This window comes from Narcine bancroftii, chromosome 1 (genome assembly GCF_036971445.1).
Source record: "Narcine bancroftii isolate sNarBan1 chromosome 1, sNarBan1.hap1, whole genome shotgun sequence".
NCBI lineage: Eukaryota > Metazoa > Chordata > Chondrichthyes > Torpediniformes > Narcinidae > Narcine > Narcine bancroftii.
In genome coordinates, this window is record NC_091469.1 from 104,276,275 (window position 1) to 104,348,363 (window position 72,089).

At 41.1% G+C, this 72,089-nt stretch overlaps 1 protein-coding gene and 1 long non-coding RNA gene across 3 annotated transcripts; both read right to left on the reverse strand.

Annotated features, from left to right (window-relative positions):
• Positions 1–7,725: 7,725 nt before the first annotated feature.
• Positions 7,726–13,933, reverse strand: LOC138762099 (uncharacterized). Its single transcript, XR_011356754.1, has 2 exons — positions 13,627–13,933; positions 7,726–7,994 (listed from the first exon to the last, which is right to left on the reverse strand). It is a non-coding gene; the product is annotated as an uncharacterized lncRNA (long non-coding RNA).
• Positions 13,934–19,300: 5,367 nt separating this feature from the next.
• LOC138762092 (tubulin beta chain-like) lies at positions 19,301–33,581 on the reverse strand. Of its 2 annotated transcripts, none has more exons than XM_069935390.1 (4): positions 33,435–33,581; positions 22,839–22,947; positions 22,656–22,766; positions 19,301–21,371 (listed from the first exon to the last, which is right to left on the reverse strand). In XM_069935390.1, the coding sequence occupies exons 1-4, from the start codon at positions 33,489–33,491 to the stop codon at positions 20,317–20,319; spliced, it is 1,332 nt and encodes a 443-aa protein (XP_069791491.1). In that variant the 5' UTR covers positions 33,492–33,581; the 3' UTR covers positions 19,301–20,316. The 2 variants fall into 2 exon arrangements, with proteins under 2 accessions (XP_069791491.1, XP_069791501.1); XM_069935400.1 differs by lacking the exon at positions 33,435–33,581 and adding an exon at positions 25,259–25,279.
• Positions 33,582–72,089: the final 38,508 nt, after the last annotated feature.

A 72,089-nucleotide genomic window follows, 5' to 3' on the forward strand; every position in this document is an offset into this window, starting at 1 on the left:
AACCTGATATTTCACCCTATTCCTCCAACCTTAAATGTAATTGATGTAAGGACTTCAAGGGATCAGTCAAGTATATCAAGACATTGTTGGAAATAAATGTATTTTATACTCCTCTTGATTAACTTTAATACACTTAATATCAGGGTATGACTATATTCATTCAGCTAAGGGTTATATCACTAAAATAAATATAGCTGGCAATAAAGGGCAGCCTTGTCAACTTGACCTAGTCAATTAAAAAGGTGCAGAATCATGTCCATTTGTCACAACCTTTGTACTATGGTTTTCATATAATGCCTTAACCCAATTTATAAAGACTTGTCCCAGATTAAATTTAGCCAAAACTTTAAACAAAAAATTCCATTCTTGTCTATCAAATGCCTTTTCTGCATCCAAGGATACTGTGAAGCTTAAATCCACCCCCCCCCACCTTTACTGAGCCAAATAGATCAAGATAATCAATCTTGCGACATTATCTGCTGTAGTTTTTTTTTCAAAACCTGTCTGGTCCATATGGATTAATTTCAGTAAGTATTTAGTTAGCCTATTTGCTCACATTTTTGTGACAAATTTGTAATCCACATTTAATAAATTGATTTGCTGATATGACGATTGTTTTAATGGGTCTCTATCCTTCTTTGGTATTATGGTGAAAATTACAATTGAAAAAGTATCTGGGAAAGAATGTGATTCCACTACTTGATTTAACACCTCTGTAAAAGAAGGAATCAACAAGCCCTTCAATTTCTTTTAAAACTCTAGTGTAAAACCATCTTCCCCCAGTGACTTATTACTTTGTCATGAACCCAACACCTCATTGACTTCCCTTGCAGTAAATGGTGCATCTAAATCTCTTTGCTCCTCATTAGTTAATCTAGGCAAATGTATTTGAGATAGGAACATACCAATCTTATTTTCATATTGACTTGATTCAGATTTATCATTTAAAGTGAAAATATTTAAATTAATCATTAATTTCTTGAGGTTTATAAGTAATTTTTAAAAAACTTTATTTAAGATTTTATAACATGAATAAGATATAAGATTACATTAAAAAAATTTAAAAATGAAATAATGAAATTAGAATACAACATCAGTGATCTAAACAAACTATACCCCCCCAATAATTATTACACAACATTAATAAACCGACTCAAATTAATCCAACCCCCCCTCCTTCTCCCCCCACAATAAAGAGTGAAGGATTAATAAGATTAGTAATATATGCAAGAGAAAAAAACCCACTTACAAAAAAAACCAAAAACATTAATAATCAATTCTTAAAAAAGAATTGTAGCATGAGGAAAAAAAATTAAAAAAAACTTTCTCTATAAAAATAAACCTTCACCAAATATCAACTAACTTCACATCTATCATCATATTAGTCACATAAACCACCATCTTAAAACAAAATCCAAACCTCATTAAGCATTATACAAATCAATTTTAGTACTCTTCCACCATTTTTCCCTTTTGCTCTTGAATACTTATCCAATAAAAGCCCCAATACCACATTTAAATATCCCCAATCATTACTTTAAAATTCACATATCCAAATAATAAAAATACATCTACAACAAAAACTATATCTTCAACAAATGGAGCATAAACAACAAACAAAATTCAAGCCTTATTAAGAATTGTACAATTCAATTTATAACTTTCACCATTATTCCCTTCATTCTGTAACTAAGATAATAAAATAATTTACACCAGAATTACCACTCTTTTCACCTTGAAGTTAAATAAAAAATAAAAAGCCTATCCATCCCATTCAGATTTAAATTTCAAATATTCCTTATCTACTAAATAAACTTTACAAAAAAAAAACCACATCAACTCTTAATTTTTTTAAACAAGCAAATACTTTCTTATACTTAATAAAATTATTAAAACCGTAAGTATTAAAAAAAAATTAAATTTAAACATTACTTAAAAGAACACACAAAAAAAAAGAGAAGGAAAAAAAAGAAAAAAACACTCCCTCCCCTTATCCCCTCCTAAAACTACAAAAAAATATAAAAAGTTTTTAAAAAATAATAAAAAAAAACCTTCACTCCTCAATCCAAAAATTAATAAGAAAAAAAACCAGGCAGGAGGCAACTGCTACCTCCTCCTGGGTCAACCGCTCATTGAGGTAACTCCCACACAATATCGGGTTTTTCACATAAACTATCATCATTATTTAAAATTTTCTCAAAAAGAGAAAAAAAATTCTTTTTAGTATTTTTAAATCAACTTTATCACTTTGACCACCATTATTTCAATTTCTCCTTGGAATTCGATTCCCATCTTGTATCTCCACTCTCTTTGGAGACTGTGGAGGACTACGTCTTTCCTGAAATTGTATAATTGGTAGCGATTGAGCAAAATCCATAGCTTCCTTAGGATCATCAAAAAATGTTGATTGGTAACCATCTTGAAAAATCTTCAGTACTGCAGGATATCTAAATGTTGCTTTATAACCTTTTTTTCCACAACACTTCTTTCACAGAATTCAATTCACGTCATTGAGACATAACTTCTTGACTCAAATCCGGATAAAAAAAACACGATTATTCTGAACCATCAAAGGAGATCTTCTTTGTTGTGCACTTCTTATGGCCACATGCAAAATTGTCTCTCTATCATAATAATTTAAACAACGAACCAAAACAGGTCGTGGCTTTTGTCCAAAAGAAGGCTTTCTTCTCAAAACTCTATGTGCACGTTCCAGTATTAAGCCTTCCGGGAACTTATCTTGTCCTAATATTTGTGGAATCCACTCAGTAAAGAATTTTCTTGGATCTGATCCTTCCATATCTTCTGGTAAACCAACAATTTTTATGTTATTCCATCTAGATTGATTCTCCAAATAATCATCCTTTTTCATTAAATTTTTATTCTGAATTTGTAAAGTTTCAATTATTTTATTGACACCTTGTAATTGATCTTGTACCTCAATTTGGTCACAAAAATCAAGTCTTTCACTCGTTTTAAGTTTAAAAGCTCAAAAATCAGCCATCTGTTGAGTATTAATATCCACCAAGGTATTAAGTTTAGTATCAAGTTGATCTAAAACTTTAACAAATTCTTTCAATATAGCAGTTAACTTAGATTCAAGATTCTTAAGAAACTTATCCACTGAAGTAGATTCAGACACAATAGGGTCCAGTTGTTTCTGAATAGCCAAAAGATCTTGTATTCCCTCCCTTAATTTAACTGCTTTTCTTGCAGGGTGACTTCGTGTAAAAACCCCCGCCATAACCTCCCCAGTAATACTTGGAGGTTGATGGTGAGGGTTATCCCCAAGCCATATTCTGTCAAGCATCTCCGATGCATCGTGGTCTATAGGAATCTTCATTTCAGGTGGTGCACTTCACAGCGCCACCACTACATCAGTCAGTGGACGTCCCTTTAACTGCAAGCCTTCAGCTGGCAGCTTCCCAGCTGTTTCAGTTGTCAAAGGCTCTGTGACAGCGCTCATAGCGGGCATTGACTGAAATACATGCACCTGGCTAGCCCTTTGTTCTAAGGGCTGCCGGGTGCCATTTTTAAAGAGCCCTACTGGCAGAGAACGGAGCTCCACTGCTGATTCCTGTGCTTCTCCTCCTGGATCCATTCCACGCTGAGTCCTGGCTTCTTATAAACAAGTAGGCTCTAATATCTACGGAAAATGTAATTTCTTAACAATCTGTTGCTGTTTTTTCTTGCTTTTTTTCCAACAATTGTACCATTGGAAACTAGTTTAACAGCTCTAACTATATCTAACCTTGAAAAGATTTTAACGGGCATTTAAAGACAAAACAACACCAAAGAGTCGGGAGAGGACTGGAAGGCACGTCTATTCCTTATGCCATCTTGCCACACCCCCATTTATAAGTAATTTTATTCAATTTTTTCTTAGCTACACTAATTATTCTAGAATTTTGTTCAACTTTTATTTGCCATGCAAGGACTTTTAGCACATACTCCCAATTCATAATACCTCTGTTTTATTTTCATTATCAATTTTTTTTTCATTTCTATAAGTCTGAATAGTATTATACTGAAGTTTTTGTTTATTAATTGTTCCCTTTTCTCCACTGAAGCCATTTTCTGAAAATCTTTCTTTAAGCCCTCTGTTTCCTGTTCCAACTGATTAACTTCTCTTGTATACTCTCTTAATTTTCGTTAACCTCTCAAATATGATTTTAAAGCATCCCTCAAAATAAACTTATTATTCACTGAATTAGAATTGATCGCTTAGAAAAATTGAATTTGTTCTGTTATAATATCAGAAAAGTCAACCCTCTTTAACAACAGAATGAATCAGCCACCTATAAATCGAATCTTCTTTCTCAAGAATCAAACAAGTCATTAAAAGTAGAGAATGATCTGATCATAGTCTAGCTTTACAATCAGTTTGATTAATTCTACTGATATCAAAAATAAATCTATTCTCAAATAGGAATCATGTCTATGGGAATAAAATGAATAATCTCTTAAAGCATTTCCAATGAGTAGCACTATATCAGCAGCTACCATCACTGTGCTGCGACCCCTATTTGCCTGTTTTGGATCACCCTTACAGGTAGTAAGTGATAATGGCCCATAGTTTACATCTGAGGAGTTTGCATCATTCCTCAAGGGTAATGGCATCAAGCACACCCTTTGCTGGCCATACAACCCAACAATGGTTTAGCTGAATGGCATGTTCAGACTTTCAAGTGGTTGCTTGAAAAAATCTGACAAGAAGCTCCCCATAAACATAAGGTAGCAAACACATTGCTTCATTACAGAAATACACAGCACACAACCACCAGAAAAAAGCTCCAACAGAGTTATTCCTCAAACGCATTCTGCAATCTCAACTTTCTTTAGTAAAACCCAGTCTCAAACAGAAAATAGAGTAGAAACAAATTGGAACCAAATATGAAAGAAACAGGGTCATCCCAAAATGCAATCATTTGATCTTTATCAATCAGTTAGAGTCAGAAATATGAGGGAAGGATGAAAGATGGCTACCAGGGACTATGGTATTGATAAAGGGGCTACTCTCATATTTGGTTAGAGTACAAGGAAACAATAGAAGAGTTGTTCATGCAGATCATCTGATCCCAGATGACTCTGGGACTCTAGATGCAGATCATCTGATCCCAGATGACTCTGGGACTCTAGATGCAGATCATCTGATCCCAGATGACTCTGGGACTCTAGATGCAGATCATCTGATCCCAGATGACTCTGGGACTCTAGATGCAGATCATCTGATCCCAGATGACTCTGGGACTCTAGATGCAGATCATCTGATCCCAGATGACTCTGGGACTCTAGATGCAGATCATCTGATCCCAGATGACTCTGGGACTTGAGATGCAGATCATCTGATCCCAGATGACTCTGGGACTTGAGATGCAGATCATCTGATCCCAGATGACTCTGGGACTCTAGATGCAGATCACCTGATCCCAGATGACTCTGGGACTCTAGATGCAGATCATCTGATACCAGATGACTCTGGAGCTCTAGATGCAGATCATCCGATACCAGATGACTCTAGGAGTAATGAATCTGTAGATGATCCGTCTGAACCGCACACACATGTTGATTTAGATGATCACACTCAACTCCTAATTCTGATCTTAGTGACTAATCAGTCCCAGCTCAAGTCGACAAAGAAATTCCACTCAGTTACACGGTCAGGCAGAGTCGTTCGACCTCCAAAACGTTATGAACCTTAAGCTTACGGTATTGTATAAGTCTGTGTGATGATTGGCCTATCTATGTCATAATTCCAGATTCAATGCAAGATCTGAAATAACCTGCTACACTCCCTCAAAATAAAAGTGTACTGTAATAAGCCATAATACTCAGTCGTTGAGTAATTGATTTGGAATTGAAACAGCAGAAACTAAATCTTTGATACAGTTAAAAGGATAAGGTACAATATCTATTGTATGCCCTAATACCAAGTTGAAAAATGTGATCATGTTTTCTTGAAGACACATGACTTAAGAGTTATAGAAGTCATGATCTAGAAGGGAGGAATGTAATATCCTATGTCAGCCTCCATTATAAGTATCTCGTGACTATGCAATTATGCCAAGTCAGTAACCTCTGCTTTATGTCAATGACCTGTTGCATAATTAGTACCCAAGGAATGTCCACTATAACCAAATATGATAAAATGTAAGCTCTGTACAGCTACGATTGAACCGTCTTGGGACTTGACTTGACCACGACTTGGTCCATGTAGAATTAGATCTCACTCTATCTCTGTTTTTCTGACTGTGTATGTTAACTACTGAAACTTCAAAATATTCTCATTTTCTCCAGTACATGAAAGTTGAGTTTCTTTTATTATTTACTAGACACAACGCTGCATTCTTCACTTCTCCAAACACCACCCAAACTTCTCTGACCTTCTCATTGGCTCACTGCTACACGTGTGATTCTAACACTCTCGCTCTCCTCCTGGATTTGAGATTCATCACCCAGATACTGTCACTTAATACATTCCCACATGTGCGTTATTACCCCTGCCCGTCACATCATTTACATCATTGGCGGTGGGCTGCACCATTCCTGACAGAGTTAAGTTCGTGAATGCGACAGTATAAACACTACGTACCATGCACAAAGCCATGTTGACTTATCCCTAATCAGTCCCTGAATATCAAACACTGTAAAAGTCAGGGTATCCAGCACCTAGAGGGATTGGTAGATAAGATTATTTTCTGACAATGCCTAACTAATGGCTTCATTAAGAATAAACAATTTAAAAAACAAAAATACTATATTGTACTTACACCTGACAAATTTTACTTGCATGAATGTATAAATCTTAAAGCATTTTTACCTTATTTTCAATCACATTCATTGAAAATATTTAACCATTGCTGCATCTACAAGTTCCTCCCTTTCTACAGAGCTGCCCAGAAGACAAACAGTATCATAATTAACCCCCCCCTCCCCCCCAACCTCACCTCAGGTTTATAGATAAAGCCTCTGATCAGGGCCACACTTAGGGCAGTGAGAAAGAGACATTTTAAGAGTCATCCTAATGGTAAGCAGAATCAACCAGCTCTTCATCTTGGGTGACACCATTGCTGTTTCATGCAACTTTATTCAAACCTTTGCTATGAGCAAAGCATGACCAAAGCACTCTGCTGGTTGAATATTTGCTCCCATCTTCACCAAAGGTTTATGTGTTACTTCAGAGAACATTTACTTTTACAATTTTTAACTTGCATATTTTTACCTATTACTTTATTCTTATTTATTTTAATTTTTATATTTATTTTCTTTGAATTTCTTTTTTGCCAGTTGCTTGAGGCTACTGATTGCTTGAATTCCAGACACCAGGAGTTTTACTGTACTTTTACCTATTATTTTATTTTTATTTATTTTAGTTTTAAAATTTATTTTCTTTGCTTGAATTCCAGATGCCAGAGGTTTTATTATACTTGTATATCTGATCTCTTGGAACTTACCGACTACTGATGTCAATCTCACTGGCCTATAATTTCCTGAGTTATTTTTGCTTAGCTGAAACTGTATTATTAGTGCATACTCTCTATGCCTTTCTCAGTCATTCATACCTGCTCAATCCCTCCAGTATCCTATCATGTCAGTGTATGCTAGCCATCCTTCACTTTTCCTGGGCACAGGCAAACCTCCTTCAGAAATTAATTAGCCTCACCTGCCTGAATTTAAACTGTGTAATGTCTAATATCCATTGTTAAAAGTAATCATAAAATGTCCTTGTATATTAAGATTCTTTTATTGTCATGTAATAGAACAGAACATGTGATATTACTCAAAAACACCTTCTGCCTGCTGAAAGGCAAAGAGTTGACAACAGTATCTCTTGGTGCCGCTCTTACAGCACAAGAAAGAAAAGCAAAAGAGCCCCTTCAGAGACATTGAGTGTCCGTGGATTCACTTCCAGCTGCTGCAGCCACACACACGGCTGTTCGATCCATCAGCCAAAAAATGAAACTGCTCCAGGAACTCAACAGGTCAGATGACATCTGTGGAAGTAACAAGATGATGTTTCAGGTCTGGTCTCTGCAATGGGTCTCAACTTGAAACATCGACCGTTCTTTTCCTTACACAGATGCTGTGGAATCGCCATCAAATTGACAGGTTGTATAAAGCACATACCTGTTTCTCCAGTTAAACCTCCATCCTTGGGGAGGCAGGATGACAGAGCTGTCAGTGGAAAAGGATAACCCACGCTGGTGACATCTTCACCAAGTGTGTCTCATACTGCAATCAGTTCTCTTATACTGCCCTCAACTTAATGATACCAATTCCTTTTCCAGTTACAACTCACTGGCCTGGAATTATCTGACCAGTCAGTGCTGTCTTACAGAAATAAATGACCACATTTGCTGTCTTCCAGTCATTTGCACTTCACCTGTGGCCAGCTGACATTTAAATAGAATCAGAATTTATTGTCATGCACATGACAAGATTCATTATTTTAGGGCAGAAATTGCTATAAATTACATTTAAAAAATATTAAATAAATTAATGCATGGAAGAGAAAGTGAGGTAGTGTCTGTGGTTATTGTCCATTTAGAAATCTGATGGTGGAGGGGGAAGAAGCTGTCTTTGGTGTTGTTGGGTGTTCAACTTCAGGCTCCTATACCTCCTTCCTGATGGCAGAATTGTGAAGAGAGTAATGACCTGGGTAGTGAGAATTCTTGATAGAGACTGCTTACTTGAGACATTGCCTCTTGTACATGTCCTTAATGGAGTGAGGACTATTGCCCATAATGGCACTGGCTGAATTCACCACTCTGTAGCCTTTTCCTGTCTTGTGCATTGGCACCTCCATTGCAGACAGATGTATAGTTTGGACCCCAGCAATCTCCTCCCTTACCTCTCATCAGAGCCCAGGATAAATCTCATCAGATGGTGGTAATTTATTAAACTTTATCACAGCTTAGACATCTAATATTTTTTAAAGACATACAGCACAGTGACAGGCCATTTCAGCCCACAAGTCCATGCTGCAAAATTTTCACCCAATTAACCTATACCCCCCCCGGTACTTTTCAAATGGTGGGAGGTAAGTGGAGCCCCCAGTTCCTACTGCTGGTGCTATAAAGGTACGCACCAACCGCTAAGTCAATTGTGCCGCCCCAAAACCTCTTTTTCAATCTTAATGCGCTAGAGAATTTGACCATTGCAGTTGAAAGCTCCAATTACATGGTTTTACTTCTTTCTGAACATGGGTGAAATTAAAAAAAAAAATTAAAAAAGACATCCAGCATGGTTGCAGGCCTTTTTGGCCCATGCAAGTTTTAAATGATGGGAGGAAACTGGAGCCCCTGGAGAAAACCCACTTAGACATAGGGAGAACTTAAAACTCCTTCCAGACAGTGCAGTATCAGAACCCCAGTCCCAATCACTGGTGCTGTAACAGTGTTGCACTTTCCGTGCTACTGGAAGAGCTCACCCAACCTCGTAGCATACTTGTAAAATGCCTTTTTACATTCTTTTATTTGCCAGTGATATTCTGTGGTCCCTCTTCGCACTCCAAATTTCTCTCTCACCACACACTTTTTCAAGATTTTTATTGGTTTCGTCAAATAAATGTGACATAGGTACATGACAATAAAATATTAACAAATCTTGTGGAGCAATAAAAATGGTATTGAAACCTACTTTGCACTGAAAAGTAAAAAAAAAACTCTATACTAATTATCAATCCCCTCCCTTCAGTGGCTACTGGCTTAACACAAACAGTTCACTACTACTAATAAAAGGCAAACAATGGGGTCAAAACCAGAAACAATTAATCTTACAAATTTTGAAAGTAATTAAGAAACAAACCCCATAATGAAACAAAGTTAAGATTCATTTCAGCAGAAGAACATTTATTTTTTTCCCCAAAGTTAGATGTGCCATCATATGGACAACCACTGAGTATGAGTGGGAGGGCCAACATCGTTCCATCTCATTAATATGGCCCTTCTAGCGATAAGGGAGACGAGGGCGACTACACGGTATTATGAAGCAGTCAATATCAAACCTGTCGGCTCACTTATTCCAAAGAGAGGAAACAATTTGGAGTCAAGTTAAATTAAGAACTAAAGACAAGGTACGATATACCCATATAACCATTTACGGAGCAGAAACAAGCCATATCAGCCTTTAGAGTCCGCACCGGTTCACTAGAACAACTCCACTAGCTCAAACCTCCCACTCACTGCCAATAACCCTCCAAACCCCTCACCTCCATGTCCTTCCCAAAAATTGGAAAGAGGACATAACGAGAACATATAACTAGAACAATGTACTCTCCATACTTCTGAAGGGTCTAACTTTTGTCAGTATGTTTGCTTCTTCAATCCCTTGACATCTGGGATCCCTGGTCTTGCTGCCCGTCCTTATGCAAATACTTTGGCCCTAAACTCTATTTTACTCTCAAATGGCTCCAGCTTCCCAAGCATACATCTTCTTGTAAGTAGATGGTCCCTTTGCATCTGTCTCTCACTGTAAAAGCATGGCCTCCCCCAGTTTTGACTTTTTCAGAATCTCTGCATCTTTTTCCATAACTACTTTGAAACTTAATTATGAATACTGTCCCCTACGTGCTCCCCCACTGATATTTACCCACATGCCCAACCTCATTTCTCATAGGACTGTATGCTCTGGGACAGAAAGTTCTGGATGCCTTTATTAAAAATCCTCCTGCCTTATCTTTTCACACTAAGAAACTCCATTTACTACGGAGGATACAATCTCATTCCTCTTGCATCTCTCTGTGGCTTACCTGAGTATCAGCTCTCTCTCACTCAAATGTTGGGAGGCCTGTTGTACAAGCTCAATCAAATGATTGCCTATGCTTTCACTTCTAACAAAGCTCTTCCCACATGGCCTCATTTGAGAACCTTCTAAGACCGCCCCCCTTCCTAGTTATTGATTAATAACTCAGTGTCCCCTCCTGTCTTCCATCCCCCTTCATGCCTGAATCTTCTATATCCTGAAATGCGAGTTGCCAGTCCTGCCCTTCTGTCCACTTTCCAAGTTTCTCCAGCACTTTTATTTTAATTTGTGGAAAAAAAGTGGTTACACAGTGAACAGCTTTCTTGAAAACAAGACGAGAAAAATTATATAAAGATGCTATAAACATACGGCAAATAAGGTAAGTTTCTGCAAAGAAAGCAGGCCTTTATATTTTGAGCAGAGCCTTCATGGATTTTACCGCATGCCGGAAATGTCTTAACAATTGTTTTTACCCTAATGTCGGTTCACTGATGCCATGTACCTTTGTGCTAAGCCCCACTGAGACCTTAATCATTCTAATTGTAATAATTACCCTGTAATTAGTAGGCCCACTCCTGGCACTGATCAAAAGAATTTTAGAGCAGAGGGCTGAGATTTAACACAGACCTATTCATTTATTAATTTAATCTTTGCTGCTGCTATCCTACTTGAGCTGCAGCAGATACAGATCGAGATGCTTAAGCGCTTGGGTAGGAGTGCAGCAGGAATATGGCCACTGGGAATAGCAGACATGTCATTCTAGATTCCAAAGAGAGATGGGAGTAACAATTTATTTATTTCAGCAAATAGTGAACCGAAAGGAACTACCAGGAAACTCTCGGCGTGATTCATTTAATCTTTAAGAGCTCAACAGAAATTCACTGTGAGGACAAATGACATTTGTTCACCATTGACACACTGGGCTTAAGCCAAAAATAATGCTGTATCAGATTTATGCAAGCAAGGCCTTTCCCATTTTTAATTTCTTGGGAAGAAATGGGACTACACTGAAGAGAAATGGAAATCATCCCAATGGGCAGGAATTATGTTTAACTGAAGTTGATGGTTGAAATGAACAATATTGAATGTTAAATTTATATTTCCAGTTGTCACGGGTGTTAGAAAATCTCCAAAATATGAAATGAGCGAGTTAATGTGATAAATGCATTATGATTGAATTCTGACAATTTGCTCAAAAAACAAAAATCAAAAGACCCAACCCCAGCTAATTTCCGCCTTGTAGGAGTTGTGCATCCTGGAAGGGTTGAGATCTTCTTAGTGAAAACACTGGAGGAACTCAGCAAGTCACGTAGCTTGCCATAGGAAGATATATAATCAACATTTTAGGCCTGAGCCCTTAAAGGCATAAGCAAAATGCAGGCAGGCACCAGTAAAAGAGGCTGGGGAGAGGAGGGGAAGGAGCACAGGCTAACAGAAAAAAGGCCATAATTGGACATGGAAGGACAGGAGAGGAAAGGAGAGAATTTAATCGGGAGAGGCTCTATGAATGCAGCAGCACAAAAGAAAACAGAGGGAAAGAGAATGACAGAGCATGAGGAAAGACAAATATAGGGGAAGGGGGTTTGGTGGAGGTTAACAGAATCCGGAGAAGTTGATATTATTACTGTTACAGAATAAGTTAATACAATTAAGGAATAAAATATCTTAAGGGGTAAAGTTAGATTGTGGGGGGGGGGTTTAGGTTTTAGTTTACATTTTATGAGACATTAACATTTCACAAAAAAAATAATTTGGAATGCAAAAACGTGCAGATGGAGCCTTCATGTCTGCTATCGACTTTACAGAAACCATGAAAAGTGGCTGTGAAGACTTCACAAGTAAATATTATTTGGAAATATGTTGTAGTATTGAAATGGACTATTGTCTTTAAAGGCACAGCATGTTTGAACAGATGTCCAGGCTCAGAAAATTATTAATCTTTTGTTGCTAAACTGATGCCAGCAATCCAAATTTCTGGTTGAAGTCTGCTGCTCTAAGAGGGGTCATGTGGTTTTGAAGACAGTGGGGCGGGGGGATGAGTGGATGGAGAGAGAGAGAATTCTGAGTTCAGCCTATTCTAAACCCTTGTAGTCAATTACAAGAGACTTTGGTTTGATACTGGGTTTCTCCTGAAATAGAGGAGAAAGAACTCTTTGTTCTTTTGAAAAAACCCACAAGCTGTTAAGTTTCTTCAGCAAGACACTGGAGTGGCTGATTGAAGATCAATTTGTGTGTGTCCAATGAACAACAAATATCTCTCCAAAACTTTCTTGAGCTGTTACAATTTAAGTTTTAAAGAACATGAAGATCATAAATGTTAAATTCTGTGCACAGTATGGAAAATTGCCTGATCCCAGTGAACTTGGAGAAGTGAAAAAGTAAATGATTTGGACAGTGAAACAAAGAACTTTCCTGAACACATACACACATTATATACATGCACGGTTAGAATTAGAAGTGGGGCTGAAGTTAATAGAAATAAGTTGATTGTATGAAGAAAATTAAAATCATTTTTGTTTAAGTAACCATGTCTTGGATAATTTCTGTTGCTGCAGGGTTTTTTTTTGAGTCCTCTGGGCTTGTAACAATACCATCCGGTTGGAGGGTGCCCAGGCAGAATACAAGGAGTTGTTCCTCCAATTTGTGGGTGGTCTCAGTCTGGCAATGCATGGAACCATGGACAGCCATGTTAGCATGGGAATGGGGTAGGGAATTGAAATGGGTAGCTCCCTGGGAGATCCATGCTCTTACTGCGGACTGTGCAAAAGTGCTCGAGGAGATCTTACCTGCTCCTGCCTCCAGCGTTTCTGGCCTCCATTTCAACTGCTCCCCTGGACCATGACCTCCCTGTCAGTTCATTTCCCAGACTTCCTGTCTACTCACCTGAATGAAGTCCAGACTCTCCTCTTTTGACAGCAGTCCTACATATGAACCAGCGACTTCCCTGGATTAGAGGAGTGAACAGCAGTGCACTGTGTGTGGAAATATAAACTAGGGTAATAAAAGTAAAACACTCAGATACAATTTAAATTGAGACAAACATACAAGACTTTAACAGGCTCTTTTAGCTCACGAGCCCATGCCACCCAATTGACCTACAACCCCTGGTACTTCAAATGGAAGGAACAAAACCAGAGACCCTGGGTAAAACCCACACAGGCATTGGGAGAAATTACAAACTCCTTAAAGACAGCATAGGATTTAAACCCTAGTCCCAATCACTGGTGCTGTAACAGCATTGTGCTACCTGCTACACTAACTGTGCTGTGCATTTAATGACATTTAAATGCTTGAAAGAGTCAAAGTGTGCTTACAGTTCCCACCATTAGCACAGGCAAGGCATTCCAGGCACCCACAACCCAATGTAAAAACTTATCCCTGTACTCATTCTTCTGGTTAGTCCTTCCATATGCATCACCTCACACTTATCCAGATTAAAATCTATCTGCCACTGTTCTGCCCAACTCTGCATGTCAAAAGCCTTGCTAAAATCCATGTAGACCACATCTACCACTCTACCCTCTAATTTCTTTTGTTACCACCTCAAAAAACTCAGTTAGGATCATGAGGTACAATCATCCCTTCACAAAGCCATGCTGACTATCCTTGATTAGACTGTACTCCAAATGCTCATAGATCCCATCCTTAAGAATCCTCTCCATTAGTGTTCACACCACTGATGCAAGACTCACTGGTCCATAATTCCCAGTATTCTGTTACCTTTTGTTTTTAAAAAGGGGACATTTGCCATTCTTCAATCCTCCAGCACCTTTCCTGCAGCCAAAGTGGATTCAAAGATCATACTTATTGCCTCAGCTATCTCTTCTCTCTCTTTCCACAGCAGCCTAGCATACATCACATCCAGCCCCAGGGACTTGATCAATCTTGATATTTTTTTAAGATCAAACACTTCCACTTCATAATCTCAACATTGTCCAGCACACAGGCCTGTTCAATTTCAACCTCACTGTGATCAAAGCCCCTTTATCTTGACAAATTTTTAATTTAGGGCCTCCTCACCCTCCAGGCACATTGTCACCCTTATCCTTTAGCAGCCCCACCTTTACCCCTTCCTTCTGTTCTTCAGATGTTTAGAACTTGGGGGTCTCCTTAATTCTACATGCTAAGGCCTTCTCATACCCCCTTTGAGCTCTCAAGTCCTTTCTGACTACCATATACTTCTCTTGAGCCCTTCCTGTTTCCTATATCTAATAGATGCTTTCTTCTTCCTCTTGACTTGTTGCCTGACCTGTTTCATCAGCCAGTTCCCTTTTCCTACCACCTTTTTCTTGTCCCAGTGGGACAAACATCCATCTTGAACCCTGCTTAAGTGATCCCTAAACTTCCTCCACATTACTTCTGTGTTTTTACCCTTAAACAGGTTTCCAATTTATTTACACTAGTTCCTGCCTCAAGTCTTCATAATTAGGCCTTCCCCAGTTTGACTGTTTATATTCTTTTCCATAGCTACATTGAAGCTAAGGGAATGTGATCACTCTCACCAAAATGCTCCAACACCAAGAAGTCCGCCACCTGACCAGGTTCATTCCCCAGAACAAGATCCAGTATGGCCTCACCTCAAGTCCACATACTAGTATTAGGAAAGTTGAAATCACCCATAACTACAACCCTGTATTTCCCACACCATTCCAAAACCTGCTTGCTTATCTGTATCCTGAGAGCTATTTGGGGGCCTATAGACTACTCCCAGCACAGTGATAGCTCCCTTCCTATTTCTGAATTCCACCCACACCTACTTAGTGGACTCTCCTTCTGCAGCATCTTCCCTTTCTATAGCCATGATACTATCCCTGACAGGTAATGCTGCTTCCTTCCCTTTCTACTTCCCCATCCTTTTAAAAAAAAACTGCTATTTCTTTCACAAGAGCTTCAAGCATCTTCCCACCATTTAAATAGTCCTATTTATTTTTGTTTCCAAATTTGATGACCTCATATTGGCATCCATTTGCCAGATCCTTGCCCACTCACTTAACCCATCTATCTCTCTCTGCAGGTGACCTCTACATTTTTCCACTTCATTTCAAATCAGCCACCAATTTGGAAATGCTACACTTGGTCCCCTCTTCCAAATCATTTATGTACATTGAACAGTTGCAGGCCAGCACCCCATTCACCACTGTACCAACTCGAACACCAATTTTATCCCAACCCTCTAACCATGCCATGATCCCAACTCTCTACAACTTTATCTGTAGAAATCTTTCAGCACCTGAAAATCCACCTACTCTTCTTATTCACCTCATTCTACATCCTCAAAAAATTCAAATGAATTAAACATGATCTGTCCTTCCCGAACCTGTTTGATCTGTCCTTCCTGAACCTATGTTGCATCTGCCTGATGGACATTTTCTGTTCAGATATTTCTCTCTTCATTAATAGCTCGACATTTTCCCTACTATATATTAACCTGCCTTTTGCCCACCCCATTTAAAAATAAGTGGCATGAGATTTGCTATCTTCTAGTTTACTGGGACCTACCCCAAGCCCAGAGAATTTTGGCAAATTACCAACAGTACAATGGGTACATTCTGCCATTTCTTTCAGTACCCTGGGATGCAATCAGGGGGAGTGAGGTGTTTTTTTAGCCCACTAGTTTGCTCAGCACTATCTCTAGTGATATTGTATAAAGGTATTCATCTGTCATCATTCAACCCCTCTGTTCACTAATCTTTTACAGCTCATCCAAATCCTCCCACTCTGTCCTTATTGTACTGGCCATCTCCCCCCTGCAGTCATAAGGAGTTTGGCCCAAAACACACTTACTGATGCTGTTTGATCTGCCGAGTCCCTCCAGCAGACTGTCTTTCTGCTTCAGATTCCAGGATCAGTCTCATGGCTCCAGGACTCTCTAGGCACTGATCGGATTCAAATGTTCCCTGGATGAACTTTAATTCCTGCTCCTCTATCTCCTATCTGTTAGGAAGCTTGTACTATGCCCCTCCCCATCTTTTGTTCTTAAGCTCTATTCCTATCACCTCACAGAGAAATCTGGAATATCCTCTGACAACTGAGTGGACTCCAAGATGTGGGATATTTGTAGCGAGTACCATTAAGTAATAGAGGTTGCATCAACACTGTTTCCACAAGGTCCTCCCAATCCACATGCAGTACAAACATGCCAATGTTTATGTTCTGGATGTTGAATCTGCAACCCAGTGACTGCACAGAGAATGTGACCTGCAACCCAGTGGGAGAGGGTTCAGGGGGTGCCCAGGGATCTGCTTTCATTGTCAGTTCCCTTGTGCAGGCCATGTAACTTGCACACCAGATTCCCAAAACACATGAAAGGTTACCAGGTAAAAAGGTTAAGGATATTCTCAAAGCATCTTTGAAGGGCAAATCCCTATACATCCCAAGTGTGGGCAATTGAGACAACTTCAATTGATGGGAGAACAAACTCAATATAAACATCACTTACACTTTCCCCCCCACCCCCCAAAAAAATTACCCATGCTAGATTTTACTGTGCCTCATTCAGGCACAGGCACAGAAACAGACCCTTTTACTTAATTACACAATGACTAAGTAGCTATTTACAAAACTCCATTTATTTTGTTCATGTTCTTCCACCAGAAGTTACTCATCTACACATTCGGGGCAGCAAAATAATTAGTTCCTTAACCTCTGCTATCTGGCACCTATGGGGAATAGTCGATGCCAAATAAGTGAATTTTGTGGTTGCTTGAGATTGTGCGTTGCGCGAACAGCGAGATGTGCCAATAGGTAGTTTTTACCTAGTTATTTTCTGCAATTTTTTTGGCTGGTTGCTTGAACTCCAGATGAGGTTTTACTTTATATCGATTTGTTCAACATTTGCAAATATGACAACCAATGTGATCATATTTGGCTACTTCTTTTGAACAGTTACTTGGATCCTTTAATAGTGATTTAATGTGGCTGCAGTCCAACTGAAAACCACTACTACATTTAAAATTCTCATTGAAATCCAATTTTGGCAGTGAGGACAACTGGATTTGGGTAGTGTTGTCAGTCTTTGGACAAAAAAATTGAAGAGAAAATTATTCAAGGAGTTAAGGATCTGTAGCATTCTTTACCACAGATGCAGACAATCAAAACATGGGAGGCCAAAATTCAAACTAATGCAAAGTACCAGAGAATTGGTACATTGGATAGAAATATGGCACACTACCATGAAAGACAAAAAATGAAGACTAGTTTAAAAAAAATCAAGACATCTGACTGGGTTCAGTTTTGGGTCAAGCAAGCACAAAGGTGAAGATGAACAGGGGGATTGATATGTGGATTTGCTAAATGCAGGCATGCCAGAGCACTGGCAAAAGCATGAGAACAGGATTCAGACTTGGCAAGGGAGTTATAAGCAAACATTCAAGAGGAAACTGACATCTTAACAATACATTTATGGGCATGGAAGTAGAAATTAACAGGACAAAGGTATCAAAACTTAGCTCAATCTCAGGGTTAGTTCCTTACCCTAATTTAATTTTAAATTTAAATTAAAAAAAAAATCAAATTGAACCTGACCAGATCACTAACTGAAAGCACTGCTCATATCAAATAAGTGAATGCATCATTATCTGGACAATGTAGTCCAAGGTCATATTTCCATAAACAGTGGCTGTGACCAAATCAAACTGATATCCAGTAACCACTTTTCTCTTTCAATATGAGCTTACTTTGTAGTTGATCGCCCAAAACAAATTGGAGACCATTTCTATTATTATAGCATCATATTGCATAATGTAGTGATGAACCCCTGACATTAGACTTTCTCCTGCAATGGCAAAAGGAGGATACAAGGCCATGGATAGAATATTTCCCATCTGCTCTGCCAAAATGGATCTTATTGTGCAGCACTAATGAAGCCTTGCCCAAATTTGACATTCAAATCAATCCCAAAATGAAGCTACACAAACCAGATCTTTAAACTGTTTTAAAGGAATGTCAAGGGCAAAGTAGTAGAATATGTGAAGCTTCTGAAAGATATACACATCAGAATTACTTCCAAACAGCCTGCCAGCTATTGCTTGCTGTCTAGCTCAGTTGGATTGCTGCTTCAACGAAGAATGGTGCTTGGGAATTATGTGAAGTTAAGTGATATATAGGCAAGGAATCCCTGGCATTATGGAAATGTTTAAGTATACAGTGTTAAACAAAGTAGCCTATATGCACATAATGCAGAATTTCAGACAGGTTAGGAGTAAGGAGCAGGACAGCCACCAGATTGTTTTCTTGGCAAGCCCAGCAGAATCTCAGGTGTTGGACACAATTAGATTGGCATTTTCTTCAGGACATACTCAATTATGGGAAGCCAAAATTTCAGGTGATTGGATAAATCATGCCATAGCAATCTAGAGTTGGAATGTTGGAACAGCATTTACAATGAAGTAACAATTTCAACTCTAGAACAAAAAATCTGGAGAAAGCAACTGGCGTGACAAATGAACACCATTGGTGAAGCACAATTAAATTACTGCCAGAAATGCTGCACCCAAAGTTATTCTGGAGTACAAAATCTCCATGAGCACCACTTTTGGGAAAAAAAACGCAACAACCATTTCAAGTCAGTGTGCTACTTTAATGATCAAACATGATTCAAGACATGAACTTTTCATACAAAGGTTTTAGAACATTAGCTTTCAGCCAAAATTTGGGATTGTAACATTTAAATGAAGTGGCCAATAAAATGAAGTTTTTGCATTTTGCCTGAAGCATCGATAGCCTTGTCCTAAAACAACCATCTTTGCAGAAAAAGTCTGCTTTGCATTAATGAAGCTGCTACTTTTTGTCAACTCCAAGCTTGTCAAGCTAGAGGATATAGTCACAGAACTGGATTTGTTCCAAGTAAAAATTAATAGAGAAAGTAGACAAGTGGTGTGGTCTCCACTTATCAGATGATCTCTGGAAAATCCACCCAAGCAAAAAGTAGCAACTTCACTGAATAGACAGCAAAGAGTTCAGATCAATAGAAACACACAATGGCAATGATTCATCCAAAATATCAACATCCATCTTACAATTTTTCACTTTCACAATGATTTCACAACCTCTGCCTCAAATATCTAGGCCTTGGAATACTACCCTCAAAACAGAATAAAAATCAAATATTTCTGGAGAGTAAAAATGTTGAAGATGAAAGTCTGTGAAGACAAGCCAGTGTCTCCATACTTAGATACTCTCTTGTACACTCTCTCTTGTACACTAGCAAATTTTGTTGCTGGCGACCTTTACCCTTGAGGCAGAAGCAGATCCCACAACAAAAGACGCTCAATTTTGCACCAAACTCCCAGCCTAATCTGCTCAGCAAGGAGCCAATATAGGACAGAGCAATGTCCTCAGTGGGGAGCACTCACCGCGATTCCTTCCAAGAGCAAAATATTTAAATTTCTGTTGCAAAGGAGATTTTGTCACTACATGTACAAGATTCCATCATCCAAGTCAATGCCCCATATTAAAGGTTAGAAATGAACAGCATTCAAGATAGAATTGCACAACAGAGGAATGGTGTAAAGTAGAAGAAAAAGGACACACAGAGCTCAATGACATGGACAAATTCTTTGACCACAATACAGATTAGGCAACCTCTTCATCCTCCTCAAATTCACCCTCTTCCTCAGCTGTGGCATCCTGATATTGCTGATACTCAGATACCAGGTCATTCATGTTGCTCTCAGCCTCAGTAAACTCCATCTCATCCATGCCCTCACCAGTGTACCAGTGCAAGAAGGCTTTTCTCCGGAACATGGCAGTAAACTGCTCAGAGATGCGTTTAAACAGCTCCTGAATAGCTGTACTGTTGCCAATGAAGGTGGCAGACATCTTGAGGCCTCGAGGTGGAATGTCACAGACAGCAGTTTTGACATTATTAGGGATCCATTCAACAAAATAGCTGCTGTTTTTATTTTGCACATTCAACATCTGTTCATCCACCTCCTTCATGGACATACGGCCACGGAAAATGGCAGCAACGGTCAGGTAACGACCATGCCGAGGGTCACAGGCAGCCATCATGTTCTTGGCATCAAACATCTGTTGTGTGAGCTCGGGTACTGTGAGGGCACGGTAATGTTGGCTACCACGGCTAGTCAGAGGAGCGAAACCAGGGATGAAGAAGTGCAGGCGGGGGAAGGGGACCATGTTCACTGCTAGTTTACGAAGGTCAGCATTGAGCTGACCAGGGAAACGCAAGCAGGTTGTTACACCACTCATGGTGGCTGACACAAGGTGGTTCAGGTCACCATAAGTGGGAGTAGTAAGTTTGAGGGTTCGAAAACATATGTCATACAAAGCCTCATTATCAATACAAAAGGTCTCATCAGTATTTTCCACAAGCTGATGGACAGATAAAGTTGCATTATAAGGCTCTACTACAGTGTCTGATACTTTAGGTGAAGGCACAACACTAAAAGTGTTCATAATTCTGTCTGGGTATTCCTCACGGATTTTGCTAATAAGGAGTGTGCCCATTCCAGAGCCAGTACCACCACCGAGTGAATGAGTGAGCTGGAATCCCTGGAGACAATCACATCCCTCTGCTTCCTTCCGCACCACATCCAGAACAGAGTCCACCAGCTCAGCTCCTTCAGTGTAGTGACCTTTGGCCCAGTTGTTGCCAGCACCACTTTGCCCTAGAACAAACAAGTTTCTAATTAATTGAATAGAAGCAAATTTAGATTTGATTATTTCATATTTATCTGAAGAATTCCCATTATATACAAAGTTCAGTCTCAGCAGAGGAAATGGCCTTAAAGTAATTCAAGCGGTCTTGAAGAGAAGCAAATAGTTGAAATCAATGACCGAATTCAGATGGCCCTGGGTCAAGTTTCTAGGACAACTTGCACAACTTAAACTAGAGCAGCAACAAATGTGACAAAATGATTTAGTCCCATAATGTGCATTTCCAAGAACTGGTGCTGCAGCTGAACAGATTAATACACCAAGAATCCTTTCAAAGCATGGAACTACAGGAGGGCACAATTTCAGGATTGAAGAACATCTTTTAAAAACACCAGTTGGTGCTAAAGAATTTCTTTAGAGTGGCTAATCTGTAGAATTTGTTGCCACAGGCAGATGTGGAGGCCACATCATTGGGTGTATTAAAGGCAGACATTGATAGATTCTTGATTAGTCAGGGCATCAAAGATTATGGGATGAAGACCACGCAGTGGGGCTGAGTGGGAAAATGGATCAGCTCATGATTAAATAGCAAGGTACACTCAATGGGCTGAATAAACAACTTTTGCTTCTGTTTTATGGTCTTATGGGAAGACTAACAGAGCACAAAAGCAATGGCATATTGCAACAAGTGGCAATATCATTAAGTAGATGGTGGTAATGCAGAATTGCATTGCTAGGGAGTTGCCAAGGATCACACATTAAATGATGGATGGGGATTTAGCAAGCACAATTGGGTACAAGGAAGAACAGCCAAATCAAGATTTCTGGGGTCAGCAAAGATAAGAAAACAAAGACTGCACACAAATATGGGAAAGGCAAGATGAATATTCCTGGGTTCCAACAGAAATTCAAGGATGATGCCCTAAAATGCAACAGAGCCAAACCCACCTTTTATGAATTTAAGTAATTTAGCACTCTCTTGTAAACAAAATGTTATTGCCTCAAGGGGCCAATGGAACATGAATAGGATGGAATTACTGATTTTCTGACAATTTCCTCTGGGTAGCTGAAGCTTGGTAATAACTCCTCATATTATCAGATTCCAAATAAAATTTGAACTCTAGGAGCAAGCACTAGCCAAAGTACAATCAGATTTTGCCAAGTGCCATGAAACTTTTAGAAGCTGTTACAATTTACTCATCCAATGATCAAATATACTTCAGTTAACAAAAAATTACTTCCCCCTCACCTTTCCCTAGGCTGGAGTCAAAGCCATTTGCACAAGCTTCACTTACCAAACACAAAGTTATCTGGCCTGAAGATCTGGCCAAATGGACCAGAACGAACAGAGTCCATAGTACCAGGTTCCAGGTCCACAAGGATAGCACGAGGCACATATTTTCCACCTACAAATAGTACAGAACAGGTTAGCTCTTTCTGGAAAAAAGAAACCAAGAAAGTTTAAGACTGATTCATACCTGATGCTTCATTGTAATACACGTTGATCCTCTCCAGCTGCAGGTCAGTATCACCATGGTAGGTACCAGTGGGATCAATGCCATGTTCATCACTGATGACTTCCCAAAACTAAAAGAAATTGTTGGACATGTTGAAAGATACAAGTTCACTCACAACATTAAAAATTTTAACTCTGCCCGAAGTTGCAAGTTATTTCCAATTTACTGCAGAACCTCCAATAGCTTGCATTTCTTCTACATAATTGCTTCAGGGATCAAGACCACTTTGGCCAACTGAGTATGCCCACTCAAATTTCATTCTTTACCCATTTTCCCTGCAAACTATTCTATACCTCCACACTGAGAAAATCCTCTATATTTTATTCACAACCCTAACCTACAGATAGCAAAAGGTAACCATCATCAGGTCAATAAGATGACCCGTCACTATTATATAAATAACTATTCACTTTGCAGCTCATTCTGAAACTGGAATGCTAGTTCCCAAATTATTTGCATGGTTTTGTGCAGCTTCCTCCTTCCACAGAATTTTATACAAGAACAGGTTGAAAGATCAGAAATCCTTCATCCCTGCAGGATTGAAATACCATTCTTCAATGCTCAGAGGTCACAAATACGAGTTGAGAGTAGTCAAGTTTGGCAGTGACCACGTGCTACTACGTACCAAACCCCAGAACAGCAACAATACCTGTCACAAGAAAAACTGCAAGGAAAAGCCATCAAAGACTAATTGGCCATTAAATTCTTCATGTATAGAAAGTGCGAGGAGTAAAAGTGCAGATGAAGGTTCTGCTTTTGTTCTCTAGGTTCTGATTCTCTACAAGGAGAGAAAAGTTCAAAGGAAACTATCTGAAATAGTTACACATTCACACTCTTGAAAATTATATGCAACAAAATTCCTCAAACCTCATTTGCCACCCTTTAAGCTTGCTCTTTTTGCATGACCTACAGTGCCTCCTGGTTCTCTCCATCTTCCAGCATCTGGCACACTATCCCCTTCCCAATTTAAGTATCACTTTCAGGCACTCTGCAGAACTGCTTCCAAATTTCAAAACTCTGGATGCTAGAAGCCGAAAACAAAATAAAATGCTTGAACCACTCAGTTCACACAAGAAAATAGTGTAATCTTTCAGAGAAAACCTATCAGAACTGGGAAAGGTAGAACAAATGAACTGTTCTGATAGGATCATACCTAGACTGCAAAGAGTTACGAAGGAAAAAAGACTAAAGCAACAATCTGGGGTTGGGGGAGGTGAAGAGTAGAGAAAATACTAACATTTAATCACCCACTTTTGGTTGCCCTCAAAATGACTGAGTTGCTCCAGTTCTAGAGCAATGGGTATACTCGCATTGCTTTTAGGAAATGAGTTCCAGCAATAGTGAAGAAATGGCAAGATATTCTCAAGTTAGGACAGTGTGTGGTCTGCAGGGTAATTTTCACGTGGTGCTCCCATTTGTCCTTCTAACCAGTAAAGGTCAGAGATTTGCAAGGCACAGTCCAGGGAGTCTTGGTGAGTTACTACAACACACCAACAGGTGCATCAAATCCATTTGTGCACATCCCATCACTAGAAACAAAATGGGTTTTGGGTTTCTCAGTTTCAATTGACAAAGGGGATTCAACTTGAAATGCTACTTCTTTCCACACATGCTGCCTGAGCAGAATTTTTGTTTTTGCCACCAAATCAGATCTCTAGCATCCTGTCTTAGCTTCATATCATCTAGAATTAATTTCTGTCCCACCTTCCTAATATCAGTTTGTAAGCAGTATGGAATCCAAATACAGAGCAATATTTTTCTGAAGAACACGTGCTCATTTGAGATCAGCATGGCCTGGTGTTGGGCAGATTATGCCCCATCAATTTGACAGGTTTTTTTTAAGGTGAAGGTAGCTGATGAGGGCAGGGCAGTAAATGTCTACATGAACTTCAAGGACCAGAGAATACCCAAGGATTAGATCAGTTATAGATTTGGGCAGACAAATTGACAGATGGAAATGGATCTAGACAAGTGCTAGAAGCTACATTTTGGGAAGAGGAAGATGTGGAGAGAAATCTGTTTCAGGATCATGGCTCCTTGAAAGTGGCTACACAAAAGGACAGGGCAGAACAAAATGGTGTCTGGTAAGCTTACTTTCATTGGGCAGGGTAGAATATAAAAGTCAGGAAGCCATGTTGCTGCTTTCCAAAACTTTGGTTAAACCACACCTGGTGTGCAATTCTGGTTGCTCCATTGCAGAAAGGATGTGAGGATTTGGAAAGGATAAAGAGATTTACTGGGTGTTGCCTGCATTAGAGTATTAGGTAATAGTTATCTCTGGAGTGTCAGAGGGAGAGGGGCGACCTCAGTTTATAAAATTATGAGATGCATTGATAGGTGGAGAACCAAAATCTTTTTGACTTGGTAAAAATGTCACATACTAGAGGATGTGGTGGAGTCGGATTAAAAGCTGTGCTGGGAAAGTATTCCTCCCTCCTGACCCCAAAGTAGGTGCCTGGGAGATCCTTCCTGTAGTGGTGGAAGCAGAAACAATAGTAGCATTTAAGGGGAGTCTAGATAGATATGAAAATGCAGGGAATAAAGGGATATGCATCATGTGCAAGCAGGGTTTTAGTTTAATCTGGGCATCATGTTTGTTTCAGACAAGTAGGCCGAAGGGTGTCTTCCCAGGTTGTACTGTTTATGTAGCTACAATATCTTTTTGAATATTTTATTTTTGATTTCCAAAGACTCATGCAAATCCAAAACAAAATATTACATTAATTTTCCATGTAATGTGGTTTAGGCCCCTCCCTATCTCTCAAATTATACAAATACCCAAATATAAAATGCAAACATACAAAACCACCTAAATACCAACAAAGACAACAATCTTCCTCAAAGCTATAGGACCTCAGATGTTACATAAAAATAGGTAGAGAAAAAAAACACCATCTGCGCTGCATTCCCCATTTCATATTCTTAATCCTTTACCTGCTGAGACACTGTTTTTCACTTATGGGGGGGGGGTGGTGGGTGGGTGTGAATTATATCTGTGAACCTATGTGACTCAGAGATGGTTGCCACACTTCAATGAATGTGTCATAACTCTTCCAGGGGAATGCAACACTATTTCCATCGTTCAATATTTAGCTGGTAGTTAAATTCCACGTAACCACTATACACTTCCTGGTTACTGACAAGGTGACCTTCACGAAATGAATTTGGTGTTTGACAGTCTAAAGTGTACGTCGCCAATGTCCCCTAGAAGGTCCAACTCCAGATCCTGTGGAAAATCTACCTTGTAAATTTTTACAGTGTCCCCAGGTCTTCCCAGAAGGATCTCATCCTTGTACACAGTCAAGTGGAGTGGACAAAAGTTCCAACCTCCACATCGCATCTGAAGCACATTTCCAAAATTTCTGGCTTTAAATGTTATCAGCGTGCTGATTAAAAATTCCCCAACATCGTTCATCAATTGTTATGCCAATGTTCACCCTCATCTTTCCTATCTGATGCAAGCTTGCCTTCAGGCCTTTACTTTGGATTATTGACTACATTCTAGGGATAAATTTACATACAATCCCCTTTTGAATTAGAGTCTCCATGTCACTACAGTCAGGCAGAATCATTAATGATCCCAGTTTGTCCCTTCGGAAAGATCTTAATTGCAGAAAACAGAAGAATGTTCTATTTGATACTCTTATTTAGTCCTCAACTGCTCGAACGACAAGCTGCCTTTGATCGTAACAATCCTTAATACACCTGATCCCCATTAGGTATCCAGGATCTTATTGCCTAGAGGCATAGGTCAAGGGTGAGATAATCTCACCTTCAATCCAATACAATAATTTATCCTTTGCCATGTCTGGCAAATATTTTATCATGGGGTTATGTTCCCCCACCAAAAAAACTAATTTGGTGTCCCATTTGTATACAAATTCTCCTACCATATGTAACCAATTTGTGCCCAAGGGGAACTGCCTCCCTCAAAAAATGAGGCCACAAACCTTGCCATTTTAATACCCCCAATTTATATTCCCAGGTCAACTTTTCCATGGAGACTCCAGACACCTTACCACAATGAAATGTTTGACACATCCATCAAGCATTTTAAAGAACCACTGGGACAACAAAATGCACAGTCTTGGCATCACTTCCATTTTTACAATTAACTAGGCCCACCAATGTTATGGGCAGTTTTCCCCCATCTGGCCAGGTCCTCCTCAATCTTCTGGAGAAAAAGGAGATAAATTTATATACATGTATTGCGTAGGTCTTTATCCACACTTATCCCTAGGTAGTTAATGCCTTCCTGCAGCCATGTAGATTTGCTTTCCCATTGATTGGGTCTCTGATCTCCTTTTGACAAAGGCATGATTTTGTTTTAATCCAGATTCACCTTATACCAGAGACCTTCCCATAATCCTCCAGTATAGTCTTCAGTCTGGCTAACGACCCCCTCCCACCCCACTGCAGGTTCTGTCAAATACACCAACATATCAATAGCAAACAGGTTGATTTTGTGTTCCATCTGGCCCACCTTGAACCCCTTTATGTCTGGATCCCACTGAATGGTTTCCATTAATATGGAAGAGCTGGAGACAGTGGTCAGCCCTGCCTACTAGATCTATTCAGCAGCAACACGAGAGACATTTGTCTGTTTAAGATGATTTTAGCCTGAGGTTTAATACAATGTCCTTACCCAATTGATAAATATTTGACCAAGACCAAATTTCTCCAGTCTTAAACCAAAAATTCCACTCCATTCTATCAAAGGCATTCTCCGCATCCAAGGACATGGCCACTGGAGCTACAATATTCAGTTGACAGAACCAAGTGACCTTACGAGTCCCTGGACAGGAGGTAGAGCAGGCTGCAACAGGGCTGGGCCCACAAATGTCTATGATATACATCAACAATCTGGAAGAGGGGACTAAGTGTAGTGCATCCAAGTTTACTGAGGACACTACATTGGATGGGAAAGGAAATTGTGCAGATATGAAATGTCTGCAGAGATATAGATAGGTTATATAAGTGGGCATAGGTCTGGCAAAGGGAGCACAATGTTGGCAAATGGGATGAGTATTTAAATGGAAAGCAACTGCAGCATGCTGCCATGCAGAAGGACTTGTGCATGAATCACAAAGAATTGGTTTGCAGGTGCAGCAGGCTATCATATCAAGAAGGCAAATAGAATGTTGGCCTTCATTACTGGAGGAATTGAGGAGCAAGGAGGTCATGCTGCAAGGGTTCAAGGCACTGTTGAGGTCACATCTAGAGTTCTGCAAGCAGTACTGCTCTCCTTACTTGAGGAAGGATGTACTGGCTTTGAGGCAGTGCAGAGAGGTTCACCAGGTTGATTCCTAAGATGAGGGGGTTAGCCATGAGGAGAGATTGAGTCATTGGGAACCGTACTCGCTTGAAATTAGAAGAATGAGAGGATCTTACGGAAACATACAAAATTATGAAAGGCATAGATAAGGTAGTGGTAGGTAAATTGTTCCCATTGGTGGGGAGACCAGAAATAGGAGACAATCTCAAGATCCAAGGTTTAAGATGGAGATGAGAAACTGCTTTTCCCAGAGTGGCAAATCTATGGAAATGGCTGCCCATTGAACATATATTCAGTAAATATATTTAAGACGAAGAGTTTTTTAAAAAAATGTAGTAGGAAAATTAAAGGACAGGAAAAAGGGTGGTAGGTGGAGATGAGTATCATCAGATCAGTCATGAGCTCATTGAATGGCAGAGCACACGCAACAGGCCTGATGGCCTATTCCTATCGCTTCTCCTATTTCTTGTGTTCACCTTTACTTCCCATCTACAACCCATTTCTCAGTTCCATTTTTAATATGTTATCAACTTGTTAAAATGCAGTGTAACATTGTGGTTACAAAAACTTGGCGTTCAAACTGTTGCAAACACAAGACATCTCAATTTCCAGCTTTCAGTGAATAACCCCATCAATTACAACACTTCCATCTTCACACAAGAACCAAGTGAGGATTTCTACCACTATCAGTCTTCTCTACTCTCACCATTAAATATTCTATCCTTCTATTTAACTAATTTTTCTCTGGATTGTCTTGCAATTTTATATGCAAATTAAACTGCCTTCAGCTTCCCTTTCAAAACTAAAACACCAGTGGCCACTCTCTCAACTGAAGTTTTTCAGTCCCAGCAACACCTCTTAAACCATCTTACACTCCAAAATTAAAGCTAATCCACTGATCCAGTAAGCAATTAGGAGTGCACAAGGTGCATGGAGACAGACAAATATAATCAATTAAACTGTACTCCTAAGTGATCTTCATTGTAAGGATTTGAGAACACCAGTAAAGATATACACTGCAATTCTACAGATCCTGAGTTTGCACCTGGTGAATTGAACACAATTTTGCCTCTTACCTAAAAGACATTTTTGTCGGTGTTGGGGGGGGGGAAGAGGGCAACAATGAAATAGGGTTTGATGAATAAAGTTCAAGTAGCTTACACATGCATTTTTCAGAAATTGGATAAGTAATTCAAATTTAAAATTGTTATTTGCCCACAAGATGAGCAGAAAGCAATTTCCTTAGCCAAGGAATAAGAATCCAGGGTTGGTTCTAGAGGAAGGTGCAAGCATTTAAAAATAATTAAAAAAAAGAAATCTTTGAACTTGACTTCAGGTTTGAAGAGTCTCAGTTATTGACTACATTAAAGAATTCTTGAAAATTCAGGGAAACATGGCTGGTTAGGAGAAAAGTGAAGTGCATGAAAGCTGGAGGCTAACTGTGTAGATCTAGCAAAATTTTGTCCATAAAGACAAATATCCTGAAAGGAAACAAAGTATCAAAGCATCATGGGAGTAACTATTTTAATTGACATCCAGGGGATTGGTGCCTCACTGCAATTTAAGAAAAATCTGCAAGTTGGGCAAGAGCAGGGGGGATCATGGAGGGTAATGTTGGGTTGCTTTTATGTCATACCAAATATTAGCAATATGAAGTGGGCAAAGGCAACATGAAATAGTTGTGTCATTAACAAGTTTTATTCATTTGCATAGAAATGGAACTTTTTAAAAATTAAACTACAAAAATGTGATCACAACTTCCAGTAGATGCTACTTGAACATTTGTACGTGTGAACATCTGGCAAACTTGAACCTTATCTGATAGAAACCACAAAGTTGCAGGTGTCACAGGAATTTAGCTGGTTTTTGTAACTGCAAGAGTCTAAGTCAACCATTTATTTGCTCCAAAACACACTATTGAAACTCATACCATACAAAGTATGGCCTTAAAGTGCTATTTTGCCAGTACTCACGTATTACAATAGCTCTCATCTATTTCTACTGCTGACATTTTCAATGCACTCCCAGTTCATGTGGTATTTTGGAAAATCAAACAGTATCATTTGATTTCTACTGATGAACGAAAATTAGGAAGACTGAGTTCTATCTGGCACCTGATTTGTGTACACTTCCAATACTACAGAGTGCACAATTCTGCCAGAAGTACCTAAATTTCTCTAGGGTTACTTTTATTGCAATCAGGCAGTACCACTGGCAGAGGACATTGTAAGTTAGTCTATCATTTAAACTACAAACTCATCAACCAGTGCTGAATTTAAAAAAAATGAAAAATTGTTATCCTTATGTCAAAAGGTTGCAAAGGAGGAAATAAAGATTCAACACAGGTAAACTATAAATGGAGAACTGCATTCACCAAAGAAAAATTTATGTTCCCAAATGTCATGTCAAAATATTAGATTGAACAGGACAGATTATGCATCCAAAGGACAAAACTTAAAAGCATTAGACACCCTCTCCTTTTACATACTCAAGTAGTGCAAAAAAAAGATTGTTCATGATAATGACTCAGTCTGCTAGCCAGAACAGCTGTTTGAAAACGTTCTCTGGAAAGTCACCAAGGATTTCTGCATTTCTCGCTAGTCATTACATGAGGCAAGGCCCTGCAAGATGGATTTTCATTCAAGCAGATGACTGCAGTTTCTACCACTCTCCTTTGAAGAAGACCGCAGAGCCCACCTCACTGACAAAAGGCAAAGGAGGAAAAACCCAACACCCAACCCCAACCAACCAATTTTCCCCTGCAACCGCGTCTGCCTGTCCCGCATCGGACTTGTCAGCCACAAACGAGCCTGCAGCTGACGTGGACATTTACCCCCTCCATAAATCTTCGTCCGCGAAGCCAAGCCAAAGAAAGAAAGAATTGAAGTGAACAAATAGATGTTTCAAATTGAACTAGAGATTGGAAGTTCAGTTATTTAACCACATCATGGACTTTGGAACTAAATATTTCTTCTTTTAAACCAACTCTTAAATTTAGATCAGCTGCCCTATTTGTAATTTACCATTAGAACTAATTTTATCTTATTGTTCCTGGGAACAAATGCCCCTTGAAAGTAATTGCACAAAAATTTGGAACAGCCCATTGTTAATCACCATTTCCTCTGTACAATTTAAAGTAAATAGAGGACAACTATTTACAAGTGCAAGGAGGCTAAGAACTAAGCAGACTTCATAGACAAGGCAACAGTCATTAAAGTAGCCATCTCTTTCTCCATTTTATTAAAAGTTCTCAATTAGAACCAGAGCCAAAACCAGTTTCATGGTGACATTCAGTGAGCGAACATCAACTTGTTCTTAGCATTAACATTTAGGCTTTATCTACCATTTCCACCATCAGACCGCCCAAATGTTCAAAATGAAAGTTATCTAGAGATAAATCCACTAGTTAAATAATACATGTAATTTTTTTTAATATAAATGGGGGAAATATTAAAACAGGTGGCAGCTTTGGAGAACACTAGTTGGGAATTAACACTAACCATGGCACTCAAAAAATTGAAAATGCTGCCCACAAAATCTAGGATTCCAAAGATACAAGGGAGATGGCATTCACCCTTATTGATAAATTGTCAAAGAACAGGTTTAATCAATGAAAAAAGGACAAAGAATAGGGTGAGACGAGGGTTGCCACAAGGATAAATTCCGCAGTGAAGTAGATTAAGAGAATAAAAAGTGTGATGTTGCCAATGGTTCTGTAGGACATGCCCATTTGATCAGGCAGTACTAATAGAGTGAGGTACCAAGAAATCTCACCAAAACAGCTCATTAGCTTGCTTCCAATTTCTTCTGACACCAGCAGGCCAAATAGGTGTTCATGTACTAGGATCACAAATCTATTAGCACTTTTTTTAGTCCAACTCAGTTTTTCATGCTTCCTTCCAAAGTAGATCTCATTACACGCTATCTAACTTCTCCCCACTTGTATTCTCCTCGACTTGCTAACTCATCAAGTGGACATTCAAATTTGGCTTTTGGACAATTCCTTTTTTAAAGTCATCAATACAATAGCTGAAGCCTGTGCTGAATCTTAGGACACCAAAACAGTTAATGATTGCCATTCTTGAAGTGAACCAACTAGCTCGCTGTTGGTTAGCCACTCATCTATTCCAATATTAACCTTGGCTCAATACACTCACCTTGTACAACAAAACTTCATGTAGCACCTTTTAAAAGTCCAAATAACACCAACATCTACACTGTTCATTATGCCCTTGAATTCGAGCAAATTTGTCAATGTCATGTTCACTCTTAATCATCATCTCTTTATGTCCTGTTAGTATCTCCATTGCCAGGGATAGGATAAGCATCCCATGTAGTTTTCCATTTTTAGTCTCCCCCTTTCCATAGGGGCATTACATCGCCTGCAACCTCTCAGAATCTAGACATCTTCAACCAAATCAGCCATCTCCTCAATCTTTTCATGCAGATCAGATCCACAAGATCAAACCTGGACCGAAGCTGCAAGGCAGCTCTGCTTAGCTGCAACAGTTCACATTTCCTACTTGCTTCCCAACCTTGAATGCCTATTTAACAACTCTTCCTCATCACGTGCAGCCCTTTCTGTTCTCTATTCTACACCAGTTTACTCTCATGGCAACCCTGTCTCTTTTTTTTGCTCTTTTGCAATATTTGCCCCATTCGAGCAGCTCACTGCTCCTGACCTTCCACTAAATATCACAACCTTTTCTTCAAATCTGAAGCTACCCTTAAAATTCCTTGGCGGTGGATTGATCTTCAGCAGAATTCGCGGATTTAAACAGCATATTTATTCCTTAACTGGCTGTTCCTACCGCTCTGCCATTTTTTATTTTATTTTCAGCTGACTCCAGCCGCACAATACGCTTGCTATTTAAATTAAATTTAGCATTAGATCTTCGCCAAGAAGCCCAATTAGTCAATTTAATCTGCAAACTAAATAGAGACAAAAGGTGCCCGTTCCTCTAATTTAGGAGCTCCCAGCATTAATTTTCAGCGATGATTTATATGCCGGGTTAATCTCGATGCATCCCTACTCCCTCGCACGATGCCCAGACCGACGCCAGGCCGGGCCCCTGCAGAGGCTCGGCCCGCCCATCACCCATTGCCACGATCAGGGAGTGGCGCTGCGCAAACCACGCTGGAACACACAACGGGCTCTCGCACCCGACTAGGCCGGCGTCCACCCCCTGACGGGGAGTGACCGGACCCCGCCGCCCTTGCGCAACGCGGACGGGTAATGTCAGCCACTGCGCCGCTTCCTCGGAGCGGCGCGCCTCACCCACCTTGGCCCCGATCTGGTTACCGCACTGGCCGGCTTGAATATGCACGATCTCCCTCATTCTGCCGACTCCGAGTCCCGCTACTGCCCAGCAAATTAAAAATCTAAGCTCAACTGCGCTAACCGTTCGCTGCGTCGCGCTTAATATACTGCAGCCCCACCACGGCCGCCCAGCGCCGCCTCTGATTGCTCAGAGACGCTGTCCATCAACCGGCCACCGCAAACCGCCCCTCCCTTTGCACACGGCACGCGCTCGCCAGCCGCCTGTTCTGACTTGCCCGCTTCCCATTGGCTGCGGTCTGTCTGGCCGGCAACCTCTCGGCTCGGCGAAGTGCCCGCCTTCCGCCTTTGGGGTGGGCGACCGCGGCTGTTAGCAGTGCGCGCGCTGGCGGGCGGCGCGCCGTTCAAGGGGGTCAGCGAGAGGATCGAAACGAATTTCTCCCTCGTCTGGTGGAATGAGACAGAACGGACGTCTTTGTTCGTTCGCGGGCGTGAGAAAAGGCGTGTGGCCGCCCCCGCCTTTCCCGCCCCTGCCCGGGACCGCGGTCATGGAGGGCGCCATGTGCGGGAGAAGGCGACACGGCGCGTTGAAGTCCCTGGCAGCCATCTGCGTCGTTGGCTTTCATGCAGGCTGGAGAGGATGAGTGAAGCTGCCCCGATGCTGCAGGCTTTCGGGTCGAGAGCTTGCGGACGTCAGCCTGGGAGAAAGGCAACGGCCGCAACTTCACCCGGTAAACGGGTGGTCGGACCCATTTACGCCTGAGCCAGAACGCGCCGAGATGCGGGAGGAAGGAGCCTGGGCGGGGTTGCAGGGTCCACAGGAGACCAAGATGTATTGGCTACGTTTCGGGCCCGAGCCCCTCTTCAAGGAAGAAGCAGAATGGGCAAAGAGCAGGAACTCTCAGCAGACAAACGGGGCGTGGGGCTCCCCTCCCAGCCCACCACGGTCGGTTCAAGCCCCCATCTCCTGCCGATAAACGGGACATTTCGCACAGTTGCCCTTGTGGAAGCTTCACCAAAGAAGCAGGTGCAAAGGAGGAAGGGTTGGAAAGATTAAAAGCGTTGGAGGTTCCCATCAATTAGGGCAAATGTTGATTTTTCCAAGAATGACCTTCTGGTGAGGGTGATTATTCTGATTTATTGACATCACATCTGCAACCCTGAGATTGTTTTCACTGCGGGAGAGGCAGAATTACCACTTATTGGAAGTGGGGGGGGGAGAACCCCCCCCCCCCCGTAACCCAAATGAAAGCTTCTATTAGCTAGAGATGGACAGCATCCCTCGAGTTGCTGCCTCATACTGACCCGGAGTCGAACTGGGGAGGGAGGGAGGGTTGTGGCATGTCAGCCTTTATGGGGAATAAAGGGGAGGAATCACGAGCTGGCCACTGAGAGCAGGGTGGAACATAAAAGGTCAAGGTATACAAGTGGTTTCATCACATTATACATATAAAGAACTGCAAACATAACAAACTGACGGCAAAACAGAGGAATTAAAAAAAAAGCACAAGTAAGAGACCTTAAACGAGTCCCTGATTGAGTTTGTTGTTAGGAGCCTGAAATTTTCAGGGAACATTTGAGATTAAGCAGAGGAACCTAGGTTTCCTTGAGCTTGAGATGAGATATTGTATACAAAATTCTAAATTCCTTGATGGGAATGCATGTCGGGATGTTGTTTCCTATGCATGGAGTGTCCAGAACCACAAGTAGTGGTCCCTTATTTTGAGTCTGTAATAGAAAGCATTTGTTTCCCCCAGAAGGAAGTGAATGACATTCTCAACCCAAGGGCACTGTGGAGACTGAATGATAGATTTCTGGAATATTGGGTTATGGTAAAGTGATGCTGAGATTAAAGATCAACTGTTTTCCTATTAAAGATGACCCAAGGACCAAGTGGATTGGGGTTGCTATTTAATAAGGGGATTGTGTTGTGGAGAAGGTTGGTGGGTGAGTTCTGGGAGGAATAATGAGGACCAATATGTCTCACAAATGACTGTCTTGCCTAATTTCACTGGCATTCTGTACCTTGGCTGGTGAGGGGAAGTGAATATATTCTTCATCAATCATCCCCATACTTATTCCATCTTTGAAGTGATTAGATTTTGTTTTGTTATTTTCTCAACCTCTGATAATGGTTGAACAATTAGAGATTACATTTAATCTTCTAAATTATCCTTGCAATACCAGTTCTTTCTCCATGATGTAATTTTATTGCTCCTCTGTGAGGAACTTAAAGAAGCAGATGATTGTTGCTGGACAACACATCAAAAGGGGAATGTGAAATTCTAGTGCAAGTATCAACAAAGAGAGGAAGTATTAATAATTCAAAATTCAAATTTATTGTCAAGTAAAACATAACATCACATACCAACCCTGAAATTCTTTTTCCTGTGGGCCAGGCAGAATCCCTGTTTATCGGTAGTGTAAAGAAAAGGTGCATATACAAAAAAAAGAAATGTAAAGAAATTTCAATGCAGAAAATAAATATTCAATAATAAATTAAGTGCAAAATAAGAGTCCTTAAATGAGTCTCTGTTTACATTTGTTTATTAGGAGTCTGATGGTGATATAACTGTTGTGACGTCTATATCTCTTCTCCAATGGCAGCAGTGATAACAGAGCATGTCCTGGGTGGTGTGGATCCTTGATGGCTGATGCTCTCCGACAGCAGCATTCCATGTAGATTTTTTCGATGGTGGGGAGAGTTTTGCCTGTGATGTTCTGGGCCATGTCCACTACCTTTTGCAAAGCTTTCATTTTAGAGGTATTGGTGCAGCCAGTCAGCACAATTTCCATTACACATCTGTAAAAGTTTGACAAGGTTTTTGAAACCTCTGCAAAGTTCTGAGGAAGTCGAAGTGCTGGCATACTTTCTTTATGATGACAATTGTGTTGGGTCCAGAAAAGATCCCCTGATAGGGAGTCCCAGGAATTTAAATTTGATAAATTAGAGATTACACTTTAATCTTCTAAATTTTCTTCGTGGAAAAATCAGTTCTTCCTCCACAACAAACTTTTATTATTCCTCTGTGAGGAACTTAAAGCAGGAATTTTTTTTTTGTTGGACAACACATCAAAAGAGGATTGTGAAATTCTACACCTCTGATTCCCCCAATGATCACTGGATCGTACACCAATGGTTTTCCTAAAGTCCACAAACATCCCCTTGGTTTTGGTGACATTGAATGCAAGGCTGTTGTTATTACACCATTCAGCCAAGTATCCAATCTCCCTTCTGTATGCTGACTCATTTCCCCTTATTATAAACCCCACGACAGTGGTATAGTCAGCAAATTTGTAGATGGTGCTATTGACATACCAAGCTACACAGTCACAGGTGTAAAGCAAATAGAGCAGGGGGATAAGAATACAGCCCTGTGGTGCTTTGGTACTGATGGAGATTGTGGAGATGTTCTTACCAATCCTCACTGATTAGGGTCTGGAGGTGAAGACATCCAGGATCTAATTGTACAGTGGGGTATTGATGCCCAGGTCTTGGAGTTTGCTGATCAGTTTTCAGAAATGATGGTGTTGAATGCCAACTGTTGTCAATAAAGAGCATCCTCTTCAATATTTTTATTAGTTTCATCATATAAATGTTACATAGATACACAAGAGTAAAATAGAATATTGTTACAAGATCAAACCAGCAACCACAGAGAAGGCCTATCACTCAGGTAAAGATGAACAATTACTTTATTAAAAAAATTCACCTTCAAACTTTAATTCAAAATCCCCCCTTTTATAACAATGCCCACTGGTTACAATACAAATTTCTATAAATTCCCCAGCCCAAATATAATTTATGTAATTAAAGTCTGTTATATTTCCAACCAGCCCACAGAAAAACTTAGACTCAAAACAGACAAAACTTTGATCTCAACCAAAGCAAAGATCATAAACAAAATTCAGTTTGTTTAGTAAACTGAAGCCAAAAGATCTTTGAGAGAGAGCACAAAATTAGAAGTTGTCTTGTGTTGCTTGGAGAGAGAGGAACAATGGCTTGATCTTTATCCTTCTGGCTGCCTCCAGAATGTTCATCCCTTTTAAAATGCCCAACATTCTGAACTGCCTCCCAGTCAATGACTCTGCTTGGGCCTCCTTCCACTTCACAGCCACACCTAGTGGTGGTTAGTCTTCAGAGTCCAGAAATTTCTAGATAATTTTCTGCACATGCCCAGTCCATCTCCCACTCAGCAGTCCACCTTCACCTTTGCTCTCTAAAGCAACTGTTACTTTTCAACACAAAACCACACAACACATAGGCTAATACACACAGAACTCTAACAATATTAACAAATCTTATACGGTACTACAAGTAGTATTGTAACTTATGTTACATTAAAAACAAGTAGAAAAAAAAAGCACTAAACTACTGATCCACTTATCAAACCCTGGCCTACAAGAGGCCATTGTCTTAACACAGATAGACCACTACTGAAAATTTAAATAAAAGGTAAACAATAGGGTCAAAAACCAGAAAATAATGAATCTTACAAATTTTGAAAATAATTAAAGGACCCCATAAAGAAACAAAGTTAAGATTCATTTCAGTAGTGGGACATCTAATTTTTTTTTTCTGAAGTCAGATGTGCTATCATATCAGACAACCACTGAGTGTGAGTGGGATGGACAGCATCTTTCCATCTTATTAATATGGCCCTTCTAGTGATAAGGGAGGAGAGAGCAACTACATGGGATTGTGAAGCAGTCAATATCAAACCTGTTGCCCTACTTCTTCCAAAGAGAGAAAAAGATTTGGAGTCAATATTAAGAACTAAAGACAAGGTACAAAATACCCCTTCCCAAAAGTTGGAAAGAGAAGGACATAACCAGAACATATGATACAGTGTACCTTCAGTTGTACATTTGTCACATTTAGAAGAGAGATTAGAATAAAATTTAGCTAATTAAAGTTTAGAACAGTGGGCTCAGTGCACTATCTTAAACTGTATTAATTAGTGTCTAACACAAAGAGAGGATGAATGCACTCACTTCAAAATAGAATTCCATGTAGTTTCAGAAAATAACTTGAAAATCCTGTTCTATAATTTTTAAATTCTATCCAGTATACTACCCCTAGAATTTAGAAGTTATTCATAAATGCCAGATATCACCCCTTTATAATTTGGTTGGAAATTATAAATCATCCCTGTCATATTTGGTTCCAGATCTTCAGGGAGCTTCAAAATTAAAGAATTCAAAAAACTCCTAACCTGTAAATAATGAAAGAAGTGTTATTAAATTTGGTGGATAATTGTTCAAAAGAGGCAAGATCTTGGTCAGTAAAAATAACTAAAAAGGATTGGAAACCGATATTTTGAACTGACAGTTAACAAAAAAGGAATTGCCTAAAATAGGACTAATTAATAATCTATGGTACCAAAAATGTTTCCTAAATTGAAACCAGATTCTCAATGTACATCTAACAACAAAATTATCAATTAATTCAGAAGCCAGAATCCCCAAAAAAATCTAATATTAGCTGGTAATGCTAAGCCCCCATTAGTATTTTGAAGGAAATTTTTTTTTTAAAAATATGGGAGTGCTTATTTTTCCAAAGAATCAAAAAAAGGAGTTGGGAACAAAAATATATATAAAAATTTAAGAATATTCATTTTGACATATTGACATATCTAATTAATGACTACACTCGTGTGTCTTCGCGTAGCGTGCAGCTACAATTGGTGACCCCGACAGTTTTGGCAGCATCCAAAGATGAGCAAACAGGCAGCAGTCCAAGCAGTTGACCTCAAGTTGCCGTTCTTCTGGACGAATCAACCACGTGTGTGGTTTGACCAGGCTGAGGCACAGTTTCCGATCCGGCAGATCATGGCGGAGTCCACCTGGTACTACCACGTGGTGAGCACTCTGGATCAGGACACGGCAAGCTGGGTGGCCAACTTCATCCAAGAGCCCCCCCACCCCCCCAGAAGGTGCCTACATTGCTTTCAAGGACTTACTAATTAAGACCTTGGGCTCTCATGGCGTGAGGGGAAAATCTGCTCCACTTGGACAGGCTAGGGGACAGGCCCCCATCAGTTTTAATGAATGGGTTGTTGGCCCCCTTGGAAAGCATGAGCCCTGCATCATGTTTGATCAGCCATTTCTGGAGCAACTGCCCCAGGGTGTCCAACTGCTCCTGACATGTGAGCAGCATGAGTGGATGCTCTGTAAAAACAGAAAGTAGAGTGCTCAGCACCTGTGGGGCTGCCAAACCCTGCAGCTAGACCCATCAAAGGAACAGCAGACCCAGAGGAAGTGATCGCAATGACCAGTGGTGTTTCTACCACCAGAGATGGGGTTCCAGAGCCCACTGGTGCAGACCGCCATACACATTCCAGGGAAATGCCAGGGCCAGCCGTTGCTAATGGTCTCGATGGCTGGCCAACAAGATACCTCTTGTACGTGGGACTGCCAGTCTGGACGACGATTCCTCGTGGACACTGGAGCAGAGGTCAGCGTCCTGCCCATCTCGGAACAGGACACCAGGAGCAGACAGACAGGCCTCGTGCTGAGGGCTGCCAACAACAGCACGATCAGGACCTATGGTACACGCAAGGTCATTTGGGAGGCAGTCTCTTCTCTTCGGTGTTCACGCTGGCCGCAGTGGAACAGCTTCTCCTTGGGGCAGATTTCCTGCACACCCATAGCCTGCTTGTGGACCTTAAGGGTTGGAGAACAGTGAACGCAAAGACTTTCCAAACCTTCCCCTCAGGGACACCAAGCTTCCAGCTCCCCATCTGGACTCCATGCAGTGATCTACAGACGACCATGCCAAGATCCTGGCAGAGTTTCTGGCAGTGCTCACCCCCCCCCCCCCCAATTCACCATGGATGCCCTGGAGTACAACATCACATCCTTACCCAAGGCCCACTGCTCTACACGGGCAAGACGTCGTCCTCCAGAGAAGCTCCAGCTGGTGAAGGAGGAATTCAAGAAATTGGAAGAACTCAGCATAGTATGGCAGTCAGACAGCCCATGGGCTTCTCCCTTGCATATGGTGCCCAAAGCCACTGGGGTTGGAGACCATGTGGTGACTAACGTCGTCTCACCGAGGCCACAATGCCAGATTGATACCCTATGCTGCACATTCAGGACTTTGTGGCCTATCTGCTTGTGGCAAAGATCTTTTCCAAAGTGGACCTCATGCGGGGATATTGTCAGATCCCAGTACACCCCAATGATATCCCCAAGACCACCATCATCACCCCGTTCGGCTTGTTCAAATTCCTGCGTGTGCCGTTCGGGCCAAAGAACACCACACAGATGTTCCAGCAGCTAATGGATGCAGTGGGCCGAGACCTGGATGGCACCTTTGTCTACCTGGACAACATCCTCGTGGCGAGCAGGGACCGACAAGAACACTTCGTGCACCTCCGCAGCCTCTAAACCCACTAAACAAATTCGGACTGACGATCAACCCAGTCAAATGCCAGTTTGGGTTGGAGGCTATCGATTTCCTGGACCATAGGATAACCAAGGAAGGGGCCATACCACTACCCAGAAAGGTGGAGGCCATCCGGAAGTTTCCTACCCCAGCACGATCAGGGGGGATGATCAATTTCTACCACAGGTTCATCCCCTTGGCTGCCTGGATTATGCAGCCCTTGTTCACCCGGATGGTGGGCAAGCAAAGGACATAACGTGGGACGAGAAGTCACCAGAGGCCTTTGTAAAGCCCAAGGAAGCCCTGACAGGTGCTGCTCTTTTGGCAGAGTAGATGCTTCAACAGCCTTGACGGTGGATGCATCAGGAACGCTGATTGGAGCAACAGATTGATGGGAGTTGGTGACTGCTGGCTTTCTTCAGCAAACATCTGTGACCTTTAGATCTGAAGTACAGCACTTTCGACAAAGAGCTATTGGCGCTGTACTTGGCCATCTGCCACTTCAGGTACTTCCTCAAGGGCAGGACTTATGGCCTTCACAGACCACAAGCTCCTGACTTTTGCCTGGTCAAGATCTCAGACCCCTGGTCAGCCCACCAGCAGTGCCACCCGTCTTACATCTTGGAGTACGCCACAGATGTAAGGCACGTCTCTGGCAAGGACAACGTGGTGGCTGATGTACTGTCCAGACAGAGTAACCACGTGCAATCGAAGGGAGAGGATTTTGTGGTACTGGTGAAAGTGCAGCAGAGGGCCAAGGAGATGCCCCAATACAGGAGTGCCACATTGGGACTGCAACTCCAGGACTTCCCAGTTGGCGAAGATAACACCACCTTCCTGTGTGACATGGCCACTGGCCAGGTCAGACCTATCATCCCAGCGGCTTGGAGATGTCAGGTTTTCGATTAAATCCACGGGCTGTTCACCCATCTATCAGGACCATGGTCCGACTGGTAGCCAGAAGATACATATGGCACAGATTACGAAAATAGGTCAGCGGGTGGGCAAAGGCATGCACGCAGTTGCAAACAGCCAAAGTGCACCAACATACCAAGACCCCACCTCAACACTCGAACCCGTGGAGCAAAAGTTCGACCACGTCCACATGGACATAGTGGGACCTCTACCAGTATCCCAGAGTTTCTGCTACCTGTTTATGGTAATCCGCTTCACCAGATTGCCAGAAGCAGTCCTGCTGGTGGACACATCTACAACCTTGTGCGCCAGAGTCCTCATCTCCTCCTGTCCCATGTTACTTTGGACAGAGGGGCCCAGTTCACCTCCAGCATGTGATCTGACTTCGCCAGCCTGTGGGGCGCTCAGCTGCACCACACAACAGCCTACCACCCGCAGTCCAATGGGTTGGTGGAGCGGTTCCACAGCCACCTCAAGGCTAAACTCATGATCAGACTACAAGGACATAACTGGGTAGATGAGCTACCATTGGCACTGCTGGGAATCTGCACGGCACCCAAGGGAGACCACAACATCTCTTCAGCTGAACTCATCTACGGAGCTCTGTTGATGGTCTCGGGGGAATTTGTACTGTCTTTAGGTGGACATCGGGCAATGCAGCAGCTCTCCTCCATAAACTATGGGAAACAGTCAGAAACCTGGCCCTGACTCCACCTGCCAGGCACAGACACATGAGGATCAGCTTACCCAAAGACCTGCAGGACTGTGAGAATGTTTTCATTCGCAGGGATCCACACCATCCACCGCTACAGAGTCCATACAAGAGTCTGTTCCAGGTCAACCATATCAATGGAGCCACGTTCAAGCTGGAGGTCTGAGGCAACACGGAGGTCTTCACCACGGACAGGTTAAAGCTGGCACACCTTGACCCAGTGCGCCCAGCTGAGACGCCAGCACCACACAAAAGAGGCAGGCCACCGAAACCTGCAGAGACACTGTCTCCGGGAACCAAGGACAATACCGTTGGTGCTGGGGAGGGGGTCACGTAGCAGCCCGCCGCTGCAGCAATCGTTCTCGGCAGCAAGCGCAACCAAAAGCCAGCAGACCGCACAGTGGTACTGGACCCAGCAAGTGAACCGGTGGGTGAACAGCTAGGGCAGCATAAGGGTCAGCGACCCCAAAATGGCACTGGCCCCGCTGTACAGCCAACAGACAGGACAGCACGCGGAGAAGGGATTTTTATGTAGAAATGTACCCGCACGCGGGAAATCAGCTTTTGTCATGCGGGCTGTTGCATCAGTAAAAGGGGGAAATGGAGGGAACACCAACAGTATAAAAGTCAGGCTTTCGCCCCCAATAAACGAGAGCTATACCTGACTACACTCACGTGTGTGTCTTTCTTCACTTAGCGTGTGGCTACAGCTTCATAAAAAATTTCTGGCGACTTTCCAGTAACGAAGGATTGAGTAAAACTGAATGTAAATGGGGTATCAATAAATGAGAAAATGATTTCCAAAACTGCTGAGAAGCAGTTGGGACCAGGGACCTTTACCAGACTGCAAAGAGTTAATAGCTGCTGAAATCTCCTGCTCAGACATAGGTTGTTCCAGCTTTTTAAAATTTATTCTCTGAAGAAACTGAAGGAATAGTCAAACTATCTAAGAATGGTTGTCGAGTTGCAATTTTTAATTAAATCAGAACTGTACAATTTCGAGTAAAATTGAGAGAAAGTGTTTACTGCAAGTTGTACAGTTCTGATTTGATAACAAGCATCCTGATGTATGGATGCTTGCTGTCCAGGTGTTCCAGGGCTTTGAGTCGAGCCAGTGAGATGGTATTGGCCTTAGACTTTTCAATGCAGTAGGCAAATTGGAATGGACCCATGTCACAGTTCAGACAGGAATTGATATACTTCAGCACCAGCCTCTCAAAACACTTCATCTCTGTGGACGTGAGAGCCACTGGTTGGTAGTCATTTTGGCAGGTTACCAGTTTTGATGCCTTAGCAAGTTTAAATATGGATGAGAATGATCCCAGGGTCCTCTATGAGGAAGTGAATAGGTTACTGCTGTGGCTGAGAAACCCATGTGTCTGTGGGTTTTCCCCAGGGGCTCTGGTTTGAAATTGGGCAGCACGGATATGAGCCAAAATGGCCTGTTACTATGCTGTATATCTAAATTTAAATTTAAAAAATTGGCATCTTCACTGGCCACAGGTAAGGTGCCAGATAACTGGAGGATAGTAGATGTAGTACCCCATTTTCAGGAGAAAAGGCTTTGAGATTACAGATATAGGACCCTAGCCTTAATAGTTAAGAGGTTATTAGAATAAGTTCTGAAGGACTGGATTAATGATTATTTGGGAAAACATACTAATTGCAGGTGACCAGGATGGCTTTATCAAAGTCATATATTGTCTGATCAATCTGATTAAGGAGGTATCAAAGTATTGTCAAGGGCAGTGCAGTAGGTATGATTTAAGGACTTCAGTAAGGTCTGTGACAAGATCTCAGGCGGGAGACTAGTCCAAATTGTTAGGCTGATGAGACCCAGGAATATATAGCAAATTAGATTCAAGGTATGGAAGAATGTCAGCAGACTTACCTTTATGAAGGGTTTTTGCCCGAAACATTGCTTATGTACTTTTACCTTTGCGACAAAAGGACATGATTGACCAGCTGAGTTTCTCCTGCATTTTGTGTTTTTACTTCAACCACGGTGGCTGAATGTACATGTACATCAAACTGCAAGAAAAGGAGAATGAAGAAAACAAACGGTAAACCTAAACAAAAATGGGAACAAGATCTAAACATAAAGATAAAGAATGAAACATGGGGGGAGTCACGTGATGGAGTAGTGGCCAGACGGTGAACTCCAGCCCTCTCCAGAAAAGTTGGAAAAAACAAAGGAAAACACAAAGGCACAAAAATAAAAATTAAAGAAAAGTGAGTATAAAGGTGGAAAGAAGATGGCGACGAAAAAAGAAAAATCGAAATCAACGGTAAGAAGAGAGGAAGAGAAGACAACGGAAGAAGAAGGAGAAGGCCTTACCTGTTCGAAGAGGCCCGCGGTGGAGAGAGAAACCCGCTCCCTCAGGTCGGTAGAAAGTGGACTACAAAAATGGCTTGCTGAGCCGAGTAAAAGTGCGCAACCGCGCATGCGCGATGATGCGCATGCAAAAAAACACACCGATGGGAGGGGTGACCAGCTGGGAATGACAGCTGCAGAACACCTGCAGCAAGAGGAGAACATAGAAGACAACAAAAACAAGAAAGAAGAGAAGAAAAGGGCAACAAAGAAACAACAGATGGCCAACCCAGAGGAAGAAGAAGAGGAAGAGTACAGTGAAATAGAAGAAGAAAGGAAAGGCAAGATAAAGGATATAAGAATGGCAAGCGCAAGAATTTAATGATTTCAGAAGAAGAATAAACAATACAGAAGAGAAAATGAATAAAATAGATATGACCTTAACAGAAATGGGAAAGAGAATGGACAAGATGGAAGAGCGGGAAGCAGCAGTAGAAATGGAGGTAGAGGACTTAAAAAAGAAATTAGAGGAATCTAATAAAAAAGTTATAGAGACACAAGAACTGTTAGCTCAGAAAATAGATATAATGGAAAATTATAACAGAAGAAATAACATAAAGATAGTGGGCCTTAAGGAAGATGAAGAAGGCAAGAATATGAGAGAGTTTATTAAAGATTGGATCCCCAGGATCCTAGGATGTCCAGAACTACAGCAAGAAATGGAAATAGAAAGGGCACATAGAGCAGTGGCCTTTAAACCACAACCACAACAAAAGCCAAGATCTATTTTAGTAAAATTCCTAAGATATACTACAAGAGAAAAGGTACTGGAGAAGACAATGGAAAAAGTAAGAGAGGGCAACAAGCCACTGGAGTACAAAGGGCAAAAAATCTTCATTTATCCAGACATAAGTTTTGAACTCCTGAAGAAGAGAAAGGAGTTCAATACAGCAAAGGCGATTTTATGGAAGAAAGGGTATAAATTTATACTAAAGCATCCAGCGGTATTGAAAATATTTATTCCAGGACAACAAAACAGACTATTCTCGGATCCAGAGGAAGCACGAAAATTTGCAGAACAATTACAAAATAGACTGAGGGATGAAGACGTGTAACGAGAGTACAAAAGACTGCAAACTAAAAAGACACATAAGTTTTGAACTCCTGAAGAAGAGAAAGGAGTTCAATACATCGAAAACGATCTTATGGAAAAAAAAACTATTCTCGGATCCAGAGGAAGCAAGGAAATTTGCAGAACAACTACAAAACAACCAGAGAGATGAAGATATGTAATAAGAGTAAAAATGACCACGATTTATATGTATGTGGGTAAAGAGGTATATGTGTGTATATGTATAATGTGCATACATGAATGTATCCGTATTTAGAGGAAAATATAGATAGTATAGACAAGAATTAATAAGGGAAGGAAATGGAATAGAGGGAATAAGGAGGGAACTAAAAGAGTGACCTTTGTTACATATGAAAAGTGAAATCTTTTCTTGGGGGGCTGGGTGGGGAGGAGTTGCGGTCACTGCAAAATCAGCTGACGCTTGCGAGTGAATTCGCAAATCCAAATGGAGAGGGGAGATGTGGTTGTCCGACAAGGGATAAAGGACAACTCAGGAGGGGAAGGGGAGATTGGGGCTAAAGAAGTTTTAAATAGGAGAATAAGGAAAATGTTTGATGTTTTAGGAATGTTGTCTTATAAAGGGTTCAAAACAAGAAAACAGAAATGGATAAGAAGGAAAGGTAATGATGGAGAAACGGAAAGGGAAGATAAACAAAGTATAAAATGGCTACGTTGAACTATATGACTTTAAATATTAATGGAATACATAACCAAATTAAAAGGAAGAAACTGCTAAATTTACTGAAAAAAGAAAAAATTAATATAGCATTTGTGCAAGAAACACATTTAACTGAATTGGAGCACAAGAAATTAAAGAGAGATTGGGTAGGACACGTAACAGCAGCATCGTATAATTCAAAAGCAAGAGGAGTAGCTATATTAATTAGTAAAAATGTGCCATTTAAAATAGAAGAGGAAATAATAGATCCAGCAGGGAGATATGTAATGATAAAATGTCAGATATATTCGGAGTTTTGGAATCTACTCAATATATATTCACCTAACGAAGAAGATCAAAAGTTTATGCAAGATATCTTTTTGAAGGTAGCAGATACGCAAGGGAACATATTAATAGGAGGGGATTTCAACCTGAATTTGGATTCAAATATGGACAAAACTGGGAAAAAATTAACAGAAAGAACAAAGTAACCAAATTTATAATTAAATCGATGGAAGAAATGCAACTTTTGGATATATGGAGGAAACAACACCCAAAGGAAAAGGAATATTCATATTACTCGGCTAGACATAAAACATACTCAAGAATAGACCTATTTTTGTTATCAGCTCGTATGCAAGATAGAGTAAGAAAAACAGAATATAAAGCTAGAATACTATCGGACCATTCACCCTTAATATTGACAGTAAAGTTAGAGGACATCCCTCCAAGAATGTATAGATGGAGATTAAACCCCATGTTACTTAAAAGGCAGGATTTTAGAGAATTTATTGAAAAACAAATAAAAATGTATTTTGAAATAAATACGGAATCAGTGGAAGATAAGTTTATACTATGGGATGCAATGAAAGCATTCATTAGAGGGCAAATAATAAGTTATGTAACCAAGATGAAGAAGGACTATAATCAGGAAACAGAGCAGTTGGAAAGGGAAATAGTAAATATAGAAAAAGAATTAGCAATGAAGGAAGCTACAACTAAAAGAAGAGAATTGGCGGATAAAAAAATAAAATATGAAACACTACAAACATATAAGGTGGAGAAGAATATAATGAAGACAAAACAGAAATATTATGAACTAGGTGAAAAAACGCACAAAATCCTAGCATGGCAGCTTAAGACAGAACAAGCTAAGAAAATGGTATTGGCATCAAGGAAAAAAGACAAACAAATTACATATAATCCAAAAGAAATTAAGGAAAACTTTAGAGAATTCTATGAACAATTATACCGAACTGAAAACGAAGGGAAAGAAGGGAAAATAGATGAATTTCTGACTAAAATTGAACTACCAAAACTACAAATAGAGGAACAAAATAATTTAACAGAGCCATTTGGAATAGTAGAAATACAAGAGATAATAAAAAAATTACCAAATAATAAGACACCAGGAGAGAATGGATTCCCAATAGAATTCTACAAAACATTTAAAGACTTATTAATTCCGCCCCTCCTGGAAGTAATCAACCAGATTGATAAAACACAAAGCTTACCAGATTCATGTAAAACAGCAATAATTACAGTAATACTAAAGCAAGGGAAAGATCCACTCTCACCAGCGTCATATAGACCAATATCTTGACTTAACACAGATTATAAGATAATAGCTAAACTATTAGCAAACAGATTAGCAGAGTATGTACCGAAAATGGTAAATTTAGACCAAACTGGATTTATCAAAAAAAGACGCACAACAGACAATATTTGTAAATTTATTAACTTAATTCATGCAGTAGAAGGGAATAAAGCACCTACAGTAGCAGTTGCTTTAGACGCAGAGAAGGCCTTTGACAGAGTAGAATGGAATTATTTGTTCAAAGTATTGCAAAAATTCAGTTTACCGGAGAAGTATATTAATTGGATTAAAGCATTATATAAGGGACCGTTAGCGAAAGTGACAGTAAATGGACATGTATCAAAGCAATTTAACTTAAGCAGGTCAGGATGCCCACTATCACCTTTATTGTTTGCGTTAGCTATAGAACCACTAGCAGAATTGATAAGAACAGAAAATAATATAAAAGGAATAAAAATAACAGACAAGGAATATAAAATCAGTTTATTTGCGGATGATGTTATAGTGTACTTAACAGAACCAGAACTATCAATAAAAGAATTATATAAGAAATTGAAGGAATATGGAGAAGTGTCGGGTTACAAGATAAACGTAAATAAAAGTGAAGCAATGCCTATGAATAATGCGGATTTCTCAAAATTTAAGAAGGAATCACCATTTAGATGGCAAATGCAAGCAATAAGATACCTAGGTGTACAAATAAACAAAAATCTCGGCCAACTATATAAACTCAATTATTATCCACTAATGAAAAAATTACAGGACGATTTAGAGCATTGGAAAGATTTACCACTAACACTAATAGGAAGGATAAACTGCATTAAAATGAACATTTTTCCAAGGATATTATACTTATTTCAGGCATTGCCAATACAACTGACAGAGAAATTCTTCAAGGAGTTAAAGAAAATAATAAGGAAATTTTTATGGAGAGGGGGGAAACCGAGGATAGCACTAGATAAATTAACAGAATGGTATAAACAAGGAGGCTTACAACTGCCAAACTTAAAAAATTATTATAGAGCCGCACAATTAAGATACCTATCAGATTTTTATCAAACAAGGGTAAAGCCAGATTGGACGAGATTAGAATTAGATAAAATAGGGGAAAAGATACCTGAACACATATTATATAAATGGGATGAAAAATTGGTACAACATAGAAGTTCTCCAGTATTACATCATCTCCTCAATATTTGGAAGAAGATTCATGTAGAAAGAAATAAAACAAATTATCAATTACCAAAACTAATATTGACACAAAACAAGTTACTCCCTTTTACAATAGATAACCTTTCCTTTGGAGAATGGGAAAAAAAGGGATTAAAAGAATAGAAAATTGTTTTTCAGGAAATAGATTCTTATCCTTTGAACAAATGAAAGATAAGTACAATATAACTCAAGATACAGCGCTGGCATATTACCAATTGAGATCCTACATGAAGGATAAATTAGGAAGCAGTTTGAGTTTGCCAGAGGGAAGTAACCTTGAATATGTGATTACAGATACAATGATAATCAAAAGATTTATAATAAATATGTATATTAAACTGCAAGAAAAGGAGAATGAGGAAACAAATGGTAAAACTAAACAAAAATGGGAACAAGATTTAAATATAAAGATAAAAAAGGAAACATGGGAGAAGTTATGCTCCGGAACGATGAGAAATACAATAAATACGAGGTTACGTATGATACAATATAACTGGATACACAGGCTATACATTACACCTCAAAAGTTAAATAAATGGGACCCAACAGTATCTGATAGATGTTTTCGATGTAAAAAAGAAATGGGAACAACAATTCATGCAATCTGGACATATGAGAAAGTAGAAACATTTTGGGAAGATCTAAATCAGATATTAAATAAAATAACAGAAAACAATATACCAAAGAATCCAGAGATCTTCCTCCTAAGTAACATAAAAAACAAAGAATTTGGAATTGATTTGGAGGATGCACAAAAAAGATTTGTTAAGATAGCTCTAGCCATAGCAAAAAAATGTATTATGTCAACCTGGAAATTGGAAGATAATTTGAAAATACAACAATGGTATATAGAAATGAATAAATGTATTCCATTAGAAAAATTAACATATAGTTTAAGAAATAATATTGAAATATTTGAACAAATATGGGAGCCTTACATTAAATGCAATAGCGAAAACCTACCAGGGACAATCATTACCTAAGTTAACGGAAGGAAAAGGAAATGAAAAGAATGGACTCAGTAGAATTTCTGGTGTATTTTTATTGAATGAGAACATTGTCTGACTGGTTTAATGTATCCTAGATTTTATACCTTAAATGGACGGGAGGGGGGAGGTAGGGAGGGTGGGATGGGAGGGGGGGGGGGGGGAGAAAATGGCACTGTATATGTGTGAAAAGGAAAAAGTGTGTACCATGGTTAATGTGATTTATGGTGTGAAAAATAAAAAATTTAAAAAAAAGAATGAAACATGGGAAAAGCTATGCTCCGGAACCATGAGAAATACAATAAACACGAGGTTATGCATGATACAATATAATTGGTTACACAGGCTATACATCACACCCCAAAAGTTAAATAAATGGGACCCAACAGTATCAGACAGATGTTTTCGCTGTAAAAAAAGGAAACAGGAACAACAATACATGCAATTTGGACATGTGAGAAAGTGGAAAAACTTTGGGAAGATCTAAACCAGATATTAAATAAAATCACAAAAAGCAATATACCAAAAAAACCCAGAGATCTTCCTTCTAAGTAATATAAGAAAAAGAATTTGGACTCGATTTGGATGGAGCACAGAAAAGATTTATTATGATAGCCCCAGCTGTAACAAAAAAATGTATAATGTCAACCTGGAAATTAGAAGACAACTTGAGAATACAACAATGGTACATAGAAATAAATAAATGTATTCCATTAGAAAAAATAACATACAATTTAAGAAATAACATCACAATATTCGAACAAATATGGGAACCATACATGAAATACAATAGAGAAATCCTACCATGAACCTCCACCACCTAAAATGACAGAAGGAAAAGACAACAAAATGAACTGACTCAGTATATAAAAGTAAAAGATAAAAATTTCTTGTTTATTTTATTAAGTGACCACATTGTTTAACGGATTTAATGTATCTTATAGATTGAACTTTGAATAAATGGGAAGGGGAGAGAGGAAGGGGAGAAAATGACACTGTATATATTCAAGAGAAAATTGTCTGTATGTATTTTGGTCAATGGTTTATTGTGTAAAAAATAAAAAAAATTAAAAAACCCACGGTGGCTTCAGATTTTCATGATTTTCTTTTTGTCTGGATGGGTGCCCAATGGTTTTCATGGATGTAGTGGGCTGAATGGCCCATTTCTATACTGTGAGACTGTTGGGAATTTAATGTTTTTTCAACATGCAATAAAATGTTATAATATGGATTGCAGTACAGTATCTAAACACAATATGGTGATAACTTGCAAAACAAAATTGACAGAAAGAGACGAAAAGCAGGTGTGTGGGGAGAGGGCAAGGGGGCAGTAGTGATTAGATTGTGAAGCAGTTGTTCACAGGCCAATGCTCCACTTTTTGTTCCTGTATAACCAACAATCCTGCCCATTTTATGCAGTTAACATTGACTTTTGACAGATTGTTTAAGCAAGGTTTGTCAGAAAACACAAGGGGATGAATTATTTTCAACAATTGTTTATTTTAAACAAAGAAAATTACACAAATGTGAAAGAAACAGGTGGCAGCCGCTGGTTTGGAAGAGGTGGGTGATGAGGGTAATAAATGAATAAGCAAGCTGTTCTGAAGTTAGCCAAAACATCCATGCAAAAGGCAGTAATTTATAATTGTTACTCATGGCCCAAAAAGGCAGGAAATTGTCAGGGCGATGTTAAGGTCTTAGGATTGCTCAATGTTTTAAAATCCAAATCAGGCCATTAATGAGTCCCTCACATTATACGTTAATATTCATCAGAAGCTATTGGTCAGAAGCTGTCACCTCTTTCCACAGTTTCTTACTGACCTTCTGAGTGTTTCCAGCATTTTCTGCATCTGCTTTATTTTAACTTTCAACTTTGTTCTTTGTCTGGCCACTGATTCAAGGCAGATATATTGAGGATCAGAAGGAGCAGGGATGCTCCCCCAAGCCTCAGGAAAGCAACTAAACTTCTCTGTCCCAATCACAGAATGGTGACAGTATAAAATGAGGACATGTGTTTCATTAAATCCCTTCTAGCTCAAGTGAGTACCTTATTTCTTCCATGAGAAATGGCACAGGTTAAATATCCATGGGTGGGGGTTATTCCAATATTCTAAAATCAAGGAGGTGGTGGTGTTGGGGCTGTTGAACCTTACGGTGGATTTCTCCAGGGCTTGACAGGATCAATTTCGGGTTATTGTGGAAGGAGATTTCTGGAACTTTGACAGGATCTGTGTGGATGACTGTGTGCCCACATGTACATTCTAGGAGTACCCCAACCAAAATTTGTGGATGAACTGAAGGATTCGCAGCCTGTTGAGGGCTAGGTTGATGGCATTTAAGACCGGTGATTCAGATCTCTATAGGAAATCCAGATACAACTAATGGAAGGAGATCTTAACAGCAAACAGGCAATTCAAAGTGAAGTTAGAAATAGAATCAGCTACCTGCCAGCATTGCAAGCTGAAGCCTAACATCGTAAATGGCTGTGATGCTTCACTCTCCCATGAGCTGAACACCTTTTATGCTCGTTTTGAAAAGGAGAATTCAGCTGTAGCAATGAGAATCCCTGAAGAAGCTGGCGACCTGGTGATATCAGTTTCAGTGGCCAACTCCAGAATTTCTTTCACTTGGGTGAAACCTTGCAAGGCACCAGGCCCCAATGGTGTACCTGGCAGGGTACTGAAAATCTGTGCCAACCAGCTAGCTGGAGTGTTCACGGACATTTTCAATCTCTCACTGCTGCAGTTGGAGTTTCCTACCTGCTTCAAAAGGGCATCAATCATACCAGTGCCCAAGAAGAACAGGACGAGCTGCCTCAATGACCATCACAAGATCGCAAGATTATAGAAGCAGAAGTAGGCCAATTGGTCTGAGTCTGCTTCACCATTTTATCATGAGCTGATCTGTCCTCCTACTCAACCCCACTCTCCAGCTGTCTCTTCATAACCCTTGATGGCCTGACTAATCAAATACATGACAATCCCTGCCTTGAATACACCCTATGACCTCGCTTCCACAGCTGCTTTTTGCAACAAGTTCCACAGACTCACAACCCTCAGTCTAGAGAAATTTCTCTGCAACTGGCAGTTGAGGACACTGTATCTTTGACCCACTACCCCCTCGGAGATAAAGGAGCATCAAAATCAGGACTGAGAGATTGATGAACAGTAACTGAGTAAATCATCCCAAAATATTTATATACATATTTTAAATTATATATTTTTGTATACTGTGTGATTATTATGTAATGTACATTATGTGCATTTTGTGATCTGGAGAAACACTTTCATCTGTTTGTACATATACAGTCTGATGATAGTAAATTTGAACTTTTTGATGTTGCCTACATTCATAAGACAGCAACTCACAGATATCTAGAATGGATGGGAGAGTGGTGTCCATGTTAGAGATGGCTGGATTGCCACTTTCTGCAGACTTATGCATTCTTGGGCACTTGAATTTCCAAACCATGCTGTGATATCACCCATTGTCTACCTTTCATACTACCTGTGGAAGTCTGATGCAGTATTTGATGTTATGCCATATCTCACTTTTTTTTTTAGAAAGTAGAGGCATTGTTGAGCCTTCTTCATGGCTCCCTCAATGTGATGGCTCCATGAAAAAAATCCATTGATATATGGATGCCCAGGAACTTGAAGATACTAACCCCTCTCCACTGCCTCACCCACCAGTGATGACAGGTGCCCCCATCCTAAAATCCATAAGCTCCTTGATCTTGCTGATATTGGGAGCAAGATTGTTGTCCTTCACATCATAACCAGATTGTCAATCTCCATTGTATGTTTTGACTCATCATGACCTATTAGTCGTCCATCAATGCTGTAATCTCAGTGAATTTATAGATTGTGTTGGAGCCGAATCTGGCTACACTATCAATGATTACAGAGGCTGGAGGCAATAAAGCAGGGAACTAAGTAAAAACACAGTAAATAGTGAAGGAACTCAGCCAGTCTCACTGTGTGCAGGAGGTAGATATATCACCAATGCTTCAGCCCTTCTTTAAGGTACAAGCAAAAAGCAGGCAGACGTCTCAATAAAAGAGATAGAAAGTTGGAAGAATGAGAGGGGAAGGAGTCCATACCAACAAACAAGGTGTTAATTGGATATGATGAGGAAAGGTGAGAATTGATTTTGGATCTGTGAAAGGAGACAAAGAAAAAAGAGACAGTATTAGAGGAAAGGAGACAGGGTACCAAAGGTGATGGTGGGGTGGGGGGGGGGTGGGGGGGGGAAGGGCACTTTAAGAGAAACCAGAGAAGTTGATGTTAATGCCTTCCAGTTGAAGGGTGACCAGATGGAAGATGAGGTGTTGTTTCTCCAATTTGCAGATAGTCTCAGTCTGGCATTGCATGGATACAGACATTTCAGCAAGGAAATGGGATGGGGAATTGAAATGGGTAGCTACTAGGAGATCCAAGCTATTACAGTGGACAGAGCAGAGGTGCTCTACAAAGTAATTTCCCAGTCTGCACCCAGTATCTCTGATGTAGAGGAGACCTCAAGGGGAGCACTGGATGCAGCAGTGAAGTGTTGCTTTACTTGGAAGGACTGTTTGGGGTCCCAAATAGTGGTGAGGGAGAAGGTATGGGGCACAGGTGGAGCATCTCCTGCTGTCACAGGGTTAAGTGCTAAGGGTATGATGGGGGCGGGGGGGGTCCAAAATAGTGGTGAGGGAGAAGGTATGGGCCACAGGTGGAGCATCTCCTGCGGTCACAGGGTGAAGTGCTAAGGATATGATTAGTGGAGAGGGAGTAGAGGAGGAGGAATCATGGAAGGAGCTTCATCTTATTCTAACACCTTTCTATTCTTCACTTATTCCTTGAAGAGAGGCTCAGGCCTGAAACTTTGGTAATGTATCTTTTACCTCCTATGGATGCTACAAGACCAGCTGAGTTCCTCCAGCATTTCTGTGTGCTTTTAATATCATTAAGATTATATCAATGGCACTACTCTCATCAATATATCACGATACCTCCAAACAGGATCTCCTACCAACTATTCCTAATCAACCCCTGCTTTCCATGCATGAATTAATCCCACCTCTAGGGACTTTTTCCCCCCAATAATTTCTCAACCACTGATGTTAGATACAATGACTTATAGTTACTTGACTTGTCCCTCTGCACTCCTTGAACAAATGAGCCACATTTGCTGTCCAACACCCTTTCTCATAATGGATCTGATTTTGATTTGATCTCTTCTGATCAAAGCACCCCACTCCACCTAGACAGCAGTAATACAGAAATATTGACATACAAGAGTAGATTCTTGGGTCTTTTGAGCCTGCTCCATCCTTCCATATGACCTGATTGATTGTTGATCTCAATATGATTGAGTCTCAGTGAAGATACCTTTCTCATTTCAGTCCTTCTATCATAAGACTCCGATCCCTTGCTTTTCACCTTTCATTCAGGTGAAATATTCATTCTGCATGTAGCTCATCAAGCTCAGCCTGAATTCTGGACATTTCAGCAGGTGGAAGCATGTACAACATTACATTTAAGAGGCTTGTAATTAGATGCATGAATATGCACAACGTTCAAGCAGCAAAGTTTTAATTTAAATTGGGCATCACGTTTAGTGCAGACACTGGGTCGAAGCATTTGTTATTCTGCTGCTCTATCCTTTGTTCTATGTCAGTGATATTTCCTTTCATTTTTTTGACTCCCCTAAAACATGTCTAATTGACCCAATTGCTTCTCAAACAACTGTACAGCAATCCCAGGAATCAACAGTGAAGCTTTGTTTTACACTTTCCATGATAACTATATTCCTTTTTGTGTAAGGGACCAAAATGCACACAACCTCCAGTTGTTGACTCACCAGAGCTCTATAATTGTAACAAGGTATCCTTACTCTTGTACTCAAAACATTTGCACTGAAGGCCAACATACCATTTGCCTGCTTAACAGCCTGCTGAACCTGCACATTTGCTTTTAGTGACTGGCATTCAAAAATATCTAGATCCTTTTGTACCTTAACATTTGCTAATCTAAAACAGTTTAAATAATCAATTAGTCTTTTGTCCTGTTTCAGGGAAAAACAGCATTGATCCACATCACACAGCATCTGCGATGGGTTTTCCCCATTCACCCAACTTGTCTAAATTTTCTTGAAGATTCTTTTCAGTCTCCTCACAGTCCCACCCAGAGGGAGGTAATGCTAAATGTTCAGAGTTCATCATTCGGAGGGAGAAGGGAGGGCTTTTTAACATTTATTTTTCGGTCTTAGTCTTATTTTTAAAATTTGTCAACCAAGTCAGTGCTTTATTTGACTTTTTGCTACTTTGTCACAGGACACATATTTTTACTTGTATGGAGATTTTACAGGACCTCATAACACTTTGATGTGTACATATATATATATATATATATATATATATATATATATATAATTAAAACATTACAGGCCATTCAGCCCTCCATGTTGTGCCAAACCATATAAAAGTGCTAAACCCTCTCCTTTTCATCCATGTGCCTATCTATAGTCTTTTCAAAGTCCCTAATGTTTCAGCCTCTACCACCACTCCTGGCAAGGCATTCCAGGCCTCAACAACTCTTTAAAAACAAAACAAAAAACTCATCCCTGATATCTCCCCTAGACTTCCCTCAATCTTATACATGTGTCTTCCAGTGGTTATTACCACCTTAGGAAACAGGTATTTGCTGTGCCTCTCATAATTTTGTAGACCTTGGTCAAGTCCCCTCTCATCCTTCTATATTCCAAAGTGAAAAGTCCTAGCTTTGCAAACCTTGCCTCATAAGACATGCCCTCCAATCCAGGTAACATCCTGGTAAATCTCTGCACCTTTTCCATAGCCTCCACATCCTTTCTATAATGAGACGACCAGAACTGGACACAGTACTCCAAATGTGGTTTCACCAGGGTCTTATAAAGCTGCAACATGACTTCTCTACTCTTATACAAATCCCCCTATTAATGAAGTCCAGAATTCTCTTGGCTTTTTTAACTATCCTATCAACCTGAGCAACTAACTTGAGGGATAATATGCACATGAACCCGAAGATCCCTCTGTTCATACATGCTCTAAATTAACCGACAGTTAACCCTGTACTCAGCTTTTTGATTTGTCCTGCCAACATGCCTCACACTTGTCCAGATTGAACTCCATTTGCCATTTTTCTCCCCAACACTGCATCCTATCTATGTCCTCTTGCAACCTCTGACAACCTTCAGCTCCATCTACAATTCCGCCAATCTTCATGACATCTGCAATCTTACTCACCCAACCTTCTGTATCATAATCCAGAGCAAGGGACAGTGAACTGATCCCTATGGCACTCCACTAGTCACTGCCCTCCATGCAGATACCTCCCTTCCACCACTTCGGTCTTCTTGAAAGCCAATTTTTTTAAAATCCAGAAACCAAGGTTCCACTGATCCTATGCCTCTTGACCTTCCGGATGAGTCTCTCTTAGGGGACTTTATCAAATGCCTACCCTCATCAATTTCTTTTGTCATTTCCTCAAAGAACTGAATTAGGCTCGTGAGGTATGACCTTCCTTTTACAAAGCTATGCTGACTATTCTGGAGTAAATTATACCTCACCAAATGCTGGTAGATTCTATTCTTAAGAATCATTTCCAATAGTTTACATACCACTGACGTGAGACTCACCAGTCTAATTCCCAGGATTTTCTTTATTACCTTTTATTTTAAACAAAGTGACTACATTTGCCATTTTCCAATCCTCTGGCACCTCCCCATAGTTAGAGAAGATTCCCACAATTTCTTCTCTTACCTCCCACAGCAACCTAGGGTATATCTCATCCAGCCCCAGGGACTTATCAATTTTGTTGTTATTTAGAAGATCCAACACTTCCTTGTGCAGAATCACCACATTTTCCAGCACGTAGTCCTGCTCAATTTCAACTTCATCGAGGTCAAGGTCCTTTTCTTTTGTAAATACTGATGGAGTATACATTCAGGACCTCCCCTACCTCCTCCACTTCTAGGCACATGTTGCCCCTTTTATCTTTTAGTGGGCATACCTTCACTTTCATCATTTTTTTTTACATATATTTAAAATGCCATAGGGTTATCCTTAATTCTACCTGCCAAGGCCTTTTCATTTCCCCTTCGAGCTCTCCTAATTTCCTTTTTTAAGCTCCTTCCTGGCTGCTATATATTTCTCATGAGACCTATCTGTTCCCTATATCTAACATAGGCTTGCTTCTTCCTCTCTACAAGTTGCCTTCCCCGTTTCATTTTCCTACCATTTTTCCTTGTCCTAGAGGGAAAAGCCAGTCCTGGACCCAGCTCAATTGGTCCCTCAACCTCCTCCACATTACTTCTGTGCTCTTCCCCTTGAACATCTCTTTCCAATTAATGTTCCCTAGTTCCTGCCTAATCCTTTCATAAGTTGTTCTTCCTCAGTTAATCACACCCCTATTTAGCCTGTTCATCTTTTTCTATAGCTTTACTAAAGCTAAGGGAGTTGTGATCACTTTCACCAAAGTGCTCCCCCATCAAGAGGTCTACCACTTGAGCCAGTTCATTACCCAGCACCAGATCCAGTATGGCCTCCCCTCTCATTGGCCTGTCCACATACTGCATCGAGAATCCAAAGAAATTAAGGAGAGAATGGGTAGGACATATATTATTATCATCTTTTAATTCCAAAGCTAGGGGTGTAGCCATCTTGATAAAAAAAAACACAGCAGTAATGATTGAAGAAACTATCAGTGACCCAGAGTCCTGGACATTTTGAAACCTATACACACCTAACTATAATGATGAATCTTTTATTCAAGATATCTTCCTCAATGCATCAGGGGGATGACAAAATATACTTATGGGGGGGGGGGTGACTTCATTACTAAACTCAGATTACACATTTGTTTTCTAAGGCCCAGTCTAACAGGATTGGCCAATGCTTGCTGAAATTAATAAATTCAGACCTGAGTGGCTTTATTCTGAATTGTTGGTCAGTCAACAACCTATGTAGGCTCTTCAATATTATCCACTATGCAAAGTCTCAGGCTGAACCAAGTGTTGTTGTGGCCCTGGATGCAAAGAAAGTCTTTGACAGGCTGGAATGGCTGTATTTATTTAGAGTCTTGGCCAATCTTGTATTTGGGTAACTGTTCATTAATTGGATTAAAACTTTATTACAGACCCAAAGCTAGAGTTGCCATTAATGGACAGATCTCAGCAGTATTTCCTTTGAGCAAATCAAGCTGACAGGGTTTTCCCTTGTCTCTGGGACTTCTAGTCTTGGCTATTGAACCCTTGGCTGAGGCAATTAGACAAGACCCAGAGATAATGGTGGGTCAGACAAGCCACAAAATTAATCTTATGGCAGATGATGTAATCCTACATTTAACAGATCCAATCAATTTCCTTACTAATTGACAGATTCTATTAAAAGCCTACGGCAAAGTTTCAGGACACAAGGTGAACTGGGGGAAAAGTGAAACCATCCCACAAACAAATTTTGATCATGCTGAGATTCAGTAAACAAGTCCATTCAAGTGGCATCAGGTACCTTGGAATAATGGTGGATGATGTTCTCCAAAATCTATACAAACTCAATTACCTCCGGCTACTGAGTAAAATTGAACAAGACTTGAGTATGTGGATGAACTCACCCATCATGCTAATTGGCAGGGTCAACTGTGTAAAGATGAATATATTACCAAGATTGCAATACCTTTTCCAGTCCTTGCCAATTCCGTTACCTCAAATCTTTTTTTTAAAAAAACCCTTAATAAACATGTTGGGGAATTTATTTGGAACTGTAAAGTACCCAGGGTATCCATGGAAAAGTTAGCATGGGATTACAGGTTGGGAGGCATCCGGTTATCTAGTTTCAAAAAGTATTATTTGGTGGCCCAAATGTGATTCATTTCTTTGTGTTTTTTGAGAGGGAAGATTCCCCCTCCTGGGTACAAATTGGGTTGCACTCTTTGAAAGAGAAGGTTTATAATAATTTCATGTCTAAATGGAATTCCAGAATTATAGCCATCAGGACAGACAACCCCATTTTACAACACTTGGTTAAAATATGGGTGAGACCTATGGAAGCTCTGGACTGAAAAGAGGATTGTCATAGAAGACACCTTAAAGACAGAATGAACTTATACCCATGACTTTGAATAATAACATCTTGGAAGCCTGGTATCATAAGGGGATACAACGTCTGGAGGATTGTTATGAAAAAGGACTTTTCACATCATTTGAAGAAGAAATAGTATTTGTCCAGAAATACCTTTGTTGTTACCTTCAAATTATGATCCCTCCTTATTGCCAATTTGGGCACCGCAATGACTCTACCGGGACTCAATGAAAAGGAGAAACTTCTCCATGAAGGAAATGCATACAAATTTATTTCTAGAAAGTACTTTTTAATTGATGAGTGAGAGCTCAAAGCCAGGTTTGCATAAGTCTAGGGTGAGATGGCTGTCAGGGAAGTTTGTTGGCTACTATCGATGCCAGGTATAGATTGGTCCATTATAATTTTCTCCATCAACTGTACCTCACCCCACAGAAATTACACCAATATAAACCTGAATTATCACATTGCGGTGTAGAGATTGGTTCTTTTTACATTTTACCTGGCTTTGCATGAAGGCGAGGCCCTTCTGGTATAACCCCTGTAACAATCTCACAAAAATTGCTATGTGTGGGCAGGAAATTTGTAGCGGCAACATGGAAGTCTGATTCATAGATAGGTGGCCTTTGGAGATGAATAGCTGCATTCCACTTGAAAGGGCCACATACAATCTCAGAAAGGGAAGAACACCTTCCTAAAAATCTGGCAGCCTTATTTAGAGCACACAGGTACCTCACTGGCTCCAAAATAGGGTTACAATTGCTACTGGCTAGCTAGTAGACATCTGTAAAGATTTTAACAATGTGGTATTATTGTGTCTCCATTTGTTTTATTGTAAGCACCAATAATGGGATGATTATTTTTTCTTCATTCTTTCTCTGATTAATAGGATGTATAAAGGGGTGGGGTGGGGGGAGGCTTTTGATGTTTTACATTTGGTATGATTATTGATTGTTAAATATATTAAAATGATAAATAAAATATTAGAAAAAAAGATCATGGCTGACACTGTCATAGAGCAGTATAAAAGGGCCAAATAGCCTACACCTATTTCTCATGTTAAAATTTCCTTCACCCCCATAGATTAAACCATTAAAGACATCTGTACTATTCATCTCAATTTTAAGTAATTGGCAGTTCCACTTCATAACCATTCTTTGGGGAAGAAAAGTTCATTCTGAACATCATCTTGGATTTATTAGCAAATTATTAATATATTCCCTCACCTGCAAGGACCTGCACACAACTTCTCAAACTTTAAAAATTTCAAACCTCCATCTAGTGAAACTCAGTGTTCTAGAGGGGAGTGCCCTCACCTGTTTTGCCTTTCCAGAGAGTGGCAACCTCTCAGTCACAGCATTGACCCTGTAATTCCTTATCTGATCAGAATCAGGCCTGGATAATGTGGGCCATAACTTTGGAGTAGATAATGAAATAGACAAGGTCCTTGTTTGTAGATGGAAATAATTTTTAAACAGAAATGTCCAAATAAAGCACGTCAGCCACAAAAGGTCACATTTTTTTTTCTGCTGAAACCAAAAATTGAAATTCATGGAAATAAATCTTGATTTACAATTGCACTTCTCATCTGTAAACAGAGCAACTTAATCTTTCGAAATTAAGCTCGTCTCTCCCATGTTCCTAAATCTTATTTAAAGATTGAGGGTAAATGCAATAGATATCATAAACAGCTGATATCAAAAAGAATTCTACCATTAAATCCATGCACTACATTCTGCAACTACTGGAGGTAATAATACAAGTATATGGCAAAGCAAAAAATACTTCAACATGATGGATATGCTTTGAACTGCAGTACTTAAGAGACAAGAAATGAATTGGTGGTGAAGGCGGCAAATGCAATGTTGGAATTCATTTCAAGAGGGATAGAATATACGAGTAGGGATGTGATGTTAAGGCTTTATAAGGCAATGGTGAGAGCTCACTTGGAGTATTGTGAGCAGTTGTGGGTTCCCCATACAAGAAAGGATGCTGACATGGGAGAGAGTACAGAGGAGGTTCAGAAAGATAATACAGGGAACGAAAGGGTCATCATACAAGGAGCATTTGACAGCTCTTAGCCTGCCCTCGTTGGAATTTAGGGGAATGAGGGGGAAGGGGGTTTTATTGAAACCTTTTGAAAGTTAAAAGGCATGGACAGAGTAAATGTGGAAAGGTTATATCCCATGGTGGGAGAGTCTGGGCTCTAGGACAAGCAGGCACAACTTTAGATTGAAGGGCATTTGCTTAGAACAGAGGTGTGGAGAAACAGAAAATAGGTGTCAGAGTAGTCCATTTGGCCCTTCAAGTCTACACTGCCATTCATTATGATCATGGCTGATCAGTACCCGATTCCTGCTTTCTCCCCATACCCCCTTGGCCACAAGGGCCAAATCTAACCTACACTTAAATATTGACAGGGAACCGGCCTCAACTACTTCCTGTGGCAAAGAATTCCACACATTTACCGCTCTGAGAGAAGACATTTTTTCTCATCTCAGTCCTAAAACACTTTCCCCTTATCCTTAAACTATGGCCCCTGGTTCTGGTTTTTCCCAGCATTGGAAACAACCTTCCTGCATCTAGTGTGTCTAAACCACACATGTCAAACTCTGGCCCGCGGGCCAAATTTGGCCCGCGATATAATTATATTTGGCCCGCAAGATCATTTCAAAAATGTATTAGAGGTGGCCCGCCCTGCAGTGAGAGCTGATGCTGTTTTTTGGTAATGTCACCCCCACCATCTTCCCCCTTCATTGCACATCCTTCCCCATTGTAACACGAGAAATTGTAACACGAGAAGTCTGTCGATGTCATCAGCCAGCAAGCCAGTTGGAAGGCTCCCCGCACAACCAGTCACTTCTCCCACCTGTCGAGCGGTGCAGCAGATGGGCGAGCGCCTGTGATTTCCTGTCGGCGCGACGGGCATGGCAGGCTGCGCACAGCCCCCGGGCAGCGCGAGCCCTGTGCGACTGGCATTGGACGGCCCTTCCTCAGCGCGAGCGCACTTCACCCGGTCGCCACGGCCTTCAGCGCTTGCACCCGGGCGGACCCCAGGGACGGCTGGTTCGGCCCTGCACGTGAAGAGAGAGATGGTGGCTGTCCGCAAAGGCTGATCGGCAGCGTGCTGGGCCTGAGTGGGTGGGCAAGCAGGGGTGGGCAGAGGGTGTAGGTGAGGAGTAATGGGCAGGGGAAGTTATGGTGGTGCGAGGGGCAGTTAGAGGGAGGGATGAGTAGAAGGAGGGGTGGATAGGGAAGAGGTAAAAGGGGAGGGGCAGGGCAAGTAGGGGAGGGGCAATTAGAGGGTGAGAGACGGGTAGAGGGAGGAACAGGTTGAGGGGAGAGGCAGTAGAGGGGCGTGTATAGGATGGGGTGGGTAGAGGCAGAGCGAGTGGAATGAGGGGAGTGAGGGATGAGTGGAGGTTGGGTAAAGGACTGGTCAAGTAGAGGGATGGTGGGTCGAGGGTGAATAGAGGCCTAGAGGAGTGAGCAGGAAATGCTGAGTTCTTATGCAGGCCAAAATGGACACAGCCTGTGAATGCTGACTACATCTCCACAGGGACCAAATATGTTTCCCTCAGGTCAAGCAAAGGGTGAACTTGAGCTACCTACTCCTGACCTGTAACATTATCCTCCTAAAGTTATATCCTAAAGTTTAACATTACATATGTTGAAAGAAGAGAAAACATGCAGATGTTGTTGAAAATTTTCAATAAATATTTAGTTCGGCCCTCGACTTAGTTCAAGTTTTTAATTTTGGCCCTCTGTGAATTTGAGTTTGACACCCCTGGTCTAAACCCTTAAGCATTTTATGTTTCAAGAAGAGCTCCCCCTCAATCTTCTAAATTCCAGAGAATACAAGCCTAGTCTATCCAACCTTTCTTCATATGCGAGCCCCTCCATCCCTGGTATCAGCCTAGTGAACCTTCTCTGCACCCCCTCCAAGGCAAGGATATCCTTCCTCAGATAAGGAGGCCAAAACTGCACGCAGTACTCCAGGTGTGGTCTTACCAAGGCCCTGTACAGCTGCAGCAGGATCTCCCTACTCCTGTACTCAAATCCTATGAATGCCAACATACCATTCGCCCTCCTCACTGTCTGCTGCACCTGCATGCCCACTTTCAATGACTGATGCACAGCAACACCCAAGTCTTGCTGCATCTCCCCTTTTCCTAAACAGATACCATTTAAATAATAATCCTCTTCCCTGTTCTTACCTCCAAAGTGAACTTGTCCAAATCACCCTGGACTCTCCTAGTATCCTCCACACAGCTAACCCTGCCACCCAACTTCATATCTTCTGCAAATTTCGAGATATTACTATCTATTCCCACGTCTAAGTCATTGATATACATCGTAAACAACTGTGGCCCCAACACTGAGCCCTGCGGTACCTCACTAGTCACTGGCTGCCATTCTGAAAAGAACCCATTTATTCCTACTCTTTGCTTCCTGTCCCTCAACCCTGTCCCTCTATCCACCTTAATACCATACCTCCTTAATACCATGCTCTTTAAGTTTACACGCTAGTCTTTTGTGCAGAACCTTATCAAATGCCTTACTAAAGTCTAGATATACCACATCCGCTGGTTCTCCCCTATCCACTCTACTGGTTACATCCTCAAAAAACTATTAGATTCATCAGACATGATTTCCCCTTCACAAAACCATGCTGACTTTGTGTGATGATACCATTACTTTCCAAATGTACTGCAATTGCATCTTTAATAACTGATTCTGGCACCTTCTCTACTACCGACATCAGGCTAACTGGTCTGTAGTTTCCAGATTTCTCTCTCCCTCCCTTCTTAAAGACTGGGGTTATGTTGACCACCCTCCAATCTTCAGGAACTAATCCAGTATCCAAAGAGATTTGAAACATTATCAACAACACATCCACTATTTCCTGGGCTACTTCCTTCAGCACTCTCGGATGCAGTCTATCCAGCCCCGGGGATTTATCCACCTTTAATCCCTGCAATTTAACTAATACAACTTCTCAACTTACAATTATTTCCTTTAGTCCCTCCGTCACAATAGATCCCCGATCCTCAATAATTTCCTGTAGATTAGTTATGTCTTCCTTAGTGAAGACATAACTAAAATAGTCATTCAAACAGTTTGCCATACCCTTGATCCCCATGATCAACGCACCCGTTTCTGTCCGCAACGGATTCACATTGGTCTTAACTAACTTCTTTCTCTTAATGTATCTATAAAAGCTTTTACAGTCATTTTTTTTATGTTCCCTGCCAGCTTCCTCTCATAATCCCTTTTACCTTTCCTAATTAATCCTTTTGTCCTCCTCTGAAGAACTTTGAATTTCTCCCAATCATAAGGGATATTATTCTTTTTGGCTAATTTGTAAGCTCCTTCTTTGGATTTGACACTCTCTCAGATCTTCCTTGTTAGCTATGGATGCGCTACCCGCCTCGATTTATTCTTCAGACAAACTGGGATATACATTTTCTGCACTTGCTCCAAGCTATCCTTAAATGACTGCCATTGCATTTCTACAGTTAGTCCTTCAAGTACCATTTGCCAATCTATTTTTAGCCAATTCACATCTTTTAGCCAATTCACATCTCATACCAAAGTTACCCCTCTTCAAGTTCAAAACCTTTGTTTCTGTATCAACTCTGTCACATTCCATCCCAATGAAGAATTCCACCCGATTGTGGTCACTCTTGCCTAAGGGGTTCCTCACAACAAGATTGCTAATTAACCCTTCTCCATTACTCAATACCCAGTATAGAATGGCTCATTCCCTCGTTGGTTCCTCAACATGCTGATTTAGAAAACAATCCTGCATAAATTCTAAGAAATCCTCTTCAACCTTACCCTTACCAATTTGGTTCACCCAATCTTCATGTAGATTAAAGTCACCCATTACAACTGCCATCCCTTTATTGCACGCATTACCAATTTCCTTCATTACTCCTTCACTAACCCCACTGCTACTGTTAGGCAGCCTGTACACTACTTTCACTAGCGTCTTCTGCCCCTTTGTGTTTTGCATCCTCTACACTGATGTCCTTCCTTTCTATGACATTCACCTCTTCCCTAACCAACAGGCTACTCAACCTCCTTTTCTATTCTGTCTATCCCTCCTGAATGTCGAGTAATCCTGAATGTGATGCTCCCAGTCACATTCCCCCTGAAGCCACATCTGTGATCCCAACTATACCATAGTTATTAATAGCTATCTCCACATTCAATTTGTCCACTTTATTACAAATGCTCCTTGCATTGAGACACAAGGCCTTCAGTCTTTCTTTAGCCACACTCTTATCTCTTTTTCCATTATGTAAATAAATAGCTCTTTTTGATTTCCCCCCCCCCCACTTTTACTTGCCTGCCACTAATGCTTTTTCACCTTGCTACCCTTTGCTTCTATTCTCATTTTACACCCCTCTGACTCTCTAGACTTAGTCCCATTCCCCTGCCACATTAGTTTAAACCTTCCCCAACAGCACTAGCAAACAAATCCCCAAGAACATTGGTCCTGGCCCTGCTCAGATGCAGACCATCCTGTTTTACCAGTCCCATCTGCCCCAGAACCAGTTCCAATGTTCCAAGAATCTGAAACCTTCCCTCCCACACCACCTTTCAAGCCACAAATTCATTCTAGCTATCTTGTTGTTCCTACTCTGAGTATTGCAGTGAATGGCCAGGGATGCCCTTTCCTCACTTCATGGCATGTGTTTGCTAGATGGCCGTTGATCCTACGAGAGGGTTCGTCCGCCCTTTGACAGGTCTTGTTTTTCTTCCTTCTGGATGTCTAGCCACCATCCACATCAGGCAAGCCTGGTGGGGGAGCTGGTTTAGTCACTGATTGCCCGACTATGCGACAGGTAGTATTAAGTTACATGGTACCAGTAGCACTCAGATGAATGACCTGACCATTGAACTATTAACCAGATGGTGTCACCACAGTTTATAACTATGGTAACCCCACCCTTATTTGTCAGAGATAGAGTCATGGAGTCCAACAGTGCAGAAGCTGCCCCTTTCACCCAACTTGCCCATACCGACCAAAATGTCCCACTCATATTCATCACACCTGCCTGTATTTAGAGGTCCATATCCCTCTAAACCTGTCCTATCCATGTATCTGTCCAGGTTTTTCTTAATCATTGCAATAGTACCTGCCTCAACCAGAAACCCCTTACCTTCACCTTCAGTAAGGTGTCAGATCCATGGTCAGCCAGGCAACAGCGGCACCTGTCCTACATTTCCGAATTTACAATGGAGATTGAATACATAGCCGGCAAATCCAACGTGGTGGTCAATGCCCTATCCCGTCCGGTTATCTTGGTGGTACATGACCCTATCCTTGGCATCGACCACGCGGCCCTAGCTGATGCGCAGCAAAGTGACCCTGACATTCTGACGTACCGGACAGTGCTCACCGGCTTACAACTGGAGGACATCCTGATCGCCCCCGCCAATCTCGTGCTGCTCTGTGACACCTCAATGGGTAAACCTTGCTCTGTCATTCTGGTTGCATGGAAGAGGTGGGTTTAAAAAAAACAGGTATGTCTGGCACGGCCTCTGCAAAGAGGTCACCCTGTGGGCCAGGACTTGTACCTAGTGCCAGTCATCCAAAATCCAGACTCATATTAAAGCTCCACTACAGAAATTCGAGCCAGCATGACGCCATTTCAGCCACGTGCACATTGACATTGACAACAGGCCACGTTACCTTCACACAATGGTCAACCAGATGGCCAGAGGCGGTTCCACTATCAGAGGCATCCACAGAAGCATCCACACGGGCTTTACTCAACACTTGGGTAGCGCGTTTCAGGATCCTCAAACACCTTAAATCAGACAGGAGGGCCCAATTCACTTCCAGCTTGTGAACCGCCTTAGCCCACTCCCTGGGGACCCAACTCCACCACACTATGGCATATCACACACACGCCAATCGGTTGGTAGAGAGGTTCCACAGACACCTTAAGGCAGCCTCAATGGCATGGTTTAAGGGATGTGATGTTGAGTCTTTAGAAGGCACTGGTGAGAGCTCACTTGAGAAGTTTTGGATTCCTCATTTAAGAAAGGATGGGCTGATATGGGAAAGAGTACAGAGGAGGTTCACAAGGATGATTCCAGGAATGAAAGGGTTATCATATGAGGAGTATTTGACAGCTCTCGGCCTGCACTCGTTAGAATTTAGGAGAATGAGGGGGTGGGAGTTTTATTGAAACTTTTCAAATGTTAAAAGGCATGGACAGAGTAAATGTGGAAAGGTTATATCGCATGGTGGGAGAGTCTAGGCTCGAGGATATGGGGGCACAACTTCAGGATTGAGGGTGTCTGCTTAGGACAGAGGTGTGGAGGAATTTCTTTAGCCAGAAGGTGGTAAATCTGTGGAATTTTTTGCCACAGGCAGTTGTGGAGGCCAGGTCTTTGGTTCTATTTAAGGTAGACCACATCTTTCCTGTTGCACAGTAACCAAAACTGAAAATACTCCAAATGCAGTGTTGGGCGCTATCAGTAGCCCCAATAATGACACAGATAAAGATTGAGAGGAATTATAGATTTTATTGTACTAGAGACTGCTGGCCCGGGTCTAAGGCGGGAAATGACTGGGAAGGAGAGGGGACTTGATCTTTATGGGCCGGGGTCACATGGGCAGGACTAAAGGAGGAACCAAGGTAGAAGGACACCTGGAGGGCAGGACCAGCCAGTACATATAATCATATCACTACATGCAGCCTCACCGACATTTTATACAATTGCAACATGACCTCCCAACCTCTGTGCTCAATACTCTGACTGATGAAGGCCAATCTATCGAAAGCTTTTTTGACCTCCTTATCTACCTGTGTCACCACTTTCAGGGGTCTATGAATCTGTACTCCTAGATCCACAATACTCCCCAGATTCCTACCATTCACTGTCAGTCCTACCCATGTTAAACCTCTCAAAGTGTATTAAATTCCATCAACCTTTCCTCCTCTGCCCACCTGCCCAACTGATCAAGATCTTGCTGCAACTTTTGGCAACCATCTTCACTATCTAAAATACCAGACACTTTAGTGGCATCCAGTAACTTGGTCATCATGACCTGTACGTTTTCATCTAAATCATTAATATAGATGACACAGAATGGGCCCAGCCCCGAGCCCTGTGGGACACCACTAGTTACAGGCCTCCAGTCAGAAAAACAACCTACCACCATCACTCTCTACCATGAAGCTAATTTTCTATCTAATCTGCTATTGCACCTTGGATTCCATGTGTGACATAATATTCCAGAGCAGCCAACTGTGCAGAACCTTATTGAATGCCTTGTTGAAATACATTTATACAACATACACTGCTCCCTCATCAGACATCTGAAATTATGAGAGGTCACAGGGATAAATGCCTCATCTGAATCTAAATTGGGAGTTAACCCATGAGGGAAGATTAAGTTGCCTGGGACTATACTTGCCAGAGCTTAGGAGAATGAGAGAGGATCTATAGAAACAGACGTAAAGAGGATCTCGGGAGTCTACCTTTCCCGCCCCCTCCTTCCACCTCCAACATGACCTACTGGGATTATTATCTTAAGAGAGCACTGTGGCAGATCGCGCCACTTAGCTCTTGAACTCTTTCAGTGGTTCGGGCTCTTGCAGGAGCGGGTGCCCAGCACGTGGTGGGTTGAGAGAAGTGGACTGGTAGCTGGAGGCTGAGCTGTTGTTTTTCCTCTCTCTGAGTCAGCAGGCCGACTCGCGTTTTTGACCATGGATAATGACATTTGAACTGAACTGATGAATTATTAAACTTAATGAATTGATAAACAATTAAACTCAGTGTTTGTACAACCCACAAACAACTACAGTGCCCCTGATGATCCAAAATGGCCTCTTTTGGATTGCAAATGCTGGAAGGAGACAATTCAGGTCGACAGAATGCCGTTTCACTCAAACAAGCCGAAGCCCAATTCCACATATGCCAGATACCTGCTGATACTACGTAGTCAGTGTGCTGGACCAGGAAACTGCTGGGCACATCATCGATTACCTTCAGCCGACAACAAGTACGAAGGGATCAAAATGTTCCTCAAGCAAACATTCAGTCACTCCTGCCGCGACAGGAAAGACTGCTGCACATGGATGGCCAAAAACGAGTTCTACAGGATGGAGAAAATGGGCATAGTTTACTGCTCAAACAGCCCATGGGCATCCCTGCTTCACATGGTCCCCAAAACGACTGGGGGACTGGAGATCCTATGGAGACTACCGCCATCTTAATGCGGTCACAACAGTTGACTGGTATCCTTTCCCTCACAACTAGGACTTCACAGCAAAACTTGGACAGTGCCAAGGTAGTTCCAAGACTGACCTGGTATGCGGCTACCATCAGATTCTGGTCCACCCAGACGACATCCTAAAGATGGCTTTCATCACCCCATTTGGGCTCTTTGAGTTCCTGCGCATGCCTTTTGGCCTCAAGGATGCTGCTCAAGCTTCCCAAAGGCTTATGAATATGGTAGGCTGTATGCTCAACTTTGTGTTCATCTCCCGTGATGACATCCTCATTGTCAGCTGCTCTCACCAGGAATATTGTGCATACTTCTGACAGCTCTACCAGAGGCTCAACGAGCATGGCCTGGTGATCAACCTTGCCAAGTATCAGTTTGGCCTCACTTCCATCAATTTCTTCAGCCACAACATCAACCAGCATAGAGCGGTCCCGCTCCCGTCCAAATTCAAGGCCATTTGCAAGGTTCCCAAACACTCTACTGTGAAGGGACTCCAAGAGTTTGTCGGCACGGTTAACTTCTCTCACCATTCCGTGCCACCAGCAGCCAGGATAATGCCACCGCTTTTCAAGGTCCTGGCCAACATGCCAAAAGAGCTCGTTTGGGCTGACGATGCCACGACTGCGTTCAACAATGCCACAGAAGGGCTGGCAAAGGCAATATGCCGGTACATTCATGGGCCAATGCACCAACTGCTCTCATGGCCGACACATCTAGCACAGCTGTGGGCAGAATGCTGGAGCAACTGGTCAATGGTAGCTGGCTGCCACTAAACTTTTTCAGTCGTCATCTGAAATTCCCTGAGGAGAAATACAGCACTTTCAACTGGGAGCTCCTCATTGCTATCCGCATTTCCACTACTTTCTCAAGGGCAGGGATTTCACAGCTTTCACAGTCCACAGACTACTCATGTTTGCCTTTGCCAAAGTGTCTGATCTTTGGTCAGCCCAACAGCAATGCCAACTGACCTACATCTTGGAATACACGACTTTTGTCCAGCACATCGCAGGCAAGAGCAATCAGGTCACAGATGCGTTATCCTGTATGGCCATCAATGCCATCCATGCTCTGGCCCCAGGTGTCAACCATACAGCCGTGGTAGCTGCCCAGCGAGAGGATGAAGATATGCCTGCCTACAAAATGTGAAATTTGGACCCATTGATACCACACTCCTCTGTGTATGGGACAGCCAAGACCCATCATCCCTGCTGCTTGGCAACGCCGGATCTTTGACATGATTCACAGCCTAGTTCACCCTTCCATTCAGGCAACAAAGAAACTTATTGCAGCCAAGTTCATGTAGCATGGATTGCGCAAACAGGTTGGCAACTAGCCAGAGCATACATCCCCAGTCAAACCTCCAAGATTCAGTGACACTTCAAGGCGCTGCTG

Bases quoted from the DNA above. Each gene is read 5' to 3' on its own strand.
- LOC138762092 (XM_069935390.1), bottom strand. From the start codon at position 33,491: ATGAGGGAGATCGTGCATATTCAAGCCGGCCAGTGCGGTAACCAGATC. The intron at 22,767-22,838 runs GTATGAATCAGT...TACTATTTGTAG, and splicing joins GTATTACAATGAAGCATCAG to GTGGAAAATATGTGCCTCGT. The intron at 21,372-22,655 runs GTAAGTGAAGCT...TGTTTGTTCTAG, and splicing joins GCCAGATAACTTTGTGTTTG to GGCAAAGTGGTGCTGGCAAC.